Source organism: Brachypodium distachyon, chromosome 4 (assembly GCF_000005505.3).
Source record: "Brachypodium distachyon strain Bd21 chromosome 4, Brachypodium_distachyon_v3.0, whole genome shotgun sequence".
Lineage (NCBI taxonomy): Eukaryota > Viridiplantae > Streptophyta > Magnoliopsida > Poales > Poaceae > Brachypodium > Brachypodium distachyon.
This window is the reverse complement of record NC_016134.3, coordinates 26,013,563-26,083,846: the sequence shown is the minus strand read 5'-3', so window position 1 is coordinate 26,083,846 and position 70,284 is coordinate 26,013,563. Positions and strand designations below refer to the sequence as shown.

Below are 70,284 nucleotides of genomic sequence, written 5' to 3'. Positions count from 1 at the left end.
TATGTATGAGCTTGACACCGCGAATATAGATTCTTGGGCTCAAGACTCAAAACTCACATTGAAGCTCAATGTATGAAATTAATGTTAGCATAGTAAAGGTAGCATTTGCCCATGAATTGAGCAATACCCCCCTACATCCATGCGCACATCCAAACTAGATAAATGTTAACCGTGCGTACGGGTGCAAGTTTATCAAACCACACACACTAGAATCTAGGATATTTAGCTCATGCCTTAACTCCCGAAATCTTGCTTCATCAAGTGGCTTTGTGAAAATATCCGCTAGTTGCATACCGGTGGCAACATAAGAGAGATCAATATCACCACGGGCCACGTGCTCTCGAATGAAATGATGACGAATCTCAATATGCTTTGTCTTGCTATGTTGTACGGGGTTGTGGGCTATCTTGATTGCACTCTCGTTGTCACATAAAAGAGTCACACTTTCACAAGGGATTCCATAGTCCAACAGTGTTTGCCTCATCCATAAAATTGTGCACAACAATTTGCGGCGGTTATATACTCGGCTTCCGTCGTGAAGAGAGACACACAATTTTGCTTCTTAGAAGACCAACTCACCAAAGATCTACCAAGAAATTGGCACGTCCCGGAAGTTGACTTCCTATCCACTTTGTCTCCCGCCCAATCCAAATCCGAATAACCCATGAGCTTGAAACTTGATCCTTTAGGATACGATAAACCAAAGGTTGGGGTATGAACCAAATATCTAAAGATTCTTTTGACCGCCACTAAGTGGCTTTCTTTTGGTGCGGATTGATATCTTGCACAAATACCCACACTTAACATAATATCCGGTCTAGATGCACAAAGGTAAAGCAAAGAACCAACATTGAACGATATACCTTTTGATCCACATCTTTACCATTGGGATCGAGATCAAGAGAGCTTGATGTAGGCATTGGGGTCTTAGCACTCTTGGCATCATGCATCTTGAATCTCTTTAGCATGTTTTGAGTGTATTTGGCTTGATTAATAAAGATTCCTCCTCTCAATTGCTTGATTTCAAATCCAAGGAAGAACTCTAATTTACCCATCATAAACATCTCAAACTTTTCAGTCATTAGCTTAGCAAATTGATCATTGAACACACCATTAGTAGAACCAAATATGATGTCATCAACATGTAATTGGCATATAAACAAATCACCACCAACCATCTGAGTAAAAAGAGTGGGGTCAATAACCCCAATTTCAAAACCACGATCCACTAGTAGCTCCTTTAGGTGCTCATACCAAGCTCGATGTGCTTGTTTGAGGCCATAAAAGGGCTTTATCAAGTTTGTACACGTGGTTAGGAAATTGAAGGTCCTCAAACCCCGGTGGTTGTTTGACATATACCAACTTATTTAGTGGACCATTTAGAAATGCACTTTTCACATCCATTTGTTGCAAAGTAATGTTATGATGCGATGCATATGCAAGCAAGATACGAATAGATTCAAGGCGAGCAACGGGAGCGAAAGTTTCACCGTAGTCAATACTCTTGACTTGGGAGAAACCTTGAGCCACCAATCTTGCCTTGTTCCTTGTCACTTGTCCAAGTGCATCTTGCTTGTTCTTGAAAATCCATTTAGTGCCAATGACATTCTTGCAATCTTTTGGTCTTTCCACCAATGACCATACTCTATTGCGCTCGATGTTATTCAACTCTTAATGCATGGCATTAAGCCAATCCAGATCCTCGAGTGCTTCTTGCACCTTTTGGGGCTCAACACAAGAGAGAAAAGCATGATGTTCACAAAAGTTAGCTAATTGTCTACGAGTAGTTACCCCTTTCCTCACACTTCCTAGGACATTGTCCAAGGTATGTTCTTGACGTTGAAGTCGTGAGGCAATCTTCATTGTCCGATGTTCCATAGCTTCTTGAGATAAATATTGAGGCTCAATGGAAGCTTGAACATCTTGAAGATTTTGATCTTGGACATCATTTGGTGAAGAATCACCAACATCAACATTTGCTTGAACTTGTCCTTGATCAACTTGTTCATCGACAAGAGGGACTTGTTCTTGTTCTTGGCTAGCTAGTGGATCTTGTGGAGATGAGGGCTCCACTTAAGTAGAGCTTTGTCATTCTCCTTCTTCCATACGGGGATCCTCAACGGACATAATTTGACCTATGCCCATTCTTCGTATGGCTTGAGGAGGAATTTCATCATCTACATCCACAACATCAACTTGCCCCACATGGGAGCCATTATTCTCATCAAACTCCACATTACAAGATTTTTCAACACATCCGGTGAATTTGTTGTAGACTCTAGAAGTGTGGGAGTTTGATGCGTAGCCAACAAATATGCACTCAAAAGTTCTAGGCTCAAATTTAGATAAATGAACATCTTTTTTAAGCACGAAACACTTACAACCGAATACCCGAAAGTACTTGAGGTTGGGCTTGCATCCCGTGAGAATTTCATAAGGTGTCTTGTTCAATATCTTGCGAAGATAGAGATGATTTGTAGCATGGAATGCGGTGTTGATAGCTTCGGCCCAAAAGTTGTATGGAGACTTGAACTCCACCAACATTGTCCTTGCCGCATCCATGAGAGTTCTATTCTTCCTCTCCGCTACACCATTTTGTTGAGGGGTATACGCAGCGGAATATTGTCTTTTGATACCCTCATCACTCAAAAACTCAATCAAGGTGTAATTCTTGAACTCGGAGCCATTATCACTCCTAATGGCCATAATCTTTGCATTGTATTGGCGTTGGGCTTCATTGGCAAAGTCGATGACGGTTTGTTGGGTCTCACTCTTGTGCTTGAAGAAATATACCCAAGTGTACCTAAAATAGTCATCAACAATAACCAAACAATATTTCTTACCACCAAGACTATCATATGTAGGAGGACTGAAGAGATCCATATGAAGGAGCTCCAAGGGCCTCGTTGAAGTGATAATTGTCTTGTGGTGATGTGCCTTCTCATGTAACTTTTCTTCAATACAAGCACTACATATACGGTCTTTATTAAAAAAAACATTGGTTAGTCCTATCACATGCTCACCTTTGAGGAGACTTTGCAGAGATCTCATATTGACATGGGCTAGACGGCGATGCCATGGACAACCCACATCAACTTTAGCCATTAGACATGTTTCTTCTCTAGTGGGTTTCTTACCGAAATCTACCACATAGAGACCATTTTCCACATATCCAACAAAGGCTACTTTAAGAGTCTTGCTCCACAAAAGGGTCACACTAGTTGTGCCAAAGAAAGAATAAAATTCCATATGTGCAAGTTGAAGTACCGAAAGTAAATTGTATGAAAGGGACTCAACAAGCATGACATTCTCAATGGATGTATCCGGAGAGATGACAACCTTGCCTAGTTCCAATATCGTTGATTGTGAAGAATCTCCAAATGTAACTTGCTTGGACCTTGATGTACTCATTTTGGCGTCCACAAGCAATTCTTTGCTCCCGGTCATATGATTAGTGCATCCACTATCCACTATCCATGAAGATCCATCGGAAGCAACCTCCTACAAGTTTAAGCTTTGGTTTTAGGTACCATCTTTGAATGGGTCCTTTAGCGTTAGCAACAAGGGTCTTAGGAACCCAAATAGACCAATGAACATATTCATAAGGAGAAACAACAAATTTGGCATAAACATGCCCATCATTAGTACGACAAAGAACATATGAGGGATTGAAATCCCCGGCACTATTATCATAGGTGGCCTTGCCACCTTTCTTGTTCTTTGGCTTCTCCTTGGCCGCCTCCCCTTCTTTCACAAAATAAACAGTAGTGTGGGGAGGTGCCTTGGCCTTTTTTTGTTGCTACTCTTCTCATTAGGGTTGTACCCAATTCCCTCCAATCCAAAAGGTTTTCTATGATCATTCAAAAGATCCTGAAGGTTCTTCTCGCCTTGAAAGCAAGTGGCTAGGCCCTTTTCAAGTTGAGCCTTCAACCTAGCATTCTCCTCAATCATAGATGTATGCTTACAACAAGGGTTAGTTGAAGCATCTTTATCATTAGAAATTAACTTGTGATCCTTGTGATCCTTAACAAGAGAATATAGAAGATGATCACAAGACTCTTTGAGAGACTTGTACTCACTTGTCAATAACTTGTGATCCTTTCCAAGTTTGTCAAAAATCCTCAAGGATGTTCCTATGACCATTCTCAACTTCACTTATCCTACCCAAGTACTCATTAGCAAGGGAAATAGCATTATCATAGGAATCTTTAACTTTAGCAAGTTCCTTAGAAAGTGACTCCTCAATTGCTTCCCTATTTGCTTGTTCTTCCTCAAGAGCTTCATTAAGCTCCGCAATCTCATGAGCGGCAACGCACTCAAGTCTTACCTTTTCATCCATGAGCTCATCATGTTCTTCAATATTAGCTTGAGCTTCACCTAGTTTTTCCAAGAGGTCCTCAAACCTCATTTTGGTCTCACCTTCCAAGCTTGCCATGAAGATCTCGAACTTATTCATGTTGTGCTTAACAACACTACTCTCCTCCACACAATCAAATAAAGATAAACTCTTAGGAATGACATGCTTGGTGGGAGGAGGGATTACCGAAGAGGTCTTGGCCATGAGGCACTTGAGTGATTTGTTCTTGTTCTCATTGTGAGAGTCGAAGAGAGATGGAAGTGAAGGAGCACTGGCAATGTTCGCCCTCTCCGTGGTCTCTTCCTCATCATCATCTTCGTCACCCGAAGTATATTCTTCTTGAACAAGAAGCATTCTTGGTTGCCTCTTCTTCGTTGGCTTCTTGTTGAAGGAGGGCTTGGTCTTCCCTTTAAGGATGAGACGACCACCATTCTCCTCCCTCCTCTCATAGATACAATCTGCAACGAAATGATCATTATTACCACAATTATAACATTTACGAGATTTTTGAACTTTGGGCTTGGAGCTTGAAGCTCCCTTGTTGTAGTAGTTGTTGGGGTTGAAGGAGTTGGACTTGACAAACTTCTTGTTCTTCCAAAAAGCTTGAGCCGCAAGAGCCATGTTGCAATTTTCTTCCGTGACCTCAACTTCTTCTTGTTGGGGTGCTTCACTTGGAGTTGCGGTGGAAGTCACGTTGGCCTTCAATGCGAGATTTGAGCTTTGTGAGAGAAACTTGGCGCGAATGAGGTTGTCCTCGGAGGTCTTCTTGAGAATATCCATAGCCACAAACTCTCCCATTACTTGACTTGGAGTCAAGCTATAGTAGTACGTTCTTTGCCTAATCACTGCGGCATTGTAAGACCCCGGGACCGGAGTTATGCAATTTAGCCCCAAATTGCTAACCTTTGCATAATTCAAGCCTCAGGTTTTTAACCTACGATAAACACTTCAATACATACATGAATTAATGTGCTCATCGCAGGGTTTTGCAACATGAATATCATTACCAAAACTCTACAGAAGAGAGTAGTTACAAAGCTCATACAAGGAGCAGAATAACAAATATTACAAAGAGAGGACACATGTCCCAACATTACATCATTACATCAGCGGAAGTCGAATTATGCCCGAGTACGGACAAGATTACAGCATGGCCTGAAGAGGCTGGAAGCTGGAAGGAAACCCGCCACGAGTCTCAGAACCCTGATCTGGATCTCCTGGCTAAACATCGAATCCAACGTCGTGCTCCACGAAGAGGCTAGCGGCTCACCTGCTCTGCTGGAACCTCTGAAGAAAACAACGTTGGAAAGCAACTGAGTACAAAGTACTCGCAAGACTTATGGGGAGATCTATGCTAGTATGCAACATGTCTCAAAGGATGGATAAATATGGTGCGGTTATGCAGCAGCAACAATATCTGGAGGGACACTCTAATAACAACGTCTAATGAGAGGAAGAGAAGCGTCTACTAAGGTGTAAGGTGATTAACCTATTTACTAAACACCAAACAACACAATCCTCATATCACCCCCTTAACACCCTGTGAGGAAGCAATCCAAAGGAAACTCACACTTAAGCAGTTTTAAGCATATCCATGATTAAAGGGTAATTATTACTCAAGTTTAAGAGATTAAGTTAATTAAATTGATTGAGTTCTCTATGATCAAGTAATGACCAACCAAGTTGTCCATAACCGCGGACACGGCTTTCCGAAAGATTTATCCCTGCAGGGTGTGCCAATTTACCCGTACACGTTCGTCCAACCCTTATTGCCACTCGAGTAGGAACACACAAAGACGTGTGTCGGCAGGATTGGGCGACACGACATTTCCAAGCCTCACAACTAATCCAGGAGGCCAACCCAACTGAGTCTAATCCGAAACGAGAGCCCGGCCGAAGCGTCGTACGGACTCAAGAGTTGCGAGGACAGCTGGTAGTGGTTCAGTGTCCGCAGAATGACCACTCCAGACTAGTGCCGCAATCCTATATGAATGCAATGTCACCAACAAGTCTTCACGAATCTCTGTGTGCATGCAATGCAAATGCCAAATGGAACGCCCGAACTATGTGGCCCCTGGAAGAGCTATGAAACGAGTACTAAGCCGAGGAGGAGCTCATATATTCTCCCACGAGCGGTTAGCGTGAAGTTTTTTGGATCGGCAAAAACGAGAACTCAGTCCTTAGGTTGGCGCCAATGGAACAAAACATCAATGCGTTAGAGCACGGCCTCCCATCGTTGCCTTGTTATAGTTTAATATCATATCACAGTTAAATAGTTGCAATTAACATAAAGTAGCATGTGGATGTAGCAATTGTGGAACCCCAAAGTAAGGACACTAGACTCGCAACTAAGAATGACATCTAATGACCAAGATGTAGGGCAACAACAAACATGTGACATGGTAATAGGACAAGTGACAAGACAAAGGCATTTGAGTAGAGCTGACTAAAAAGCTATGCAATCCTAGAGGTATTGTGATAAGACTGAGATCGTAACTTATTGCAAGATTGAGGGAGAGGCAATAATTATAATCAACATGGTCAAGGAAGGGCTGCTTGCCTGGAGTACTCAATTGTCCGGAATTGAGCAAGAATCCTGGAAGAAGAACACAAGCGTAGTCATCGTCGTAGGAATCAAAGACTAGCGAGGAAGAAGCAAATACACGACATAAAAATAAAGTATAAGCATACACGATACACATGGTAATTAATATGCGCAATCAAGGGATGATGCGTGACATAGGGATGATGCATGACATATTAAGTATTCCGATAGTAAATCCGATTTACAATTTACCAAGTTAAATGGAGTCTGAAACATCTACGCATAGCATCTAAACAACTCCATATGCAAGGAATAGAGTTTAATTGATTAACTACACACAACAATGTGATAGTTGTATTAGCATGCATGACAATGACATGAATAGGTGCGATGCCTGCTTTAAAACAAGAACGACACACCAAACAAACAACTCGGTCGGGGTTGCACACGCCGGTGGCAACGACGTACCTGCAGCTAGGGCTATCGATACAAACACGGGCATCTCATACAATACACGCATTACATATATTCACCACCTACGGGTCTACGCCAAAGAACGGTGGCTTCACGGAACGGTCGCACGTTATACCTAGGAAGGCGAAGCGGTCGACGTGTGCGGAGGAGGCGGCATCGGGACACTAGGCGGGCGCGGCCGACGGGAGCAGAGGGCGGAGCGGCCAGCGGCCAGGCGAGGAGGACCCAGAAGGTGCGCGCGCGCGGCCGGGGAGAGGAGGGCGCGCGGCGAGGCGGAGCAGCGCTGCGAGGGAGCTCGGCGGCATGGGGCGGAGGACAAGCGCCGGCGAGGAGTAAGGGAGCAGTAGACGCGGGCGGGCGAGGTGGAGGCGGCGCGGGTGCAGAGGGCAGGCGGCCACGGGAGAGGGAGAGCGGCGCGGCGCAGAGGAGCTCGGGGAAGGGGGCCGCGGGGAGCTTGAGGGGGAGAGAGCAAGGGGAGACTCAGCCATGGAGGGGAGCTCGCGGGATGAGGAGGAAGAAGGGGATCAGGTGGAGGAAGGAGACTGTGGCGGCGGCAGGAGGAAAAAGAAGAAGAAAGGAAAAGAGAAAAGGAAGGGGATTAATAGGCTAGGGTTAGGGTTTGCTAAGTGGGCTTTTGGACCAACAAAAGCCTGAAACCAAATACGGATTTTGCAATTTTAGATTTTCGCAAATAAGGTAAGAGGCAAGAGGCTAGGTTTAATTAAACCCGGATTTATTTTGTCAAACCAAATTAGGTTTTCCACAAAAATAATTTTAGCCTTTCGCGAACACACAAAAAGGCCAGCACATGGAACGACAGCTTTTATGCAAACGAAAGTAGTTTCATGCGACATGATGCTAATGACACTGCAAAATGTTGATGATGACATGAGCATGATAACATGATGACAAGAATTAAATTACAAAACAGTCTAAAAGGGCTTAAAAGGAAAAAGGTTGCTCTCGGGTTGTTACAGGCATGAACCTCTCGGTGTGGGGAGATGGCTTCTATGAATAGACGCTTGATCCATTCATCATTGATGTCACGACTTCCATGGTCCTTCATCTTGGCTCCAAGAGTGATGACTCTCCTATATAGCTCATCTGAAACCTCTTCATCCTTCATAAGAAATTCTTGCATTCATTGATGACCACTTCAAACTTTGACTTCTTGACACTCTCATTATTGTCAAAGTAATCACCAATGAGCTTCCAAGCATCTCTAGCGGAATCAACTCCACGGACATAGGTTCTATACTCTAAGGGTAGAGCCTTTAGGAGTATTCCAATTGCATGCTCATTGAGTTGATTGTCCACATACTCTCTTGGCGACATGTTCTTTGGATCATAAACAAAGTAACCTTCATCAACAATTCTCCATAACTCCGTTGATGTGCTCTTAAAGTGAGTCTTAATGGAATGAAACTAATCAACGTAGTTAGTGGATCTTAGCATGGGGGGATCACCTTGGTTGTACATAGGTGGCAAATTATGGTGGCGATGATTATATTGAGGTGGTGGAGCCACCTCACTATACAACCCATAGCCACCCCTACCTTGAGATTTAGAAGCACTGTCTTCTATAGCCTTAGTCTTGTTACGGGCTTCGGCATCCGAATCTTCCTTAGTCAAATCCACCGCACTTGGTGACTTGGCATGGAAGGATTCGGTAGAAGAAGAAGATGCTTTGTTAGGTAGGTGCTCACTAATCTTTTTGTCCACACTATCTAGAATAACTTTTTGCATGCTATCCAAAAGCAATTTGATGGATTTAAAAGTTAGTGGAGCATTATCATCTATCACCTCGATTTCTTGGGGTTTCACGGTGGGTTCCCCATCATCGCCGGCCATATTCTTAAGAGTGGTAAATCCCTAATTAAGAGATGAGGCTCTGATACCAATTGAAAGATCGGTATGGTCGACTAGAGGGGGGTGGGTGAATAGGCGACTAACAAATTTTAACTTTTCTTTTTTCTTTTCTTGAAAGATACAAACACTTAATCTTAGGGTCCACTAAATTCTCTAGAAGGAATGCAAGCCTAGTATGAAGTGCAATAGCCGAAGCAAAGTATAGAAAATGAAGTAAAACAAGTAAGTAAAGGGGGCAAGCATGATACCACACGGGAAGACGAAGATTTCACCGGAGTTCCACCTATTGGGATCGGTGTACGTCTCCGTTTGGAGGAGTGCTCTACCATAAAGGGAGAGACGCCACGAAGGCTCACTCTATTCTCCAACTCACCACACCACAAAGGTGGGATGAGCTCTCACAACACCACAAAGGCGAGGTGAGTTCCACTAATGGTTTCCTTGAGGCGAACGCCGAACCTTTACAAACAAGGAGAAGGGCACGAATCCACAACTAAATTGGAGGCTCCTTCCCAAATCCTCAAACACCTCCTCACAAGATTGAAGTGCTTGAAGAGACACCTTCCGGCTAGGGATACCAAAATCCCAAGAGTAACAAAATCCACCAAGGAAAACGAGGGGAATCAACTTTTGATTTGGTGAAACCCTAGATCGAGCTCTTCTCAACCCTTCCTCAAAGTATTGGCTTGGGGGATGCACTAGGGAGAGAGATCTCGAGATTTGAAGCTCTTGGTGTTCTTGAGTGAGAGAATGGGGATGAACTGGGTGTGCTCGGGCAAAAAACCCGTTGGGGACGAAGCCCTTTTTATACCCCATCGAAATCCAGCCGTTAGGACACATTTCAGTAACCCCGGTACCAGACCGGTAGTGGACCGGAAGTTCTAGGGGGTAGAACTTCCGCCCTGCTACCGGCCTCCTACCGCTTTACGCAGTAGGATTCCGGTAGCGTTTCAGTACCAGACCGGCACCAGGGCGGAACTTCCGCCCACCGGAACCTCCGGCTAATTAGGCGGTAGTACCGGCTATCACTGGAAAAGTCTGACAGCCAAAGCAGGATAACGACAACTCTCAACTCAAAAGTGGGTTTAGGCTTTATGTGGGTGCAATCTAGTAGATTTGTGTACGTGAAGTTGATTCACCCAAAGCTTTCCCAAATGGACTCCCTCTTTATAATACGGATTTTCCTACGACTCAATAAAATAAAAAGCCGTAAATCCTTATACGCTTCTTTCCTTTTTGAGAGCGATGAAACGTGTCACAACACTATTTATCAAATCTGAAAACACTTGGCGCACGATTAGTCCACAAGTTATGTTGTCATTAACACCAAAACTCATTAGGGATCGAAATGCCCTTTCAATGAGTACGATAAAAGGGGATAGGATTAAAAGAAAAGATATAGTACTGTACCAATAATGCTGAGGTAAATTAAAAATTAGAAATTATATGAAATGCTGATGTGGATAGACTACATGTGCAACTTGCTAAATTAACTACACTTAGTGGGCTTCAACTTTATAGAGTTTATATATAAGAAAAAGCAAAAAGACCGAAGAAAAATGCAAGGCTCACCATGATGTTATTATCTAATTGATAAAAATACTAGCATGTAAAAAGTATAATTCCCACTGCACATGCACGTCTAACATATACTTGAAATTTTATAAGGTACTCCCTCCGTTCAAAAAGGAGGGCGTGTTAGTTTTTTTAAGTAGATTAAGCACGGTTCATGTGTGTTCTCTTCGATTAATCATACATTCATTCGTTGTTCGCTTTGGTTTCTACGTTCAATTAATATGGTCCATGGGCAAAAGCCCGGCTGAATCTTTCGCATACAAACAATATAGTCCCCGCAGTGGCCAAAAGCCCAGTCGAATCATTATGTATATTGAATCACTGGGCTAAATGGGCAGCATTTAGGTTGTGTAAATAATGGCTTGTTTGACTATTTTTGCATTCTTGGAATTCGTAGAAATCTAGCATATCTAACAGTTGTAAAGAATAAAGATACAATTCATGGCATATAATCCACATCTATCATGTTGTAAAATTTTAAATCCCAATTCGGCCACGCCTTCATAAAACAAAAGAACAAATCAAACCGTGGATTGTACCAATTTCAAAGAGTAAAATACATCACTGGTTCATGAACTCGGCAAAAATGAACACTTTAGTCCACGAACTCGGAAAGCGCACACTAAAACCCCTAAATTGGGACTACTGTGTCACTTTAGTCCAAAAACGGTTCGTCGAGACTTAAATACGCCATGTGGCCACCACGTCAGCTTCCGCTAGGACTGCAGGCTTCTACTCGATTTTCTTAAGATTTTTTTTCCGCAAAATCACCATGCCCGAGCTGCTCGTGAGGGGCAAGGCGGCCGCGCCCAGACGGGGATCGTAGGGCCCTGAGAACCACGTCGTTGCAGCCGCCGCCTCGCCTAAGGTTGCTATCAAGCCCAAAATGCTCAATTTTGATGAGAGAATGCCGGTGAAGGGGTCACCGAAGCCGACGTGGCGGCCACGTGGTGGGATTAAGCCTCGTCAAACCGTTTTTGGACTAAAGTGACACAGTAGTCCCAATTTAGGGGTTTAAGTGTGCGTTTTTTGAATTTGTAGACTAAAGTGTTCATTTTTGCCGAATTCATGGACTAATGGTGTATTTTACTCTATTTGAAATATAAAGTGAAGAGTATCACGTCAACACTATTCATAGTCTAATTTGTCTTCTTCTTTTATTCTTCTTAAGCTGTCAATCCAATTTGCACAGAAGTTTTCAGGCATAGAAGACATGTCGTATAAATGTTGTCAAAAAAATCTGAATCTTTTATACTTTTGGATGGTCTATCCTCATAACATACATATATAACTGAAGGAAATCGATATATAATAAATTTTTGTATGTCACAAAGATTCTATAACACGCACTAGTGTGTGTATGCGTGTGTGCAAATATGAACAATTCAAAAGTAGTCTACACATTTTTTTCAGTGCTGACGCACATAACCAGCTGCGGACCAAGCAAGAATGGACATCCTAGAAACAAAGCATGTATGGTTCATCAGACGAGCATGTACAGCCACTACGCTGTCCAGTTCAGATTGTGTGAAGCTCGTGGAGTGGTTATCCAAGACCAAGAAAACACAAGCTGGAAGTGCTGAAAACGGCATCAGTGTCACTGGGAGTGAGACTTGACGCCAGATTTGAGTGCTCCAAACCAACCATCTCGAAAGGGACTCTCCACAACCCTTGCTGGTATTTGTTTTCAGGCAAAAATGTGTACAGATCATTGTATAGATACAATAATTTTTAAAATTACGTGATCTGTAACTCACAGTGGTTCCTAGGTAGCATGGTTTTTGGTTAAATTTGCGCAAGCGTAACCTATCCGGTCCTCGACAGTCAATAAAATTCTTATCTTGCAGAGTTGTTTTAGGAAATGATCGTACTGTGCCAATTCTGAAAATTCTGATGATGAGTTAGTTCTGAAGATTTTGTGACTGCATTGTGGCCTTGATGACCTCAATTGTGACCTCCAACCGGACAGGTTGTCCTTTTGTTGATATTGGCTGGAATCAAGCAGGATAATGTCTAGTAGCATATGCTACAAATTCTCTCTCGGGACAGTTTTTTTATTTGAAATATCTCTTCGAACAGTTATATAGTTGTCTGACTTTTCCTTTCTTGCCTAGGAGCTGATAGAAACTTGCAATACTTGACAATTCAATAGGCAGTGCCAGAGCTATGAACCATATATCACATGTTCACAGCTAGTAATAAGCTTCTAGTTTCTAAAGTCATTAAAATTAACACGTATACGCATGAGACTCTCCAGCAGGGAGAACCAAGCATAACTTGGGTGGTCAGCTAGCCAGACGTGCTAGCAGCCCACCAGAGTTCGATTCTTAAAAGTCACACTTTGATGTCTTATTTTATAAAAATTATATATCTATATACTGTCGGATTGCAATCGCGCAATTCTTACCGCTTAACTTATAAAACACTCTCGAGCAGGAGCAGTCGAAGCAACGATGATTTGCTTGGCCGGCTGCCTCACTTCCCTACAGATAAGGTCACCCAAAAAGCAGGGGAACCACTGGGACCAGGAACAGTTGCTAGTGTCCTGAGCTCTTTCAAGCTCATGATTTTAATACATAAAGCGAGATGCAGACCTTGAAACTAATGTGTTCTTGTCCTTGTGCTTGTGCACCATGCCTCTAATTTATATCATTTAAGAAAATCACAAGAAATTGACGACATTCTCTTGCAAGCCATAAAAAAATTCAGGTCAATGCCTCTTATATACTTATAGCCTCTTAATTGAAAAACCCTAAAACAAAACAAAACAAAACAAAACTACAGTCAGACAATGAGAATTCAGTGTAGAAAAATAAGCAAATGCTGTCAAGCACATGTCGTAGCCAGTATTAAGTTTATTTCCGTTTCCAAAAAATATTAAGTTTATCTCGTAGTAAGAAATAAGTAAGTGACTGGATGCTTTCGATTTGAGCCCTTCAAAATCTTTAATCCACCAATTTCATAATAATTCAACGTTCAAAAAAAATTCATAATAATTCATCTATTGGCTGTGGTACCATCCTTTAGCCTCTTATAACCTCTTAATTGTACTCATTACCTCTTATTACTCTCTACAGTAATAATAACCTAATTTAGAGTATGAGGGCTATGGAAATAGAACAGTTTAAGGCATTGATTTCCTAGAAACAAAGAATTAAATCCTAAACCACCGAACAGTTGTAACATATTTACCATGATGCCACCACTTTTTTCTGCAGGCAAGCCAAATTCAAAAATAAAATAAAATTGCAATCCAAGAGAGAGAAGAGAATAAAAACAGCAAGACACCATCCACCACAAATGGTGGTGTGGTCGCAGCTGGATGGATCCCTACCGAGCTGTCCTCCTGCTGGTGCTGGTGGGCATGAGTTGTTTTCTCAGTTTGCCCCCACTAAAAGCCCCAACCCAATATGGGCTGCCCTTAAACAACTCCATCCATGCTGTTCCCCCCACATGCGCCAACTTGCTAATGCTAGCTCATGGCCACCATTATTTCCTCCATTAATTTTTGAGTCATTCTCACTTAATACTATTTTGCTAATGCCATGCAAAATGATCTATTTTTCTCCAAAGTTTGTCCATCAATTCAATTGTTCCCTGAAATTGCCAAGTTATAGTAGCAATGCATTAGCTACTTGGATTCTTTTTTCCTTCTCTTTTGCATAAACTCAATCCCATTGAATTTCTCTGGACATCTTTCATTCCAATAGGCATGACGTATCTCTTTTACGGTTGTGAGTTTGAGTCACTTGCATATGTGAAATTTTCTCTCCCAGAAATGGTAAACGTTACTGTATTTTTTACATGGGCAAACCCATGGGTACCCGAAGCATTGTTCTTCCCTAGCGTTTAATACTAGAAAAATAATTCTCGCTACCGTTAGATCACCAAATCAACGGCTGGTAATTAACCAGAATTTATCTATACAACAATTTTTGTCGCTGTTGGAGTACTAACTGACGCGCACTATTTAATTGTTTTTCCTCCCCTCAGAACACGATTTCTCCATTCGGGGTCTCGTCCTCGTCTTCGTCTTCCTCCTTCTCCCCCCTCTTCCGCTCTCTCCACTTCACAGAGCTCTAATCCCCCGGAAGATTAGCTCCGAATAATCGGAGTAGTCGTGGATTCGTACGAGGGGTTGACTGCAGCAAGCTGGGTGGGGGGTAATTGGAAGAACTGCGACCGAATTGGTAAGTATTTCTTGGGGTTTTCTGGTCGTTCCTTTCTCTAACTCCTGGTCCCGCTTGCTCATCGTGTTCTTGATCCGCGTCAATTCGTCCTGTGCTGTTTCGATTTGGTTCGTTCCTCGCTGTTGCGTTACTTCTTCCAATTTACGGCTTCCAGTTCGTTCGTCTGATGCGTAGCTCGGATCTTGACCGCTTACTGGTAGTAGTACAATACTTCAATTGGCATACTTGCGGTCGGATGCAAAATCGAATCTTCGAAGCGAATTCGCCGTGGAAGAACACACGCCTAGTATATTCGGCAATAGCGGTTCCTGAGATCTGTGGGTAGAGATGTGAATCGGGCCATCTCGATTCGGTGCTTGCTCGTGTTAGTTTAGTGTTGAATTTGTTCAAATCTTGAGTTTCGTTACAGATGAGCTCTTTGTTTGCTGTGTGCAGTTTGGTCGACGGAATGATGATGGCCAACGCTAAGCTCCAGAAGCAGGCGCTGCTGCCACCGCGCAGCCCGTTCCCGACAGCCGCGTCGCCGTACGGCGACCACGGCCCGATCGCTCGGCCACAAGGTCAGGGTGCTGCCACGCACCACCGGTTTGGGCATGGCCACGGCCACGGGCACCACCAGCGCACGTCGTCTGAGAGCATCATTGAGGAGCAGCCATCGTGGCTCGACGACCTGCTTGAAGAGCCTGAGACACCGGTGCGCCGTGCTGGGCACCGCAGGTCGTCAAGTGACTCGTTTGCGCTGTTTGATGGAAGTGCTGCCTCCGGCGCATATGCCAACAGTTTTGAGGAGATGGGGGGAGGAGGGCAGGCTGCTCCATGGGGCGGCTTGCCGGAGTACTATGCCAAGCCAAGCTTGTATGGAAGGCCGCAAGGCCGTCCATGGGAGCAAGGCATGCCTAATTTAGCTGGTTACAGGCCTGGCCCACCGATGCCGCTGAGGGAGAAGGTTGGTGCGCATCACGGGCCACCGAATATGTTCAGGGATCATGATCATGTCTTGGACAGGAGAGCTCCTGATGAGGGAGGGTATGATCAAAAGGTTGGGGCAGAAAGGAAGGAGGGTGTGCTACCAAAGCACGCACAACCACAGTCGGATGCGGACACCAAGCGCGCTAAACAGTGAGTTTATTTCTGTTGCAGTCATGCTATCACTTCCAACACGTGTGTGTTCTAGAATTTCACACTTCATAATCATTAATGGGTAATTTCGATAACCTGAGGAGAGCAATCCATTCACTGTAATTTTGGCCACATACAAAAGGGTCAGCCCTTTGCTGTAGGTTAGCTTATGTTTTAACATCAGAATAGGCTCTGCTGGTTTTGCTATTCTGAAGTTCATCGCGAGAAAGCATGCATTATAGTCACTGTATATTTCTTTCTTATAGCTGCATGACACATTTTATGGTCACACCAGATAGCATAGTGCAATTATGTGCTTATTCCATGCTCTAGTGGTGGTGCATCTGTAATATTTCTGGCTGTGTATGTGCATAGAGAATGGTTATTGTATTAGATGTCTCCTGTTGGAACATAAGTGCAAAACAGCTTCTGAATGTTTTCCTTGAGGCTTGCAACTTCATGAGTCTTTAATTAGACGTGCTCGTCTATAAAACTAGCAAAAATTCTTTGTAGACAAGGGGTCCATAAATCGCATAGATATATTGGTTGGAATTTAGGAAGTATGGTTCATCGGATTTTTATTTAAATTAGCGCAGGACATCATTCCTTTCAGCATTTCCAGTCTGCAAGTTGTAATAGTCATGGTTCAACATTTTCTATTTTAATGTGTCTTATCTTTTTTAAACCATATGGCTTGCAGGCAATATGCTCAGAGGTCTCGCGTACGGAAGCTCCAGTATATTGCGGAGCTTGAGGGTAAAGTTCAATCATTACAGGTAAGCTCACGGCAAGGTTTTTTTTTCTTTCTGTTCAACAATTCATTGTTATATTTGACAGACAGAAAATGATCCCACCTCATTAATGCAATGCAGTCAGAAGGGATAGAAGTGTCTGCTGAAATGGAGTTTCTTACTCAACAGAATATGATGCTAGACTTGGAAAATAAAGCCTTGAAACAAAGACTGGAAAGTATAGCTAAGGAGCAAGTTATTAAACGCGGTAAGTATGCTCGTATTTTGTGCGCTCAATCAAACAGTCATTTTTTTGCAATTACATCAAGTTTCACTGAGATACATTCAAGTACAACTCTTCAGTTAGCTTTAGAGACACCATATTGATATTTATAGTGAAAAAAGTATTGGGGCATTATTCCTTTGAAGAGAACCAACCTATAACATGTATTTCTGAAGTAGTAGGTTCGTGCATAAATAATCTTAGAATTTTCAAATGTAACGTCTTCTGAATGGAACAAATGTAAACTACTGTTAAATATAGAGAGCACTTAAATTCCGAAGAGATCTACGATTATCCTCACAAAAGTTCAGTATCTAACTTTAACTTTTAAGCAACTCAATCGACACACCAACATTTGTTGTATATGTCAAAGGCCTAAGGAAACTGGAATATTTAAAAGATAGAAACCAAACCACCTGCTACTTTTCCAAGGATTGGGGATAGAAACCAAACTACCTGCTCCTTTTCCAAGCCAAGGTTGCTGCTTGGTCTTAGTCAGCTGCATGTGGAATTGTGGACCTTAGCAAAGATTTGCAGAGAATATAGATAGTCCATATTGCCTTGACAATTGTACACATCATACAAATGGATAAGACTGGTGGAAACAATAACATTGAAGATTCTCCAAGCACAAGTTCTATGATCTAATTTCACGACAGTTAAGTTAAACTTCTGTATATTAACGTATATGTCTTATACAGTACCATGTGTCAACATGCCCCTTGTCGTATTTCAGAAGGTTTGTGTATGTTATTAACATGCCGTAGCTGCTTTACTTAAAGTAGTGAATGCTACGTAAGAAACTTATTGATAATCTAAGGAGCTTACTTCCCAAACGAAGTTGAGTGATTGCTGTCTTAGCGATGAAGCTGAATTATGAGATGCTTTGGACATCTTCTGTGAAAGATTCAGTTCGATGGGGGTAATGAATTGCTTTACTGAAAGCTGAGTACTAGCTTTGAGATTGTTGTTCTGATATGAAATAATAGTAAAATGTTCTGACCATTATCCCTCCAATATTGCAGTTCAACAGGAGATGTTTGAGCGGGAAATTGGTCGTCTCAGGTCGCTCTATCAGCAGCAGCAGCAGCAGCAGCAGCAGCCACAGCCTTCTGCTCTTGCTCGTAGTAACAGTAGAGATCTTGATTCACAGTTTGCAAACCTGTCTTTGAAACACAAAGACCCAAACGCTGGTCGTGACGCCGTCTCTGGGCCTCTTCGTACCTAGTTCTTTCAGCCTTTTGTTCTTGTGAGTTCCGCATCAGTTGCCACCACTCCTATACCAATCTTTTGTGGCTGTCAATTGGCATCAAGAGTCATTAAAAAAAATTGCATCAAGAAAGGAGTAGCGTACTTGGAATTGCGCCCCCATCCCTTGGTGAATAACTCTGGAAAGGCTAATAACCGTGGATCTGATCTTCATTCTTTCGGAATATGCACCTGGCGGTCATCCTCAGCTCACTGCCATTGTTGATACTGGACCAGTCGGAGGTGTTTAGGGTTTTCTTTGTAGCTGGATGCTTTTCGTGCATCCTTGTACCATGTTGGATACTAGGGTTCTAATTTGTTCCCGTTGTCTTGTTTTCTATGTTTTCCTATTCGTGCATCTTAGCCATGTCTGCATTTAGTCCTGCCTTGTCAATGGAATGTGGAGCACTAGTCAGCATCTGATACAGAAATGTGCCACATCCTTTGAGAACCATATGTTGTACTGTTGATTATTCAATAAGCTAATCGAAATGAAGTATTAGCATTCTTCAGGCTTCAGGCCATAAATGTTAACATTGTGCTGGCTGGGAAGGCTCCGATGTCTCTCCGGTGGACATCGAGTGGCTCCGCCTCTCCCGGCGGATTACGGAAGATGTGGAGTGCCGGATCCTTGGCAACGAGATCGTGCCGGCACCAGAATCTGGTGAGCATGTCGTCTTCCTTGCTCACTTTGAACGAGGGTTTGCTCTGCCGGCTAGTGATTTCACTAGGAAATTTTTAGACTTTTTCGGCCTTCTACCGCACCACCTTCCGGCAAACGCCATCCTCACTCTCTCGGCGTTTGTCACTTGCTGTGAGGCCTATCTCGGCCTCTGGCCTTCCGTCGACTTCTGGGCCAAATATTTCATGTTCCGGCCACAAGTTCTTCCCAACAAAGAGAATCCCGGCGCCGCCAAACCCATGACCCAGTGCGGCGCTGCAACCGTGATACCCCGCCGAGGCTCATCCTTTCCTCATATCCAAGGTCTTGAGTCCTGCAAAAAGTGGCTCAAGACCTTCTTCTATGTCAAGAACTCCTCTGACACCGACAAGATCAACTTGCCGGGATTCGTAGTCAGCCCTCCGAAGGAGAAGAAGAACTGGAAGTATGATCCGAAGGACACCCTTCCCGAGATCAATGAGATCCACGCCTGCATCCTCGAACTCAAGGCTGAAGGGATGACGGCTGATGACTTGCTGGCCACCTTTGTGTACCGGCGGTTGTGCCCACTCTAACGCCGGACGCACAAGATGTGCTTCTACGGCGGTCAGTTCGACCCGAACCGGGTGTCAACTGTCCGGCTTGACCAGGCTAAGTCCGGCGCCGGGTTAAGGCAATCGCGAAGACAAGTATGCCCAAGCGCTGGGAATGGGGTATGCCGGCGTACCGCCAGAAGCACCGTCCGCCCCTGGTGAGTTTTTATTTACATGTGTCTTCTGTCCTCGTCCGACATATGGTTATGGCAGCCTTCATTTGACACAGACTTATCTCGGCGCAACTTGATTCTTTTGTGCAGAGGTTCACCCTTCAGCGCAACGAAGACGGGAAATCCCCGGATAAACGCTTTGGGAGCCAATGCATGACCATCGATCATGAAGATCCGGACTCGGAGGATCACATGCCGATCGCTCATGCCGGCCCCCGTCGCACCAAAGGTAATAACTCCCGACATCCTCTCATAGTTATTATAATACTTATCATTAAAATGCTCACATCTGCATTAATCTGGGAATAGCTGACTCGGACGATCCTGCCGACATTGTGGTGCCGGGTCCAGCGGCGCCGGCCCTTGAGAAACGTATTGCGATCCCGCCGACATTGTGGTGCCGGGTCCAGCGGCGCCGGCCCTTGAGAAACGTATTGCCGAGAAGGATCTTCCAAGAACGGTGAAGCGGAAGAAGGTCGCCTCTCGTGGACCAAAGCCGAAGCCCATGTCCGTCGGGTAAGGCTTACAACATCTTAATCCTTGATGTCAGTTTTCTTCTTAACTATCATGAAAATAACCAACTCTCATTCCTGCAGGGCGGCTCTGACGGCCACTCAATCACAGACATGTATTGCGTCTGAGATCCCGGCAGCTCCATCCCCTCGTGCTGAGCCTGCAACTCAGGCCACTGGAGAGGCCGAGACTACCGCGGATCCGACATCTCCCGTCCAGGATGTCGGCCCGAGCATCGACGCTTCAAGCGTCGCACAAGCCGGGATGTCCGCAGCCGGGACTGCTCCTTCATCGGCAGCAACCGAGACACAAACGGAGCCGCCCATCACGGAGACTCCTCTGCAGCCGACCACAACACCGCCATCACCGCCATCGCAGCCATAATCTACTCAACTAGGGGCTGCGCAAGCTAGGAGAACCAGGAGCTCCGCTATCCCGGCTGGGCAAGCGCCTCCAAGTTCCTCTAGCTCACAATCAGCCTAGGGAGTTCCCCTCAGGACGACCAGCGGGCACAGCTGGGGGTCGCTGGACCAGTTCGTAATGGACTGGAGCAACGCCGACAGCTATGAGGTGAACTCCAGCACCCTCCAGACAGTGCGGCAGAGCCCTCTGGTGGGGCTCGCACCCATAGCGACTCCGAAATCTGTGTCGGCCCGGGTGTTTCAGGCAAGGATCGCCTTGTTTGAATCCAGCCACGCCGCCGAGGTATGAAAAATTCTCTTGAAGTTTTTTACTCTATTTCTAGTATCTATACTCCTAGTCCCCGAGGTTTAGGGCGAGTAAGAATTGGTCGGCCTGAAGTTTGTCTTAGAAAACTTCAAACACTCTGCCACATTTTTAAAAACTTCAAACACCATTCCCCGAGATTCAGGCCGGGTTTAGAATAGTCGGCCTGAAGTTTAAAAACTTCAAACACTTATTCCCCGAGATTCAGGTTGGGTTTAGAATAGTCGGCCTGAAGGTTAGAAACTTCAAACACTTATTCCCCGAGATTCAGGCCGGGTTTAGAATAGTCGGCCTGAAGCTTATAACTGTTGACTTCCCACTGCAATAGAATTAACTGTTGATTATTGTCTTGCAGACCTGCATGAACAAGCGCACCGCTACCTTTAAGGTCCTGTTGGCGAAGCACAAGAAGCTGGCGGCAGAGCACAAGGCCTTGGTAGCCGAGCGCCAGAGCCAGAGTAAGTTCATTTTTACCGACATATAGACTTTGTCCGAGTATTAATGCACTGCAAAAACTGATACGTGCTCTTGTGTACAGCCGGGGATAATGCTCAAGTATCTGAGCTCTTGAAGCGTGTCGTCGAAGTACAAGGTATAAGCTTGTCCTTATCTCAGGTTTCATCCATCTTAAACTCAAACTTCTGTAACACACGTCTACTAAACAGATGAGAAAACTCAGCTAGAAGAGCAGCACCGGGACGAAGTGGACGGCTGAAAGTGTAGCTCGAAGCTCAGGCGGAGGCGCATAAGACCGAGGTAGGTCAACTTACCTCGGCTCTCTCCGCCCAAGCTGACGAGAAGATCCACCTGGAAGGCGAAGTGCAGAAATGCAAGGATCTTGTCGCCGAGGTCGAGACTCGCGCCACTGCTGCCGAGAAGGAGAAGGCCGAGAACGCCCGCCTGCTCAGCGTGTGCCGGCGTGACCTCATCAAAATTGACGCAATGCTGACTAGTAAGTTGCCCTTGTCCAAGTCTCTTCCTCTGATCATTTGTCCGAAAGCAGCAATAGGGTGCCGAGACTCATTACGATCTTTTTGCCTTTGTCAGAGTTTTTCCCACAATCTGTTGAGACTGCCCAAGTTGCCGTGATCAAGGCCCGTAAAAGGAGGGATCGAGCCAGGGTAGTACCCTTCGAATATGACTTGGAGGATTACTTGGTCAGCATTGCGAGCCGGGTTAAGCCTCTGAAGTCGTTCGGGGTAAACATGCTCAACGCCGGCATCCGGGCCTTCCGAGCGCTGTGGCCGGGAGAAGAAACTCCGACCGGCATCCCAGAATTGGCCAAGCGCCTTCTGGAGGTGGAGGACCGGCTGAACGAGTGGCAGGAATCAGCCGCTCATGTCGGCGCCGACGAGGCTTTGTCATTCGTACTCTCTTGGTACGACGGCATCAACCTCGACGTGCTGCAGTCGATGCGAGTCGCCCCCCCCTTCCTCTCAGACCCGGAACTCGTCGCGAAGCGGCAGGAGCGGGCCTACTCCTTTATCCAATATGCCAATGTGCAGAAATTTGTGGAGGGCCCGGTGTCACAAGCAGATGCAGAGATGGCCGAGGAAGACAAACAAGAAGAAGTCGACGAAGAGATTGTCGTCGAGTCGGCTTCTACTGCAACGGACGCTCCGAGTTCCGGCGCTGCCAATCCTTCTGTCTGTTCTTAGGCAAGCCGGAAAAAATACTCTAAATTTATCAAATCCCCGGGATGCCGGGTGCAGATGTAACTGAGTTAAAACACTTTTTTCTGTGAAGCACCATACTTTTAATTTATTTAAGTCTTTTAATTACCGAGTTCCCGACCGAGTCCCCGAGTTTATCTTTTCTGTTGGTGAAATTTTATGACTCCGGCTCTTTGTCTGCCTTGTCGGCGTTTGACGTATGAATTTAGAAGTCATAGAACAACCCTTTCAAAAAGTTAAACTCAACAAATTCGTTTGGCAATACTCGAGACAAGAATGAAATGCCGGGTTAAGTAAAACATCGCGCATCTCAGCTCGCTTCTTTGTTTGTTTCCGCAATCATTTTTCATGTGTCCAGTTATCTCGTACCCAATCTCTAGCTTTCCATGAAGCCGGGTTGCGGACAACAGCGAAGTCATAGAGGGGATTTTCAATACTGGCACACTACTAAACCGACATAAGATTACACAACTAAGCCATGCCAACATACAACTAGATAATTGCAATATAACACTTAAATAGCATGGGAGTCCCCAAGTCCCTTTTAAGAACCCGGCGGATAATTTCATTGTCTCAAAACATTCAACATAAGGGAAAAAACGATACAAATACTCATCTTTCAAGTATAGAACGGACGAAGCAAAGCTACATTCCATGGCCTCTTGGTCTCCTCGCCTGACCTGTCCATCCTGTTTGCTTTGGGATCATGCGCATCTATAAGATAATAGGAATCATTGTGTAGCGCTTTGCTCACAATGAAGGGTCCTTCCCATGGGGGTGACAGTTTATGCATGCCGGATGTGCGCTGCACAAGTCGGAGCACGAGGTCTCCTTCCCGGAATACTCGCGGGTTTACCCTCCGGTTGTGATAACGCCTTAGGTGTTGTTGATAGATAGCCGACCGAGATAGAGCCAATTCCCGTGCTTCTTCGAGCAGGTTGACATCATTTTCTCGGGCCTCTTTTACTTCGGCCTCCGTATACATGGTCACTCGCGGAGAGTCATGTTCAATGTCGGCTGGTAAGACAGCTTCCGCCCCGTATATGAGGAAAAATGGTGTGTAGCCTGTAGAGCGATTTGGAGTTGTCCTGAGACTCCATAGCACAGCTGGGAGTTCATCTAACCAGCATCCTAGAGTGCGTTCCAGTGGCTCAATCAACCGAGGTTTTATGCCGGCTATAACCATGCCGTTTGCTCTCTCAACTTGTCCGTTGAACTGAGGATGTGCCACGGAGGCGATGTCCAGCCGGATTTTCTTTTCCGCTTCCGCGAAGTTCGTTCCGTTATCCGTGATGACACCATGCGGGTAACCATACCTCAAGATGATGTCTTTCAAGAATGAAACCGCGGTCTTGCCGTCATACTTTCGTATCGGCTTCACTTAAATCCACTTGGTAAACTTGTCAACCATAACCAAGATATGCGTCATGCCTCCTCGCGCTCGCTTGAAAGGTCCCACCATGTCCAAACACCAAACAGCAAATGGCCAAGTGATTGGAATAGTCTTGAGCTCGGATGCCGGCATGTGTTGCTGGCATATCTCTGACAATCGTTGCATTTCCGGACCATGTCTTCTGCTTCCTGTAGCGCACTCGGCCAGTAGAAACCGTGCCGGAATGCCTTGCCCACCAATGTTCTTGAAGACGCATGGTGACCGCACTCTCCCAGATGAATATCTCGAAGTATCTCTTGCCCTTCTACCGGGTCGACGCATCGTTGCAAGACGTTAGTAACACTTCTCTTGTATAGCTCGCCATTGATAATAGTGTACGCCTTTGCCCTTCTCTGAATTTGCTTTGCCGACACTTTCTCTTCCGGGAGATTCCCATTTTTGAGATAAGACATTATCGGTTGTGCCCAAGCCGGCATGAGACGAGTAGCAAAAACTGGCTCGTCTGGTTCGTCTATCTCCATTGGCTCAACCGCCATTGATTTCGCTGAGTTAGGACGCTCAGTCCCCGGGTTACTGAAACCGCCGCCACTGTCAATGTCCATTGGGGTGGCATCAGCTTCTGAGCTTGCCGGGATAAGGACTGACTCCGATTCTGGTGATGGCTTGATGGATAGTTTGCATAAATGCTCCAATGCCACACCAGCCAGGATAGCTTGTCGCGTTGAGCCGAGCTTCGACAGCGTGTCTGCTGCCTCATTCTCTACCCGTGGTAAATGATGGAATTCGCACCCTTCAAAGTGACCACTGATCTTCTGAACATGGAAGTGGTATAGCGCCATATTGGAATTCAATGCATCCCAATTGCCGGAAGCTTGCTGGACTACCAAGTCGGAATTGCCAAAGCACTGAATCCGGCGAACTCCAATCTCTTTTGCCATCTTCAGTCCGTGCACAAGCACCTCATACTCGGCACGATTGTTGGCTGCTGCGAAATGAATTTGCAACACATACTTAAGTTGATCGCGCTTTGGCGAGGTCAGAACTATACCGGCACCAAGCCCACTTTTCATCTTGGAGCCATCAAAATGCATCTTCCAGTAGCTAGTTTCAGGTGGCGGTGGCTCATATTCCATCTCGGCCCAGTCTACCAGGAAATCCGCCAGAGCCTGAGATTTGACGGCATCTCGTCTGTCGTACTGCAGCGTGTAGGGTGCTAACTCAATAGCCCATTTTGCTATCCGGCCGCTTGCATCTTTATTGCTCATGATTTCCGAGATGGGCGCCTCACATATAACCCGGATTTGATGTGCATCCAAATAATGCTTTAGCTTCTTTGCCGCCATATAAACGTCGTATGCCATCTTCTGGTAATGGGGATAATTCTGTTTAGACGACGATAACACCTCGCTCACGTAATATACCGGCCTTTGCACCGATTTGCTGTTTTCATCTCTTTCCACCACTATGACGGCACTAACGACTCGGTTTGTTGCTACTATGTATAACAACATCGATTCCTTCTCCATTGGCGAGGCTAATATCGGCGCCGTAGCAATCATGTTCTTCAGCTCTTGAAAGGCTACTTCTGCTTGTTGCGTCCACACAAATTTGTCAGTTTTCTTCATCAGCCGGTATAAGGGCATTGCCTTTTCACCCAGCCGACTAACGAAACGACTTAGCGATGCTAGGCATCCAGTGAATTTCTGCACATCTTTGAGACATTTCGGTAGCTTCATTCTCTCTATGGAGGTGATTTTCACATGGTTCGTTTCTATACCTCGGCTTGATACCAGGAACCCAAGCAGCTTCCCTGCCGGCACACCGAATGTGCACTTGACCGGGTTTAGCTTCATTCGGAATCTCCTCAGATTTGCGAATGTTTCCCGGATATCATCCAGCAGCGTGGTGCTTTCTTTGGTTTTTATGACGACCTCATCGACATGTACCTGCACATTTTTGCCGAGTTGATCGTGCAAACATTTTTGCATGCATCTTTGATAAGTAGCCCCTGCATTTCTCAAACCAAACGGCATAGTGCGATAGCAATAAGCCCCAAACGGGGTGATAAATGGTGTATTTATTTGATCATTAGGGTTCAACGGTATCTGTTAAAAACCAGAGTACGCGTCTACAAAAGACAGCAACTCACACCTGGCAGTGGAGTCGATCACTTGATCGATCCGAGGTAACGAAAAAGGATCTTTGGGACATGCCTTGTTCAGGCTGGTGTAGTCGATACACATGCGCCACACCTTAGCAGCAGTTGGGTCGTCTTTCTTCTTCTCGACCATGACCGGGTTTGCCAGCCAGTCGGGATGCAATACTTCCATGATAAAGCCGGCAGCTAGAAGCCGGGATATCTCTTCCAATATGATTTTCCTTCTGTCGTCGGCGAAGCGTCGAAGGGGCTGCTTCACCGGTCATGCGTCTGGTCTGACATGTAAGGAGTGCTCAGCTAGCTCCCTCGGCACACCCGGCATGTCCTGATTTGACCATGTGAAGATGTCCCGATGCTCACGAAGGAAGTTGGTGAGCTCGCCTTCCTATTTTCCACCCAGGCTGGCACCGATGATGAAGGTGCGGTCCGGGAACTCACTGTCAACATGTATCTTCTTCGTCTCCTTGGCTGCCTGAAAAGCCACACTTTCATGAGGATTCGTCATAGTCGGCAGGCCAATCTGTGCCGCCTGGGCCAACACAACGTAATTTCTTCTTCTCGCCAGCGATGACCATTTACTCGGCCAAAGCAGACCCTGCCGCCGCGCACTCCACTGAATGCTTGTAGTTGCCAGTAATGGTTATGGTACCATTTGGCCCCGGCATCTTCATCTTCAGATAGCCTATGTGGGTAGTCGCCATGAATTTGGCCAATGCCGGTCTGCCAAGTAGCGCATGGTACGGACTTCTAAGGTCCACCACTTCGAACACCAGGTTCTCGGTCCGACAATTCTCCCTGGTGCCGAATAAGACATCGACTCGGATCTTGCCTACCGGGGCACAAGACACTCCCGGCACGATACCATGAAAGGTAGTCCGGCTAGGCTCAAGCAAGTTACCAGTAATGCCAAGTTTGAGCATCGTGTCTCGGTACATGATGTTTATGCTGCTTCCATTATCAATGAGAACCTGAGTAAACTTGATGTTAATGTCGGGCCCGATGAGTGTCGGGTCAACCACCAGAGAATATCCACTAGGATTTGGCATAACCTTGGGATGATCTGCTCGGTTCCAGTTGAGCTCCTGTTCCGACCAGTACATAAACTTCGGAACCGCCGACATCACAGCATTGACTCCCATCTCTCGCCTACGCTGACTCTGTTTGTCAGTCGGCTCCGTGATGAAAATCATGTAGCTCTGGTGATGCTCCTTGTACTCATTTCTTCCGGCATATTGCGGGATACCTTGGTCTTCCACCTGATTGACAGCATTGTTTGTCGGAGAGGGTCCCTGGATCTGGGTGTTAGCGCCTGTGAGCGGCGGAGGAGGGGGCAGCCGACTTTCCTCACCCTTCTCAGCCCGCTGCATCTAGCTGCATTGCCGGGTTGTGTGATTTGTCGGTTTGCTGGGATTGGTCGTCTGAAAACGAAAAGGCTGATCCAGTATCACCTCGAACGTATACTTCTGCTTATCTTGTCAGGGCTTCTTTTGCTCTCCCTTTTTGACCCACCGCTGATTTCCAATCTTCTGATGCTGGCTAGAGCCGGCATCAGGTTGATCCTGAATTATGGCGACATGGGCTGGCCCATATCGATAATCCGTCCTGTCATCCCTTTTCTTGTTGCGGTGGTCTTGAGGATCGTTCCTCCGGAATGCCCCGGCAGGGTTGTATATCGGCTGCTCCCTTTGCGGCTCTGCCGGCATCAGCGATGGCTGAGTCGGATCACCGAGCGCATACATGTCGACGATCTTGATCATCTCAGACAGAGTTGCTGGCATTTCTCTTTGCAGCTTTTGCAATAACATGGTGCCATGCCGGCATCCTTGAGCAAACAGGAATTGCGGAGGTTGCTCCATCTTGTCAGGTAATCCCGGTCAGTCTCGTTGTCTCTTTGTTTGCACATGGACAACTGCTAAGGGCGGTTTGGCCTCTTGTAAGTGATAGTGAAATTGCTGACAAAAACTTCCTCAAAGTCTATCCAGCAATTGATGCTGCCTTTCGGCAAATTGTTCAGCCATATCCTTGCCGGCCCTACCAGCATCTGGGGTACATAACGTACTGCCCATCGGCGATTGCTGCTTGCCACATGCACCGCCGTGACATAGTCTTCCAGCCAAACTTCCGGCTTAGTTCTGCCCTCATATGTTCTCGGACCCCTGGGCAGCTGGAAACCCTGGGCTGGTGTCTCCCTCATGATCTGGTGCGCGAAACGACGCGGTCTCGGAGGGCCTTGTTCTTCCAAAAGCTCCGATAGATATATTCTGTCGAGCCGATGTTAGGCATCCAGCGGCGACACTTGTCGGTTCCCAACTCGGGCTCCGAGCGGGCCGAGATTATCGCGTTCTCGCCTGAGATAACCTTCATCACCCATGGCCGAGTACCCGTCATCGTAACGGTCTTGCCGGTGATCTTCACCTCGATATAGGGGGTTGCGCCCGACACCCTGCTGACCTGCAGCAGTATTGGGTGCCGGACCCCGAGGTTGGTGTCCATGACCAGCAAAATAACGCTCTTGCTAATCTCGGCGATTGTTGCCGAGACGCATACCACTCTGGTTGTCTTCAACTCTCCGGACCATTTGCTTCTCGGCCAAAGCGGGGTCATAATGCTCTAGGCGCTTATCTCGGCCTGAGTTGACACTCTTGTCCCGTTTGCCACCAGGTGAGGACGCTTGTTTGTCAATCCGGCCATCAGCGCCTGCTGCCGAGTGAATGACTTGAGATGCAACGGGCTTGCCGTGCAATCTCGTGTATGTCTCATTCTGCTCGTTAGCTGTGCGGAGCAACTCCTTCACGTGCAACTGCTGCAGCCGGAGTGCCTCTTCCGTGAGATTCGGCAACTCCTCGGCCGCAGCCTCGGCAACCCTGAGATTCTTGACAGGGGTGTTGTATTTCGGCTTCAGTGCCGAAGCGAAACTTGCCGACACTGCGGGCACCCCTCTGCCATCTCTAGCTATCTCGGCGTTCAAGTTCCTGCCACGGTTACGCACTTCCCCAACTCAGCTAGGGTTAGTCAATGTGGTAGAATTGAGACCATGGGCTTTGTTATACTCACGGAGCGAAAAATCAAGTTCTTGCCGAGCACGAGCCACGTCGACAGCTTCCTTCAGCAGTTTCTGTTGCTCCAACTCCAACTCTGCCTGCAGCTGCGCCGGGTTAGCGTTCGACGTCACCGGCGCAGTCAGTCGTTCGATGGAGGTCTGGAGCTGAGTTTGCTTTGGCGGCAGAGCTGTCGTGCCGGCTTGAGAAGTGACATTATCCGGCTTCTCCAAGGGGAACTTCGCCATTCTGCCGGATTTGCTTGGGACCGCGCCGCTCTCTGCGGTGCCCTTGCCAGCATCGACGCCGTGAGCCGTGACCAAAACCTCCACATGGTCAGCAGGGAGTCAACATGCCGGCCGCGAACCGTGCAGACGGCGAGGGGATCTTCGGGCACCACCACCTGCTCAGGGTACCTGTGAGGACTGTTAGTGGCGACATAAACCTCATGCATGCCGAAGTTGATGAAGCGGCCCGCACAGGGAAGCGATGCGTTGATGAAGTAGCCCGCGTTGTTGTTGATGAAGCCCAGAGAGCCGAATCTCTAGACCAAACCAGAGACCACGCGCTCTCTGGTGACGAGAAGACTTCCCGTCCAGATGAAAACTCCAGCCAGTGCCGCTGCTGGCCCCATGGTGGGCGCCAACTGTCGTAGCGGTGTCACGGCAGATGCCATAGGATGGCTTATGTTGGGGCCGATGGACGAAAGAGGATCCGGAGGAGAGAGGACGTGATGAGAAACACGCACAGACACACGAGCGCACACAGATTTACCCAGGTTCGGAGCCCTCTTCTCAAGGTAACACTCCTACTCCTGCTTTGTTGTATAAGCGAGATACTGAGATCTACAATGGCGCTCCTTGAGCTGTATTCTTCAGGAAGAAGAAGAAGAAGAAGGGGAAAACCCTAGATGCCTAAGTGTTGGATCCCTCTCCTGGGAGGGGTAGTGCTCTATTTAACCGCCCATGTCACACTGACATGTGGGTCAAGGGCTAACGTTATCTTCTATGGGCCCCGCCGGGCACGCGCCTTGGTTCCCTCCGGGTGGCACCGCAGGGGACAAGACAACTTTATTTTTCCTGGCGTCCTACAACAAGTACAGCAGCCGCCTGCCGGCTTCCGTCACTGATTCTCTTTCGGTGCTTCTTTGCGCAGTCGCCTGGCACCGCAACGTAAGCAGCGACTGCTTTTCCATGATAAAGATAGCGCTGCTTTACTTTGCGCCACGCGATGAGGATAAGACCGTTGAGACATCTCGGCGCTAGCCGAGATCAGAGTATCCGTCCTTATCCTGCAATCTCATAAGACAAGATAGTCATGCCGGCATACACTTGGTATGCCGGCTTAGCATTAGTTTGGCTTAAGGATGCCGGCGTACGTACCTGTGCTGGCTTTGCCTTCGTCATCTCGGCTAATGTGTGTCGTCAAGACCCTATCCGGGGTTAGCCCCTCGACAAGCATTCTTGATGCAGAATCATGCACAGTTACCATCACTTGAGGAAGCTATTGCAGCCATTGGTCAAGAGGAAACAAGGTTGAAGAGCACTGGAAAAGGAGAATCTGCCCCTAGACCCACATACTTTGTGTCTGAGAAACCCGAAACTAGAGGCTGTTACAATTGTGGGCTGCAAGGGCATCTTAGTTGGCAATGTCCTGCTCCACCACGTCAAGTCAAGGGAGGTTATAGAGGAGGCAGACCAGGCAGACGTGGTTACCGAGGTGTTAGAGGCCGAACAGGGGGAAGATACAATCAGAATTACAACCAGAATCAGAATTTTTCACAAGGGGGAAATAGAGCAAACATGACTGTTGAAGACCAGGGAGGACAATCAAATGCATCTCAAGGCGAAGCAAAGAAAAATAAGAAGCAGGGGGAGAGTTCCTTCGGTCAGTTTGCCCATTTTGTCTACACCAATGAAGGTAATTCTAAAAATGTCTCTCTCACCACTCACCAGCTTGAATCTGAGTGGGTTTTGGATTCAGGTGCCTCTAAGCATGTTATTGGTAACATTAGAGAATTTGAAACATATAACCAGTATTCTCTTAATTGTCAACAAACCATGCATACTGCGGATGGAACTGCTCAACCAGTAAAAGGTGTTGGAACTGTGAAATGTTCTCCAGGCATACAACTAGCTACTGTTTTACATGTACCTGCTTTCCCAGTTAACTTAATATCCCTGAGCAAGCTTATTGATCAGATTGATTGTTCTGTCACTCTTATCAAGAAAGGATGTTTGATTCAGGAGGGGGAAACTGGTAGGAAGATTGGGGAAGGAATCAGACGTAGGAGGCTATGGTACCTGGACCGAGCGAAGAATGGAGGGCAAGAATCATCATTGATACTTGCAGCGGTCCAGGGTGATAAGGAGACAATGGCGATGATTCACCATTGTCGAATGAGACATGTTTCTTTTGATAAAATGAACAAAGTTTATCCTGCTGTAATGAGTAAGGTAGATTTGAGTAAACTAAAGTGTGATGCGTGCGAGATGCAAAACACACTAGAACCTCTTATGTGAGCAGAGGACTCAGGACTCAGGAGTAAGGTAGAACTCCCTTTATGTTGGTGCATTCTAATGTTTGGACATGTTCTGTTATGTCCGTTAACAGAATGAAGTATTTTGTGACTTTCATCGATTGCTATACTCGTATGACTTGGACATATCTCTTGCGTCACAAGGATCAAGTGTTTGAATGCTTCCAAAACTTCTATGCGTATGTGAGTACTCAATTCAAGGTGCAGGTACGGATGCTTAGAACTGATAATGGGACTGAATATGTGAACAAGAGGTTTGGAACATTCCTGTCAGAAAAGGGCATTATGCATCAGACCTCCAGCCCTGATACTCCTCCTCAAAATGGTGTGGCTAAAAGGAAAAATCGTCACATTTTAGTGGTAACTCGCTCTCTCATGTATACGATGAATGTTCCAAAATAATTGTGGGGAGAAGCTGCTCTAACTGCTACTCTCCTTATTAATCGCACGCCATCTCGAATTCTGAATATGAAATCCCCATGTGAGCTCTTGTTTGGTGAAAACAAGTTTCCTGTTGCTCCCAAGGTGTTTGGCTGCACTTGCTTCGTCCGGGATCACCACCCTTCAGTGAATAAGCTTGATCCAAGAGCACTAAAGTGCATTTTTATAGGCTACACATCTGGGCAGCAAGGTATAAGTGTTGGAATCCAGCCGAGAGAAGGACTTTTGCCAGCATGGATGTTACCTTTCGTGAAGCCAAGCCTTTTTATGGGGAACCAACATATTTGAGTGTGCTATTTGAAGGTCTTGATCGTCAATTGTGTTTGCCTGATGCTCAAGAGGGGGAGAATGTGAGTCAATCAGGTGCTCAAGCTCAAGCTCAACCTCATGTTCAAGCTCCAGCTCAACCTCAACCTATGTTAATTGGTTCCATCCCTATTTCTATTCCTTGTCCACTAGCTTTAGAATCTGAACATCGCATGATTGCTCAGCAACAAAGGGATCAAGAGGGTGACAGGCCATTACGGGTTTACTCGCGGAGGAGGAAAATAGATGTAAATGAGGCACAGGGGGAGCAAGCTGAATAGGGGGAGAATGATATTCAGGTGCAAGGGGAGCCACATGTGCATGAGGAACATTCATCTGGAGATAGCACGTCAAATGCTTCGGATGTGCAATCTGATGCTAGTGAAGAATCTATAGACTGGCCAATTGCTTTGAGGAAAGGGAGACGAGCGGCTGCATCAAAACCTGTGAACAGATATGGCTTTATAGCATCACTTCAAAGTGATGCTAACTATTTGTCATATGATGGACTATCATCCTCATACAAGGCATTTATAGCATCACTTCAAAGTGTTTCTGTACCAACTAATTGGAAGATAGCAAAACAAGACCCAAAATGGTGTGAGGCCATGAGAGAAGAATTGGAAGCACTGAAGAAGAATCAAACTTGGGAGATGATTAAACTTCCACAGGGAAGAAAGCTGTTGGGTGCAAGTGGGTTTTTACAGTCAAACAAAGTCAAGAAAGAAAGATAGAGAGATACAAGGCACGATTGGTTGCAAGGGGATATAGTCAGACATATGGAATTGACTATGATGAGACGTTTGCTCCCGTGGCAAAGATGAGCACTGTTAGAATCTTGATATCTTGTGCAGCAAACTTTGGATGGCCTCTCCCCCAGTTGGATGTGAAGAATGCTTTTTTGCATGGAGATCTTCAGGAGGAGGTATACATGTAGATCTTCAGGAATGGCTGCAGCTGGAAATGAAGGAAAAGTATGCAGACTGAAGAAATCTCTTTATGGACTGAAACAATCTCCTAGAGCTCGGTTTGATAGATTCAAACGTGCCGTTTGTGACATAGGGTATAGACAGTGTAATGGAGACCACACTGTGTTCTATAGGCATTCAAACAAGAAGATCACCATCTTGGCGGTTTATGTGGATGATATTATAATTACAGGTGATGATGAGGCAGAAATAGTCGAGTTGAAAAAATGTTTGAGAAATGCCTTTGAAGTAAAAGATCTTGGACAATTAAAGTACTTTCTTGGCATTGAGATAGCTCGATCGAGGAAGGGAATTGTGCTGTCTCAACTCAAGTATATTCTGGATCTCCTAGATGAAACAGGAATGACACAATGTCATGCAGCTGCAACCCCCATAGACCAGAATAATAAGATAACTACGGAGATTGGTGAATTAGTTGACAAAGAAAGATATCAGAAGTTGGTGGGAAAACTTTTGTATCTTTGCCATACTAGACCTGATATTGCATATGCAGTAAGCATTGTCAGCAGGTATATGCAGGAGCGTAGAACGGGTCATTTGGATGCTGTGTATAGAATTTTGAGATATCTAAAAGGAAGCCTAGGAAAGGAATTGTGGTTTAGGAGCAATGGTCATCTTGAGATTGATGGATACAATGACGCAGATTGGGGAAGCTGTCTTGATGATAGGAGGTCAACTTCTGGGTATTGTGTATTTGTGGGAGGAAATCTTGTGTCATGGAGAAGCAAGAAACAATATGTTGTATCAAAATCTACAGCAGAGGCAGAGTACCGAGCTATGTCACAAGGTCTGAGTGACATGTTATAGGTAAGGCATCTTTTAGGAGAGTTAAAGGTACTAAGGGAAGGCTGTCTAAATGTCTGGTGTGATAATAAGTCAGCCATATGCATAGCAAATAATCCAATTCAGCACGACCGAACCAAACATGTGGAGATTGACAGATTTTTCATCAAAGAAAAATTGGATGCAGGAATTATTCAGATTGGATATGTAAGTACTGGACGACAGATTGCGGACTGCTTAACGAAGGGGTTGAGAGCTAAGGAATGCAAGTTGGCATGTGACAAGATGGGAATGATAGGCATCTATCATCCATCTTGAGAAAGAGTGTTGAATAATTGTTGCTGGACAGTTAGTGGGCTGTGTAGTTGATCCATGTGGCCCATATACCTTTCTTTGTACTACTACTACTATATATATATATCCCACTGAGGGAACTCTAGATGTGTGAGAGAATAGAGGAAACCCTAGATGTATGAGAGAATAGAAGGTTAGCCCTCATCTTTTGTACTTCAGAATTACAAGAAGCAGAAGGACAAGTTTCTTTGTATTTAGTTCAACTTCCTCCAAAGTTGAACTAACAGTTCTCCTATTAAAAATACAACATGTCAAGCAGGGTCTTAATGTTGTCCTTATTCTGGAATTTTATACGTAAATAGAACTAATTAAACTGTGTGGATGAAAACACGTGCACAGGAAAAACACAAACGAAACACAGAAAATGCAACAATACTCATATGACACAAAACTTTCTCAATCATATGCCAGTGATCAGGGGAAAATATGTTATAATGGATGTTGAAGTTGTTGTAGAGTTGACCACACGAAAGCAATCCATATCAAATTGATACCGCAAGGATTACAATTATATAATGCTTAAACAATACTATGAATTCGTAAAATGCAAAGTGCTTTAGGACTTAGGAGTAGTGACATCACATGGACTGATTACAGTTACAAAGACACTTTCCACAAACTTTAAGCGCGAGAAATCACAACTAATCTGCTTGCCGATGATAAATTGGTTGCACATATCATGTTGATCTTCTCGAACAGGGGCGGCCCAAAACTTCATCACTTGTTTGCATCAACATCCATTTGTTCTGCAGGTATGTTTGATTTAAAATCAGCGACTGCTTTGTCAAAAGTCGCTCTAACATGCTGGCCCATCACCATCAAATCCTGTAAAGCATCTTTCATTACATCCTTTGCTGGATCTCCTGAAAACGTGGACGAGACACATCAGAAGAGTATGTGCACTTCAGTGCATTAGAAGAAAAACGAAACTGGGAAGTGGCTAGTGGGCAATGAGATGGCATCAATAGTTTTGGTATTGGAGTTGGATTTTGTGTAAATAGATATAAATTAAATTGTTTTCGTCAATTACCATGGAAGTAACATATTATCTGATGTCTAGATGTACTGTTTGTGGAGGAAAGAAAATAAAAGTTCCCTAAGCACATCAGAAAATCATATATGAAGATGTTCTCTGAATACTAGGTATTAGAAACCAACTACCTCCTCAAGGTGCAACTTTAGGAGTAGCACAGCAACCATGATTCGTGCAAATTCATTCAACATGCATTTAAAACAAAGCATGTAAAAAATAAAAGTTAAGCATGCAGGGATTAATGAATGAAATATCAGGCTCATATTACACAATACATTACCTGTAGTCTGAACCCTAATGTTGACTTTGTTGTCAGCAGGATGGGGGATGCTATATCCACAAAATGCTACCCTTGGGCTGGGAGGACAAAATGAAATCACAAGTGAGAAAAGAGAAATATTGCATTCATATGTTCGCATTAGCTTCTAGTTTCTGGACATCATGGTATTTGTGGGGGCTTTAGCTTGTAGTAAAAGAATAAGAGAACACCTTTCACCTTTTCCTGAACTCTGATGCAACAAAACAGTTAGGCTTTGTTTGGATGTAGACATTGGGAGCTTGGCATTGCATTGGATCCAACGTCAATATCACAGGATATTGATATTGAGATTGAATGTCAATATTTTTGTTTGGATGTTTAGGTATTCGAAATCCAAACTTGATATTGAGGTCGAATGCCAAATCGTGTTTGGACGGCAAAAGCGATGAGTTTACATTGAGGTTAAATAACACAGGGCCTGTATGAAAAAATAACACATTCCCTGCGATGACAAAGAGAAAACCTTTTCCTCAAAAAATAAAGAGGAAACTTTATCTAGAAGGCACGGTCTCAGTCAGTCCCATTCATCTCTGCATCTCACCAACAGATCGTCTCTCTAATGTTTTGGCCATGAAAAGTCAAGCGAACGATCCAACACAATGGACAAATTACAAGCCCATCTCTTGTTCAGTTTTCTAATCGATTCGTATTGGTAGAGAGAGATCCTATCATCCTATGTCCGCTGCTTGGAAGTGATGTGGTTCCGCCGGCGTGATGGGGCCAGATTCGATGAGGTCAATCACTCGAGCAGCAAGACACGGGCGGACACGACGGGCTCAACGGCAGGAGGAGAAAGGTAGGATGGGGGACCGGAGACAGAAGAAGAATAGGAGAACGAGTCGCACCAGAGCTCATGGAAGTGGACCGCCGCTGCTGTTTAGGGTGCAGGCGCGCTGCCGCTGCGGAGAGATGGGCCGGGAGGGCCGGAGGGAGGGCGTCGCCGCTGCTCCAGACTAGTCTGCAGGGAGGACGAGAAGGGCGGCTACCTGGAGGCTGGAGGGCGCGCCGGCGGAGACAGGTGAGGCCGGTGCTGTTCAGTGGTGTGGATGCGCCGCCGCTGCAGAAAATAGAGAGAGATGAGAAGGGGTGGGAGCGTGACTGGGTGAGGAGGGGAATCGGGGAAAAACCGAAAAAGGAATTGCACGGAGCGAGCGTCGAACGTGGGTCTCGGTGGAGCGGCCCGAACTCCCGAATGTCGAGCGATGTCGAGGCTTGACCCTCTGAATTGGGCCATCGCCATTTTGTACTAAGGAACCCAGCCCTCGATATTGACCCGGAATACCTCGAACGAATATTTTAACCAGCCAAACAGGTTGAATCATGGTATTCGAGACTTACCCAATACCAGTCTAATATCAAGCCTCAATGCATACATCCAAACACAGTGTTAAGGAAAAGAGATGCCTTCTAATTACCCATATGAAGAGTTCACTTGTAAGTTATACATGCGTTCTATTTGTTAAGAATCAAATCAGAACCAGTGTTCAATGCTATCTGAATGTTTGTGCATATGCCAAACCCATCAGTAACATCAGGCTAGTTTTATGATGGGTGACTTGCGTGGGGGAAACGAAGACGCTAAGCTGGCCAATAACCTGACTTTTTCAACATGCACTATGATCTTTGATAGTCTAATCTTGGGGCATGTAAGTTACTGCACATACTCTGGAAGCCACTTCATACATTAAAGGGTGGTTGTTCATCATATGGCCTGAGATTTATTTTCCCTCCTAGTTTCTCGTGATCAGAAGCTCAAAACATGAAGTACACAAAGCAGATTATTTCTGTTCCTGCCCAGGAAATTAAATACTGTAGAACTAATATAATCATCAATATGTAATACTGACAGCAAGACAAGTTATTTTTCTTTCGAAGGCTCGTTACTATGATTTATATGGCTGGAGATTGGCAGTTACTGGAATCCTTGCACCAGGATATACATTTACAGTGACATCGATAAAAAATGGAGAACAGACCATGACCTTAGAAAGAATGCATACTAGGTCATTCTGCCCCTTCAAGCAAGTTCCTCCTACTAGTAATATTTACTCCGTACATAACAATTATTAGAACACAATTTCTCTCACTTTCACTGTAGTATCCGCGATTCATCACAAGCCGCACATAGAGATGGATTCTTTTAGGGAGTACAGTAGTATACATAGCAAAGGAAATGACGGGAATGGAACAAAGATGAAGAAAGCTCACTCACTCCTGGTTGAGGACGAATCTGACGGAGTTGGCGAGGGTGTGATCCTCCTCCACGATGGAGAAGCTCGACGCGCTCGAATCCGCCAACGACCCGTGCTCCATCGCCCGCTTCCCCGCAAATCGACAAGGACGAGAAGGGCTTTCTCTCTCTCGCGGGAGGCTCCAAGAGACCAAGACCGTGGTAAGAAGAGCCGGCGGCGGCGCTGTGAGAGTGGGTTGGAGGAAAAATTTCCGTGGTCAGCTGTGAGTCACACCGGGCCGGGCTTTTGCAAAAAGCCGGCCGGCCCGGCACGAAAATAAACGGGCCGTGCCAGCCCACGACCCGCGTTGGGTCGTGCCTGGGTCTCTGTCTTGGACCCACGTGCCTGCCCGGCCTGTTTATGGCCTGAATCGGAAGATGGGCCGGCGGTTCCTCGCCAGAGTCGAACGGCACGGGACGGCCGAATTGGCGCGGGGAAGGGAGAGGGAAAGAAAGCAGGGGCCAGAGAGACGGCAGAGTCTCAGCTTTTATAGCCCAAGGGAGGCGCTCAAGGGGTGGAATGACAAAGGTTGGCATCAATGGCTTCGGTCACAAATTGGAGAACAATGATCAGGAGAAGGTTCGTGGGATCGTGGAGATCGATTCCCAAGAAACTAGAAGAATGCATACTCAGGCGGCCATGGCTGCACCTGCGTTCGTGCGTTTGTCTTTTTTTTTCTCTATGTATATAATAAATTTGGATTTGAAATTTTTAGGAGTGCTACCGTGCATCTTATGAACTTATTTAATTTATTTCAAAAAATTTGAAAACTTTTTAGGAGTGCTACCGTGCATTGGGAGCACGGTATCACCCTAAGGGATGGAAACACTGGATATCTTCTCAATCAAATTAAAGGCTCCTTGCCGAATCCTTGAGCACTCACCACATCAAGGATGTGGACTCACGGAGACACCTTCCGTCCAGAGATTCCAAAATCACAAGAGTAAAAAATCCACAAAGAAAATAAGGGGAATCAAACTTTTTTGCTTTGGTGAAACCTTGATCGAACTCTTCTCTACCTTTCCTCGAAGTATTGTCTTCAGGGATGCACTAGGGAGAGAGATCTCGAGATTTGAAACTCTTGTGTTTTTGAAGTGAGAGAGGGAAATTTTATGGGCGAGCTCGGGCAAGAAACACATTGGGGACGAAGACCCTTTTATAGTTCTCTCGAAATCTAACCGTTGGAGGCCTTTCAGTAACGGCGGTAGCTAACTTGTACTATACCGGAAGTACTGCTGGCGGAAGTTCCGTTCAAGTACGAACCAACCTCCGCATCATTCTAGAGGGGTCCAGAAGCTACTTCGATACTGGACCGGTACCGGGCCGGAACTACCAGCCCCGGTACTACCGCGTAATGATGCTGCACCACCCCCTGACTCTGAATTTTGCCTTGACAGTTAGACTGAAAATGGGTTTCCCTCTTCTCACGAATGGATTTAGGCTTTACGTTGGTGCAATCTAATAGATTTGTGTTCGTGAAGTTGATTCATTCAAAGATTTTCCCTCTCTTTATAGTATGGATTTTCCTACAACTCGATAAAATAAAAATCCGTAAATCCTTCTACGCTTATTTCCTTTTCGAGTACGATGAATCGTGTCACAACATTTGATACCAAATCTGAAAACACTTAGCGTACAATTAGTCCACATGACATGTTATCATTAACACCAAAACACTTAGATATCGACATGCCCTTTCAAACCCCGTTTAGAGCCAGGCCTGGACCAGCTTGTTGGCCAGCTATACCCGTCACCAACTGCCCTAGTTTAAAAACACAGACCGGTGACTGAACTGGTCAGGCTGCCTCGGCACTAGGCCGACTCCAGTTCAGCCGGTTCGCTATGTGGTCTTTTAATTATTAACGTCACTTTCCTTCATTTATCTATCAATACATAATGCGGTCAATACATGAACATAGCTCCAAAAATATGCCAGAGCGACCATACTTGACAACTTCATGAAAAATATACCAAAATTATAGATAATAATAGAAGTTCTTCCATTACATTAGTTAGAGTATCGATTACTCAGCCCCAATACAAATATGCATGAGCTTTTTCATGGTGCACTTGTTTGTGATTAACGCATAATGTTGCGTATGAAAGTGTATCTAGCTTACTGGGTTTTAGATGATTCATGAAAGTTTATTTAGAGATGCAGAGATTTAGTCCCAGGAAATTAAGTATCCACAACTGTGAGGATCTAGAATTACACACATTAATTTAAGTATGATTAGGCATTTCATGTCATTATTTATGTACCGTAAAATTGGGTAAGAAATAGGAAAAATTATATTGTTTATACCCTAATTAGCAACTAAATAAATAAAATTAGTGGTGAAACTTCAACCAATGACCTTCAAAATTTCAGGACAAGCTAAAATAAATATACGACGAGCCTCTGCAAATTTTCAGGATTTTTAGAGCTTATTTGATTCCCAAAGAATTATTCATATATTAAATGAGATTTGAAAAGAATTAAAAACATGAAAATTAGTATATGAGAGTTGGATATGTTAGAAAACTCGGATATGATTTTTTTTGAGAAGTTTATTAGATTTTGGAAAAGCATAACGAATTTATTTTTAGCCTAAATACATTTAAAACAAATTCAAAGTGATTCGAAAATTTGGGAACGCTAGCAAAATTTGGGATTTTTCAAAGATTATTTGGACGCCCAAATAGATCAAAAAGGAAAACACAAATAAAAATTAAAAAGAGTAAGGGGCGACATGGCAGCTCCCTATTGGCCACCAAAGTTAGCAACCAAAAGTTGTTCCACGTCGTGTCTGAGCATGTCAGACCCAGTAGACCACATGCATTTGTCACAACCTTTCGCCGCACATCTGCTATTCGGCAACCAGCTGGCACCAAACCTTCGTATGAAAGCCTCCAATGACCCGTAACCCCCTCACGGGGTCACGCACATGTTTTCTTCTTCTCTCACTTGGCCCGGTGGACAGCATCCACATTTGTCGCCACCTTGCGACGCACATCTGCCGTTCCGTGACTAGCTAGCGCCTAGCAGGCTTCATACGAAAGCCTCCAACCACCCATAACCTCCTCACGGGTCACACCCACGTTTTCTCATTCCTCTCTCTCTCTCTCTCTCTCTCTCTGTGTGTGTCTTTGTCTCTCTTCCTCTCCCCGTCTCTCACCTTCGCTGGCCCCAACCAAACAAAGCATCTAGCTAGACCGCCGCCGCTACCCCATGCATCGGATTCGCCGTCTCGTCTGCACCTTCCCGACACAAGTGTGAGCACAAAACACATGGGTGTTGTGGACTCCTTTCTTCCCCGACTCTGTCGACGCTCCACTACCTCCTTCCAACCTCGCCGTTGTCGCCTCCAAGCCTTCCCCAAGCTCGTCATCACTGCCATCAACTCCACGATGAGCCCCTCCTTCCCATGCGCCTCTATGTTAATCCTATCCCCCGCTCCCTCGTAGACGGCGAGTTGCGGCCATGTATGATATTGGAATGTCGCTCGCGTTCGGCCGACTAGGCTGCTGATGGGTCACTAAGTCGACCTGCCAATAGTGAAAACCACGACACTAATTGGTCTAGACAAAGAAATCTATCACTGTATATTAAATTGTAGTTGGTGGTGATGGCGTGGACGCCATACGTCAAGTTGGTGGACGTCTCCTCCTCGCACATCCGTCCGATCTGCCTCCTCCTTGCACGTGGCACGGCCCGCCCCTCCCTGATCTCTTTATCGCCTGACCTGCATCCCCCTCGCCACGCCACGATCCGCCTCCTCCCAAATCCGCCTTCTCTCCCACAACAGTCGTCTAAAACACCAAGGCCTCTCCGCCCCCTCTCTCTCCCTGCGCGCCGCTCTTTCGCTCCTCTCCCCGTCTCCCCAAGCTGCTCCCGAGTGCCTCCCCTCGCCGTAGACCGCCCACGCCACCTGCTACGCCGCCCAAATCGAAGCCCCTTCTGGTTTCCGCCGGCACGTGTTTCTCCGCCCAGGTCTGTCCGTCATTACCCACTACCCAACATGCCTCCTCCTTGCTCGCGTGTCTCAAATTTCATATCCTTTAAGCGATTCCTGGTTAGATCTGTACATTACATTGCATCATTGGCGCATCCAAGGCAGATCTGACTCCCTGCTAGGGTTGCCAGTGCTCTCCCCCCCCCCCGCCCCGCGCTACCGTTGCATCTCCCATCCACCCCGATAGGACCGTGGGGTGCAGTAGTGGAGAGATGGCACCAGCAGTGCATGCCTCGAAAGCAAGCTACAAGCATACGCCGGGGTTCTGTTGATGGGGAGGGGCACAAGGCTGCGGGAGGTCAGGTAAATCATGGCCGTGGTAAATTAGGAATTTGGAGGTTTGATGTGTGGCCACTATACTTATTTGTAAGTCATTTTCAGAGGCTACTCATTTGCAAGAATAAATATAGGACAAACGATTATAACTCACAAACTGATCAGAACTAGCTCCATGAAAAAGTATGCAAACTTGTCCACTTGGATGCAAGATAATAATCATGAAAAATTGTGATTATAGAAGATACAAGATAATAGTTTTTCTTGCCCAAGCCTAGTCATAATAACGCATTTTTCTATTTCCGTTGCAAAGCACAGGCACTCTGCTAGTGTTAGTAGTGACTTAGTCGGTGCTAGGTTGTCAACAGAAGAGAATTCTGGCATCAGAGGTAGGGAATTAGTACTTGCCTTACAACGCGCCAACGCACAATCGCTCAATCGCAACGCGTATTTCCTTCATTAGTTCACCACTCCCCACACGCCTATATAATATGACCCAACGCCACGAGGTTTCTCACAAATCTATATCTAAACTCCTCGATGTTTTCCTTTTCCCACAGGTCGTGACGTGGAGCGGCACCAATTCAAGAAGCCTTTCATCCCCGCGTGGCCTCGATAGTGAGAAGGAACCAGATCTAATCGCCATGGATGGGAAGCTACCGGTGGCTAGAGAGGAAGGAGCGGGCGTGGGGAAGAAAAGGGAGAAGAAGAAGGTCGAGATCAATCCCCTGGAGGAGAAGTCTAATGGCGAGGACGACCAGCTCGTCCAGGACCAAGCTGCAACCAGACAGAGGGGACGCCGGAACCCTAGGAATGGCAACAACAGAACACGGACGACGGGTGTGGCCACCCCACCCGTGGACAGGGCTCAAATCGCAGAGATCCTGCATGCGGATACCGGGAGACAGATCACGGAAGGGCCCTATCTTGCTGCTAAACTGCGCTCCGCAAAAAAGCACATGTCCGACGCAGGCGACAACAGCAGGAAAAAGATCCCTAAGGTAATTAATGTCTCAGCACAGCCCTTGCATCATGTAGGCGGCACTTCTACCATGCCAGCGCCAGCAGTCCCCACCCCGGAACGTGATGATGCCTCGTTTGGTGCTATCACAGCCGGAACATCGGCACCAGCTCCGGCAATCATAGACCTCAACCACCCATTGGTGAATTATGCGGTCTCAGATTGTTGTGAGGCAACAGCAACAGTAGCACCACCTCTCGCAAGTGATGGTGCCATCAGTCAACAGGAGATGCAGCCACAAGTGATGGAGACTGCGCCTAGCAGTGGCGGGCGTATCCGCCTCTTCGGTGTCGACATTGTGGCAGGCCGTAAGGAGTAGCTGGTCCTTCTGCCATTGATAGAGGTAGCTAGCAACTTAGCATGTTAGCCCCTTATCAGTTCCTTGATGATTTTATACAATTCATACCAGAGTGTAGCCTGTAGGCTTTCCAGATTAATCAGTTGTATGAATCAGTTCGTTTTGGATATTTAGAGTTCATACCAGAGCTTGTAGCCTTGTAGGCTTTCCAGATGTATGTGTTGTATGAATCAGTTTTATTTAGATTCTGTAGTTCATACCAGAACTTGTAGCCTTGTAGGCTTTTCAGGTGAATCAGTTGTATGAATCAGTTTGGTTTAGATTTTCAAAGTTCATACCAGAGCTTGTAGCCTTTTTGGCTTTCCAGACCTTGAATCAGTTGTATGGATTTTCTAATGGAATGAACTTGTATAAGTTATTTGAATGATGCATGAGATTTTTGATAAAAAGAGAGCTTTAAGATTTAACTAAAACAGACCTGTAAGGGTTATCCCAAATGAAGTTGCTGGAGTTATTCTAATTGTAATCCATAGTACTCTCTGAAGTACATCAATAGTATGGCAAAAATAATGATGCTGTGATGACTGTTGAACCTCTCCTTGAATACATTGCACATGCAAAGTGGCCAGAGAATGTAACTAGACTTTGTGTGGATCATCAGCATCAGTTAGATCTCAGAAGTACTAGCTAGGTGCTCACTTCCTATGATGATGATGATGACGACGATGATGATATACGAGTGATTGAGCAAGTGGCACCAAGGATCATATATTCTGAATTGCCAGTCTTGCGGCAATCATACCGATATTGTGTTCTACATACTCGATTCCACTATTTATTCTTTCCAGAGTGTCCGTTAAATCCATTGCCTTTATCTTGTATTTTTGCAGGGTAAGAAGTTCTGCATCTGACATACCTGCAGTATATGACTTGATGTTAGATTAGGCTAAATGAATCTGATGCACCTTTTGTGCAGCATCTCTTTGGTTGGCCATTCCAGGTAAGGTTTAGATTTGAAACAGAATACAGTCAAGATGTGATCAGAGGTAAAAACAGAGCAATCCGCTATAACCTGAAACTGATTGGTACGCGGCAAAGGAGAGACGTTCCGGGAGACCTGGAATAAATTCATTATCATAGTCTTCGAAAATTTCTTTCTCAGACCACAGTAGAGAGCTCTTGATGTTAGTTTGCAGCGGTTCATCCTCAGGTACCTAAATGAAGAAGTTGTGATCTCAGAAGACTGGAAAAAAAAACCATTATCCAGGACTTGCGAACCGTTAAAGGAACAAAAGTTCCAGGACTTGCGAACCGCTAGTAAACCTTAAGCTTCATTTGAAGGCTATGCAAATTGCACATGCCCTCTCTTAGTTTGGAAATTCTCATGCCCAGTTCGGTGCCGCCGCTAAACTTGTCCATCATAGGAGAAATATCACCACGCAAGTAGGGTTCCATCTGGATCGAGGAAGAATGAAGCAAAAAATAAGAGGTAATTGTGAAAGGTAACAGCATAAATCAGTATATCGAATTCAGGATTTGAAGAGCATCTTTCTGGCCATTCTCTTATTTGTGGGACGTAGACGTGCCAAATTAACAATTCAGAACTAACACAACATTTGACCCGTCCATAAACTCGAACAGATGAACTTACAGAATCTGTACCTATGGGTATGACAGTTAAAATGGGAATGCGTCGTTTTCATAGGAAGTGAGAACAAAACCTTTGAGTGGATTATACATGTAATACATACAAGTTTCAAGTATTTAAAATTATTAATAACCATAATACAGTTCTATATGATAAGATGTATACATGAACGTTTAAGGAACAATTCAAACTCAAGAACCGGAATGTGCATACCTGCAGAAGGTTCTTGATGTTCACGCGGCATAAACCTCTTATTGAGACTAATGCTCCAAGATCCAGCTTTTGAACCTATACTAGAGATTAATCATTGAGTAGAAAAGGTGAACGATCTTAACAAGAACCCTCCCATTGAGTTCGTCAAAATATTTGACATGTAGGAAAGAACTTACACTTTCTATCTGGACCAAACAGCCATATCTTACAGCAAAGGAATCCTTAGAAGAGCTTGATAAAACTGGATCGAGAACAAAGTGCACAAGAGAATTTTTCCTCCTATACAAGGCCTGTTGAGTGAGGAGTTGCAAGTTTGCAACAACAGATCAGCCTATTTCCCCACAACTGCAACCAAAATGATATTGCAGGCCACTCTACTGAAGTTTTGTGCCTTGACTATTTAGTGACAGCAACATGTACATAGGTCTTGTGTTTCATGAAGGATGATGTACCAGAATCCCATTTCTATTGCTATCAACAGTCCTTCACTAAATATCAATGCACCTGAACTATCTCTAGAAAGAACTAATTAAATACCACCTCCCCATAAAAATATGCTTGCTAGGGAGCAATCCTTGGTCAAATCCCGCGTAGAAACCGAGGACTTGCATCAGGGTATATTACCGGCTCTGGAAACTTTTAGGAGGGGGCGGTAACTCTGATAGCCATGGTTGCTGATAGTTATTGGTATTTTCTGAACCTCAAAAGGAGTTTGCTGTAATTAGTTGAATTTACTTGAACTTTATACAAAGAGTAATTTTTCACCCGATTTGGAGCTTTCTCGGAGGGTAGCGGTTGTGCAAGAGGACACCACGATTATGGAACAAATGAGTATGTCAAGTTGTCGAACCTTATGGTAGTATGGTTGACATTGACAACCCCTAAAAAGATTGAAGAAAAAAGCAAGATTAAGAATGTTCTCATGGCTTTTCCGATGATCAAGGATTGCATTGAGTTTAGGTATTCCATACGAATATTGCTTTTAGAAGGGATATTATTGGGGCACGGGACTGCTTGGGATGAGTTGTGCGCTAAGATGGCTGCAGTCCATCTCAATGATCAGCCTGATGTAGTCTTTTGGGATTTGAAGTAAAGTGGGGCAAATGATCAAATTTCCCTGGGATTTGACTACTTCAGGTCGTTTCACAGTTAAATTTTTTAAATAAAGCTCTAATTGACTCTGGCTGCCTCTTCCGCCATAAAATTATCTGGAAGCTTAAAGTTCCAAGATTAAAATTTTCACCTGGTACCTTTGACATGGTGTCATTCTCACAAAAGGATAAATTGACTAAAAGGAATTGGCTTGGTTGCAGAAAATGTGTTTTCTGCAATCAAGAGGACTCCATCCACCACCTGTTCTTCGATTGTCCGATGGCGACTTCAGTTTGGAGAACCGTTTTGTGACTTTCAGTTTACCACCCCGTAGCTGTATTACTAATTTGTTTGGGCAAATAACTCGAATCGCTTATCCTTGTGGGGGTTAGTGCGGTTTGTTGGTCGATTTGGAGTTGCAGCAACAATTTAGGTTTTGACAAGAAAAAAGCTTCCAACTTTTTGCAGGTTATTCTTCAGGCAACACACTGGATTCATACCTGGTCCTTACTGCACCAGACCGATGCTCCGGATTCTTTGGAGTTTGGGTGCAACCGATTGAAGACGGTCGCTCAGGATTTCTTCAACCGGTTTGGATGACACATCAACAATAGGCTAGGAGAGTGATTTTATTCTAGCTTATTGTACTTTTGGGATGTAATAACTGAGACTTGCATGATTTTTATTTGTTCAATAATATTAAGGATGTGTGCATCGATCGACAGAGGACAGAGGCATGCCCTCCTTTTCGGGAAAAAAGGTATGCCATACGATAAAAAGGGGGACAAGTCCACATTGAGTCTAGGCATGCCATACTGTAAAAGGAGAACGGGTCAATAGCCATCAAGAATATTAGTTGCTAAGTGCTCAAAGAGGATCCTTACAAAAAAACGTGCCTCTGTACAAACTCCTTTTTACTCCCTCCATTCCACAATACAACGCATATAGATTTTTCTCATTTGTTCCACAATAAACCTCATTTTTCTCTTGGTACCCGCACCCGGCCAATAACTACTCATATCCATTTATTATTAACCCAATATGAGTGGTCAGACACTAGAAACGAGAGATGTCTTGGTCCAAGTGCACAAATCTATATGAGGTGTATTTTGGAATGGAGGGAGTAGTTCATCCAAAACATCCAAGTGAAGTGGTCTGTAACCGAGAGTGAGAGTGAGACTGAGAGTGAGAGAGCTGGTGACTGATTGTCTGAACAACCGTTTGATCAGAGGCATTTGTTGTTGTTCGTACATTCCGAGTGTTACCCTCCAGTACATTTGGGATAAAAAACAGGCCATTTCTCTTTGGCTAGCAGCTTCGAGTGAGCTAGCCTGGCACTTCCAATTGTCTAAAATCCTAATCCCACGGTCTTAGTTTGTCTAGAACTCCTGAGGGAAGTTTGCCTGGAACGTCCAAACCAAGGCTTTGTCATCTACCTAAAATGACCAGTTTCCAGACCCCATTGGTGGGAGGTACCGTTCGAATTCATTTAGCCCAACCATTGCAGTTTCTAGGACTTCTGGATGATGTTTGTCCTGAGCTTCGGAGCCACAGTACAAGAGGAGTAGCATGTAGAGGTATTGTTTTGGAATGCTAGAGACATTATATCTGGATCTACGTAGCTGTAGATACACTTTCTAAAGTGCCTATTAGTTTTGTAGCATGATTAAAGTAAGCTTGGTTGTGCATTTCATGAACATCGTGTTTAAATTCCTAAAAACTGAAATTAAGGGGAATACAAAACCTCTGTTAAAAGTTTCAAGTCAACCCCCTGAAACTCTAGACTCCTATAATATTATGGAGGCTTTGGTTTAGTGTTGTAACATCTCTGTGTAAATTTTCAGGATTTTTGGATAATAAACTTGATCAAACCAATTTTAAAGCAATCGATTGAGCCAATGCAATCACCTCTTCTAGCAATGCTAGATACCTTGCTTCATACAAGTGCAGAGTCTTGCATTCTGATGGTATCAACACCTGCAATATTTTCATCATCTCAGTCATGGACAATACAAAATGAATCTTCTAAGCCTAAAATCGACTAACTACAACCGAGTTAAAAACATTCACTAGAATTTCTATCAACTCTGTAAATTTGCAGAGCATATGCACCGAGGCAAACTCATGAGTTAGAAAACACTGCAGATCCAAATATGTAACCTCACAAATCAATTCCTGAAGTTGGCTAAAAGAAAACGGAACTGTTTAATTAGTCGTTTCAGAGGCAGAAATCATAACTCGTGGCATTGTTTCTTTTGCCCCCCCCCCCCTCTTTCTCCTTGTAAATATTATGGTTAATTAATATATTATACTGTCGGAATCTTTCCTACAGTTTTCAGTTAAAAAAAAAACTCGTGGCATTATTGCAACTTGCAAATACTGTTAACAGTAGTGACCCCCGTCAATAGGCTCTTTAAACAAAACAGTTATCACTATAACAAGACCATCTCGGCCTTGCTATCCAGCCTGACTCACAAAAACCAAGCAATGTCCTCCTTAAACCAACCGAAATCGCCATGCTATATCGCAGGATTTCATCGGACACTATCTCGCTAACCAGCCAGATTACCATCTCTAACAAATCACATGAATAGAAATCAGGGCCCCCTTTCAGGTTGTTCAGAAACCTTACCTCGGCGGGCGGGAACGGCAGGAGGGGGAAATCGAGCGGCGCAGACGGGGGCGGGGGGGAGGGCGAACAGCTGGCGGCCCGGAGGAGGCGCCGGCGCGTCGGACGCGCGAGGAGTGAAGGGTAGACCCTAGGGACTGGATCCTGGGAGTTCGGGGCTGACCGAGAGGGGAGGCGGAGGAGAGTGGAGGCGGCGGCCATGGTGGCCGCGGCGGCGGTGAATTGTGGTGGTCTTGTCACGTGTGGGTTGGGTGGTATTAGCGGTTGCCAATGGCGGGAGCAGGGAGATAATGCTACGGGCAATTTTCCGTATATTTTTCTCTTCAAAATTCAAAACTTTCTCGTTCGGGTTACTAATGTATTTTCAGTCACCCAAGCTCAAAGAAACTTTAATAATGCATTTCTATGTTAATTATAGAATATATTGTAAAACATCTAATATCTTTATACATATCTAAATCTACGTTTATTATATATGTATACTACTATTCTACCTATTAATTCAGAATTGGTGGTGACAACGTTTCCATACGTAAGATTTTAATTATCTTTTATATTAAATGGTTGTGCGGAGCTATGCGGTTTCCAAAAGTACAAAATAAATAAAATTGGCATCTTCTCGTGTTCAATGCAGGGGACTAACCCATCAACAACTAATCTTTTTCCAACCTCATCGGTCCAGTCGAAGTTAGAATGCAACAATCGACGGAAGCATCGCCCTCGGCATCTCCTCCTTCCCAATGGCAATCAACCGACCTAATCATCTGACGGTGAACTACCTAGGTCACTCGGTTTTACTGATCTCCTCAATCCACTTCTTCCTGCAGCACACGTCTGGCAGCTATGCATGCCACATGCCTATCACTGTTGTGCGGTCTAATGCCCGACGCAGGACTACTGGTTAAGCACCGTGGTTAGGTATTTCTTGTGCGTAGATTCTAATTATTTCAATGAAAATTAAGATGTTTTGAATAATTTACACATATATATGGAGTCAAATCGACTAATTGATTTAAATACAGTATGATTTTTTTTCATGCACATTGTCTGTTTTGATATGAAATTGGCACCCACTTATGTTTTGCTCACGCTCTGCTGCTTAGAATGCAAAATATCAAGATGATTATCTCTTGTCTCAAAACAAAGAAAAAAACGATCATTTCTCTTTGAACGGAAAAACCCTATTTAGGACAGTAAAACTGAACCTCCTCCAAGCTCTCTCATGGCACCAAGCACGTGCACCGTCCGATCTGATGCCAGAATGATCGCTCGCCGTCCGATCCTGTCCGTAGGGACGCTATTCCGGGAGATCGAGAGCTCATTCACGCCGCCCCCGCTGCTGCCGTCCTCCACGCCCCCCCCCCCCCCCCCCCCCCGTGATGACCTAACTAATTAAATCAACACCGAATCGATAATTTGAGAAAGTTTGGGTGAGAATTCAGAGAAATTTGGGTGAGAAACAGAGAAGGGGATGAGATACGCTCGACGGCGGCTAGGGTTTCATTAACTTAGCAAATATCTGGATAAAATGCTCGGCGAATGAGCTGGCCTTTATATGGCTCAATTCAACGGAAAGCAGCATAAAACGGAGACAGCGACAGGCTTCAGAAATGAACTTCAGACATTGCGCCACAGTAACGGAGGTTTGCCGGATGGAACAGAGCCGCTCGATCTTCATAAAGTGAACCGGTATCTTCCAATCGTAGCCGCCCGTTAACTGAAATGAATTAAGTGTCGCTTCTTCAGTAACTTCAGAAGTTCAGATCATGACAATACTCCCCTCTGAAAATCCTACTTGTCCTCAAGTGGGGAAACTGGGAAAGATCTTCTTGATAAACTCAGCATCCTCCCAACTTGCTTCTTCTTCTGGTAAGTTGATCCAGCGAATTAACCACTGTACCACTGGTTCATTGATATTCTTTATACTCTGTCCAAAGCTGTATTACTGTTTCATGCCCTTTAAATTTGTACAATTGAGTTGAATACCAGAAATTTCAGTATGCATTTATTTCTTTCCTGTGCAGGTTCCATGTCATAGGTGTTCTGGTGTTCATTAAATTACTTGGGACTCCTTTCTTAGTAGTGCATATCATTTGATTGTTGTGCTTACCTAGAACTGGAACATTTGGTGTTGACACACTACTTTTTCACTTAGGAGGTTTGTTTCTTAGACATTCTAACAGCATATCTATATAGGCCAACCTGCAGCAGCTGCGATCCTCTTCCTCTGCTCCTGCTGAAATCAACTGGCTCGCACATTTTCCAGCAATTGATAACTGCAAGGACCAACCTCCAGCAGCAGCTGTGTTCCTCTTCCTCTCCTTTTGCCGAGGTATACTTTCCAGGAATCAATATTTTTGGTGGGTGGCGGTGAGGAGTAGTATGGAATAAGGCTGCAATTGACAAACTTGTGATAAAAGGGCAAGCCTTACACATGTTGGTTGTGTTTCTTGGGAATATATTGATTCCTCTTTCTTACTTTTGGCAGGACCAACCGCCGGTTGAATGTGCATATGCTTGTGAATTGCCATGATTCCCCCAATTTATAAGGAGGCTCGATCTGCCGTTACTAACTCTAAGCAAATACTACAGGTGTTGTTGTCATCCTTCCGATATGTTGTGCATAAGCATAAATAGAAGGATGTTATTTTTCATCAACGTAACTTACTGATCATAAGAAAGATAGACCTTTATGATCATGCTTTAAATTAGTTTGTTGGAACACCACACTTGCAAGTTCTAAATTTTCAAGCATTAGAACGATTGCAGTAATAATAGTTTTTATATCACCTCGGTGACCCGATGGATCTGAAAGATATTATGAAGCCATTAGCCCATTACTTTCCCCTATGCTTAGTGAGTACTACTTGGCTGGTAAAAATAATTATCTTGATTTTGTACAAAGGGGGAAGAGTATTGCACGCCTCCATTTGCTTCTGAATAATGGTTGCCATGTATTATCATGCTTCACATGTCAAGCCAGTGGTTACTATTTGGCCTTTGTTTTTAAGATCAATATCCTCTTCTAAGAACAAATAAATACTCCCTCTGATCCATATTATTTGTCTCAAATTTGCCCAAATATGAATGTATCTATGTTTAAAAAGCGTCTAGATACATGTAATATTTCGACAAGTAATTTTGGTCGGAGACTAAAATTATAACACTACAGCACACCTATATAAAAAAATTGTCATATTAGCCGTGATTCTGCTAGAAGCAGAAACTATGTTTGCATCAGAAGCTAAATTGTTATATTAATGGTGACTATTGCGAATGCTATATGCATCCATTCATCCAAGGATAAAATAGCATGGACGTAACACATGCTTACAATATTACCTTTGCTGCTTATTGAGGCTTTACCCTGCAGAACAGTACCGTTGTGCTTTGTCTGTATCAAACTTAGCCAATCATGCTAAATCATATATGTTTAAACTTGCAGTCCCATATGAACCTAGGAACATATGGTGTTTGTTTAATTTCACATATTGATAGGATTTTGGTTTCGTAAATCTTGGTTCTGTATTTTTTTAACAAAGAATTATCCATTTTCTTTGTTCTTTACCTGACCTGCTTCATTCCATATCAGGAACAACCGCAACATCGCGTTCTTATGGTCAGGGAGTTCGCTCATAGGTCGATTGATGCCAAAGGAGGCTCTAGCAGCAGCTTATTTTAGCGCCTTTCTGTTGGAGCAGCTTTCAAGGGTGTGTAAGGTGTAGCGCATCTTGTGAGATATGGGTCTATTTTTATGTTACAGTTCTAGAAAATTTATTGCTGTGTCATGACATTTTTCTCTTTTTTCTAATGTTCCATCTTGAATACACTATCACAAGTTGTCCTGCGATGGAAAGATTAGTACGAAGTTCAAATTACCACATCTCTTTTTTATGAATATTGTGTCATGACATTTTTCTCTTTTTTCTAATGTTCCATCCTGAATACACTATCACAAGTTGTCCTGCGATGGAAAGATTAGTTCGAAGTTCAAATTACCACATCTCTTTTTTATGCATATAAGTGTGTTAATGTTATATCTAAATATTTAAGCAGATTTTTTTTTTAATAATGCAACCCAGCGGGTGCATCATCAGATTAAGAAGAAGAAGCGAGAAGGCCAGTTACAACATCGAAACGGTTACAATGTCACCAAGTGGCCAAAAAACTAACAAAAAGAACTAAGTAGCGTCAACAACCCACTCCTAAGCAGCCCGGCACTCTCCCACCTCGCCGCTTCCTCGTGAACAAAAAGAAGCACTACCCGAACCAAAGGAGTGGCTCCGTTGAAGACCACATCATTCCTGTGACGCCAAATGGCCCAAAGCACAAGAGTGACCGCCATCCGATAGCTCTTAATCACCGCACGAGGCCCCGTAATGCCGGCCCACCACTCTTGGAGGCTAGAGTTCACGCTAGGCCTCAGTCCTGGCAATCCCATGCGACGAGGATAACCTCCCAAATCTGTCTCACCACGACGCAACCCAGCAGGAGGTGCAACAGGGTCTCCGGCGCCTGAGCACAAAGCGGACACTGAGAAGGGTGAGGGAGCCCCTCCTCTGCAAACGATCAGTCGTCCAACAATGATCCTTCGCCGCCAACCAAGCAAAGAATTGACACTTGCCCGGTGCCCTGGTCCTCCAGACCTGGGCCGCCAAAGGGTCCGTTGTCAAGCCTGCAAACAGATGCTTGTAGGCCGAACGTGCCGAGTAGACGCCATCGACGGACCAATTCCACAGCAGGGCATCCTCACGTCCCTCCGCAAGCTGAAAGTGCTGAATCCTCGTCCACAGAGCAAGGAACTCAGCGAGAGCCACCTCACCCAGGTCAGGACCCACATCTGTGAGCCAAGCGCCCTGCAACCCCTCGCGAACCAACCTGGTGTTCACGACCCGGAGTCGAACAGCCGCCACAAGAGAAGGGTACTCATCCCGAATTCTACAGCCCTCAAGCCATCTGTCCTTTGAGAACAGGGTCCTGCCGCCATCACCAACCCGCGACGAAGTCGTCGCCTGGAAAAGATCCCTCACCTCGGGCGTGGTCCGGACAGCAAACTCCTTCCACGGCTTCGAGTCATCCACATGCTGAAGCCACAGCCACTTGGCGCGGAGCGCCGTGTTGAGGAGGCTAAGCGGAACTTTCTATACATATGACTTTACAATTGTTGTGCGGAATATGAGCAGTTTGTGCAAATATAACTACCATGTCTTCATGTCTTGTCTCTATGTAATTGTCAAAAACTTTCTGAAACATAACTTTTTTTATCATTGTATTGTCGAAACCGACGGCGCGAGCGTGATCCAGTAGATCGATATATCTGCCGTGTGCCGTCGCCGATCCGATCGAAGCAGCGATGCCATGGTGGAAATCCAATCGAACCGGGCCCCGGCCATCCCCAGCTGGGTGCTCCTGGACCAATTCTTCCTCTACGAGAACCCGGCCGCCGGCTCCTTCCCCGCCGCGGCCGACGCGACATCCGCGGGGGCAAGGGACACCAAAGGCGAGCCCATCGGCGTCTCCTTGGAACTCCATCCGCCGCCGGCGTCATCCCGCTTCCGCCTGCACTACTGCCCGGTGGAGCGGGAGCCCTCCGGCGCCGTCCTCTTCCGCGTCGAGGTCCCCTTCGTCGGGCTCCCCTTGAATCACCGCTACGCCATGGACTACTTCCTCTACAGAGCCTCCGGCCCCAGGCTCTCCCTGCTCCAGCGCTGCTACTCCACCTACGACGAGATCATGGCCATGGAGGCGGCCGTGGGGAAGGATGCTAACTGGAGGTCCACGAGGCGCATGGTGAACCAAAACGCCATCGGCCTCTTGCTGCTTCCTGGTCCTGGTGATGGCGACGAAGAAGGCTTCGTGGTGGCGGAGCTCAGAATCAACATCCGGCCGCCGAAACCCCGACGGCGCCGCTGGAAGCCGAGCTCTTCAGGATACAATCCTCCTCGTCCAAAAACGGCGGTGGCCAATGGGAGCTAATCCCCGTCACGAGCCGCGGCGGCAACATCAATTTCCAGGACTTTGCCCGGTGGACAACCCACAAAGTCGTCCCCTTCAGTCGTCGCTACCTGTGCTGGGTCGATTACAACATGGGCCTTCTCTTCTGCGACGTCGGCAGCAAAGTACCCGAGCTCAAGTACATCCCGTTCCCCGCGCCTCTGCCTCACACGGCGACTCCACATGACTTCCGGGCCGTGTGCGTCACCAACAATGGCGATGCTCCGGGGCAAGAGTCGCACGCCGTCGCCGTGCCCCACCTGTACCTGCGAGTGCAAGTACACCGCCCCTGGTTTCACCGTCACTGTCTGGACATTGGTCAGGAGGGCGAACGACGACGACGACGACGACGACGAGATGGAATTAATGGGCGAGTAGGAGCCGACGAGCTCTGGGCGATGGAGGGCTATGACCATGATGTGCTCTCCAAAGGGATGCCGCAGTTCCCGCTTGTGAGCATGGACGACCCCCGCATCCTCTACTTCGTTCCGTATGGCCACGACGGGAGTACGTGGATTGTCACGCTTGATTTGGAGAGCAAGAAGATTCTTGGCTATGGTGAATTGGTGATGACAAAGCGCACTGCCGTCGGACAACATTTTCAATGGCTTTGGCTTCTTCCCTAGCAACTTCTCTAGCTTCCTGACGAAGCACTCCTCAAGGGACAATAAGTGTGTTACTGTCCAGAGAATAAAGCACTTTAATTTCCTGATCGAATGTTAGAGAAGCAACAATTTAACTGCATATGCAAACTTTATCGGAAAAAAGTTTAAAATATTCTCAAAGAAAAATACTCCCTCTGGCCAGAATTACTTGTCGAAATATTACATGTATCTAGACGCTTTTTACACATAGATACATCCGTATTTGGGCAAATTGAGACAAGTAATACCGACCGGAGGGAGTACATATGTTAGAGAAGTCATGTTTCATATATGTTTAAAATTTCAAGTCCAAACTTAATTATCGTTTGGTAGCAGAAAAAAAATCAACATGAATAGTGATCTTTTATTGTTTGACACTTCATTTGTATATTATTCTTTTTAATTTCTTTCAAATACATTTGATTTTCAACTTAAAATTTTGCATGTTTGTAGAGCACCATACCTCCAACATATATAGAAGTGGTGGCCGCGTGAGAAAATTAATGACAACTGCGGTTCTTTGCAACCCTGTCCCGGAAGATAAAAGTATAGTATATTTTGGTCCCTCAATTGGAAGCAAAGTATACAAATGGTTCGTGAACTCAAAATCATATATATTTGATCCCACAATTGGTAGAATCTCGAAATCATAGACATTTGGTCCCTCAACCGTGCATCTTGGCATCCGATGTGGAAACTGTTAAGGAAAAACCGCTCTACGAGGGGTAAAACCGTTCAAATTAATCCGAGAGAGTGACTGAAAGTATCTGGTTTTGACAGTCCAGGGACCAAATGTATACTAACAAATTCCAATCGAGGAACCAAAAATACCTTTCTAATCTTTATTTTACATAAGTTACAAATCGTAATACTTCTTGATGAAATTCAAGAGGTTCACACATATGGATCATAGCAAGCATGGATTTCATCCACAAATTTCATTCGAGAGGTATGGACAGCCACACAGTGCCACCACTTGGCATGTCATTTTGCCTGCATCGATCGCGCGTGAACGCAGAACACCGCCTGTCTGTCTGTCTTCTAGCGCTGATGCACGCAGTGATGCTGCTAATTAAGCTCTTCATTGATCAAGCTAGTCAGCCGTACATGGCCGCGATCTCGGGGCTACAGAAGACGAGCACCTCATCAACCTCCGCCCTATTCTCATCCCCAAACAAGCTCCCCTTCCCGTCCTCCCTCCTCGCGTACGACAGCCCCAGCCTGGACCTCGCGCTCCGGAGATCCCCGACGCCAACCCCCGCCGCATCCGGCCCGGTGAACACCCCCATGACGGCCGTGAGCGGCGGGCCCATGAGCAGCCCGTCGGCCCCGAACTGCGGCCCGCCCCGCGCGTAGTCGAACAGCGCCGCCCCGCTCCCGCCCACCTTCCTCAGCACCACGGGCGGCCCGTGGGCCTCGACGGCCCCCTCGGGCCAGTAGAAGAGGAAGGCGTTGAGGGAGTCGTAGTAGTCGTCCGTGCTGCGGTAGCCCTCCGGGCTGAACCCGCCGAAGCGGAGGCCCGTGGTTGCGTTGCGGCCGATGACGACGCAGGGCCCCTTGAAGTCGCAGCGGCGGTGGAAGTCCGTGGCGAGGAAGCCGTCGGCGGTGGCCTTGTAGCAGCACCGCAGCTCGCGGCCGGCGAGGTAAGTGGTGGAGAGTAGGGATGGAGGGAACGGCGGGGCGACGTCGTCGTGGTACTTGAACTCCGGCGGCGGCGGATTGGCGGGAGCTGATCTGCCCCAGTTGAAGAGGCTGCGCGGGGTGATGAAGGTTGCAGGCCTCGTCGGAGGAGGAGTCACCCTGCAGCTCGCCGTGAACGACATGAACGTGCTGATCGCTTGGTTGCTCGATTGAGCGGACGGCCGTCCCCCGCAAGCCGAGATGAACGGTAGAGGAGGACGGGGGTGAAGTGAGGAAGTGAATTTTCGTGGTCAGTGGGTAGCACCTTATCCATTGTGTGGCGATTTGACAAGAAAACGATGTGTCGTGTGAGCTTTTGAATGGAGCGTTTTTTATACTGTACCGTGGCCTGTGGGCCGCACACATCTTCAGCTGCTGAAAATTTAGTGCGTCCATGTGTTTTTTTTTTCTGATCGCGGTAGGCCGGTAGCCCTGCCTAACCTAACATAATTAGTTTATCAGATCCGATAAAACAAATACCATTCCCTCCGTTTCATAATTCTTATCGAAATATTACATGTATCTAGATACTTTTAAAAAATAGATACATCTGGACAAATTTGAGACAAGAATTCTCAAACGGAGGGAGTAATTAGTTTATCAGATTTTATTCTCACATATAACATAGGACAAAGTTATACTAAGTTGTCCGAGACAGATACTCCCTATCATGGACCGGAGGATAAGAATTTACAAATGTGAAACACATGGACAGAAGCCCAAACAGGACACACGGTATAAACAAATCGATCGTCCAACTCCTTGAGACCCACTGTCTTCCGGGCAGTGTTTTTATCCATTTGCTCAAGTATGTTATCTGTGTGCCTACTATAATTGCGTACTGAGTTAGCTCAAGTATCGTGCCTGATCTCTGAGAATACCAATTTGTATTTATTTTTTTGATTTGCGACGATAACAATGTTTACTCTCACTTGGAGGTCACCGCTTACCTTTACTTTGGGTGTTGTATGTAGTTTTGGTGGAAGTGCAATTCAGTAAAATAGAGAGTTTGAAGCTGCAGCGGCCAAAAGCAGCGTCGATTTCAGTGTTTCTTGCTCCTATTTCATTTTTCAGGAGCGCTCCTCTAAAGTTGGTGTTTGTTTGAGTTTCAGCTCGTGCAACTTTGAAGCTGCTCTTAAGGAGACCAAACAAACACAACCCTAGTCGAGGCCAGAATAGAACACGGTCATGTAAATCACATCCTTAATTAGTGTCGATTCTATTTTACCCGAAACTTCTGAATAATCAGTAAATTACAAAAACTTAAGGAGTGAACTACGTGGCAGCCGTATGGTAGCTAGCATACCAAACGTACGCTTCCCGCCATACTTCCGATCGTGCTTCCGCGAGACCGAGCGCCCGAAGCGAGCCCGAACCGGTTCCTACGCGAGGCCGAGCGTGCGGCAGCGCGCGAGGAGAGCCTGTATCATTTTGCCTGCTCTAACCACCCACGCATGCTTTTCGCATGAAAGATTAGCGACGCACGAGAACGAGCCGCTGTTCCATTTTTCTCTCTGCTACTATTGAACCCATCAAGTATCACGGCTGCTGCTTGCATGCAAGTGAAGTGTGTGTGAGATAAAGGATCTGCGGTGTGAATTAAATGCTAATTTTAAAATTTTAGAAAGTTGTATAGCTCAAACTATATGCCCGATCCAAAATCTGTTTTCACCGTTGACTTCGTAGTGACAAGGGCTATAAAACAAGATCCAAGTTGGATATGATTCAGCAAAAAAAATCAAGCTCAAAAGTTACCCATCATAAGCATACGAGTTACCTCACTTGTCCACGATTAATTATCAGCTTGAAGACTCAAGTGGTTGTGTTTTGACGACCTTTTTCAACGCTCAGAAGTTACCAACCAACTATATGTGAGTTATCGGGATATCCATGATTGGTTTTTTTATACTAGATCTAGCTGGAAGTTTTAACTTGTTTCGTCCAAGCTAAAACTTTACCAGACTATTCATAAACAGTTAACCACCAGTTGCATATGTTTTGACAAAAAAATTCGAGCTCAGAAGTTACCCACCATAAGCATGTGAGTCATCACGTGTTTTCATGATGAGTTATCCACTTGAAAACTATACTCATTGGGTGTGTTTTGACGACCTTTTTCAAAGCTCGGAAGTTACCAACCAACTATAGATTAGTTACCGGGCTATTCACGATTGGTTTCGATAAAAGATCTAGCTCGGCACGTTTTTACTAGTTTTCTCCATGCTTAAAATTATCAGTTAGTATTATTTGGGTTACCAGACTATTCATAAGAGTAACCCACCAGCTGGATATGTCTCGACGAATTCTTTTCGAGCTCAGAAGTTACCCCACCATAAGCATGTGAGTTACCTCACCTGTTCACGATTAGTTATCAACTTGAAAACTATACTCGGGTGTATTTTGACGACCTTTTTCAGAGTTCGGAAGTTACCGACCAACTATAGGTAACTTCATTATTGACATGGAGATTACCACATCCATGAACAGTAACATGGACAACCTAGTTAACTGCAGCAGTGTCATGGTGAGTAACTACATCAATGCTGTGTTAGTAACTGTAACACAAAACCTAGTTAAATATGTTAGTGATATGGGGGTAATTGAAACCTAGATAGTTGGATAGCTATATCAGCGACACGATGATAACTATAACCTAAACGACTCGATAACCACATGAGGGTCATGATGGTAACTGTAACAAAGTGACTGGATAAACAATGCGTGATCATGATGATTACTGTAACTGAAAGATCGAGTACGTCACAGAGGGGGGGGGGGTGTGTGAATGTCACCAGTTTTAAGTTTTCCTCAAAAGTGAAGACTGAAGACTGAAGACAGTCACAGTACTTCAACAACAGAGATTTTACTTAGCAAATTTTAGAGTTGCTGCGGAATGAAGAAAGATGAACAAGTTAAGCAATAGCAGTGGAGACAAGAACAGTAAGAACAATTATACTTCAACAGAAAGTATGGGATTGAGGAACGATATCATGAGAACACGAAGACACGGGAATTTGTTTTCCGAAGTTCAGATTGTTGGCACAATCCTACGTCTCCGTTGAGGGGGCTGAGTCACACAAGACTCGCGGACACACAAGTCCACCCAATCCTCCTGAGCTAAGACCAAAGTCTCGCCCAGTTACTCGTGGTAGATCTTGAGGTGATCTCCGAACCTTCACAGACTGGTTGATGGCGAATCACAAGCTTCGATTGCTTTTCAACACTGACTCCTAGCCATCTAGATGATGCCAATCACCAAGAGTAACAATCTTAAGTGTTCGGCTTAGAGAGGGGATCCCATTCTTCACGCTCACTTCAGCTCTTAGGGTTTTCTCAGGTGTGCTTCAAAACATTTGCTTGGGGATCACCACCGAACCCGTTCGGGGTGGGTCATCTTATATAACCTTGGCCACGGCCGATCTAGCCGTTCTGACCCGTTGGATAAAGTGATCCCTGAGACTCCAACTCACACTTTATCTTTTTGTCTCACAACGGTTGGATTACGTGGTCAAAACGTAAAGCGACAAAGTTTTTCAAACACATTTGAAATCAGAGTGAAGACTTCACGCGGAAGTTTTTGTGAAGCCTGAAATGCTTCATTCTTCACTCCGACGAAAACACTCACACAGAAAATGATTTTCGCCTAAGCTGAACATGAAGAATAGGTCTCACCTGAACCAGCTCCACACTTCAAACCCCCCTTAATAGTACGGCGTTCCTATATTCAAATGAAAAAAAGCTACGGAAAGACCTATGAAGAAAGCTACGCTTCACATTCTTCTCCGTTCTTCACTGAGTTCTTCATATTTCAAGCCAGTACCTGTACTTCAATTTTTAGAGGTCGTCGATGCTAGTTAAACCAACTCTTCTGAGGAACTAAAACCTGAAACACTCTGTGTAACTCATTAGTTCTGCAACCATGTTGTCATCATTCATCAAAACCCATACAGGGGCAAGGTTTCCCTTTCAATCTCCCCCTTTTTGGTGTTTGATGACACTACTGGTTAAATCTTGAAAGATGGGAAAAATAGGTGTGAAGGTTTTGGCTTCTGAGTTATATGAAGACTCCTCCTGAAGATATGCACTATTTAAGATTGCTTTGAATGCAAGTGCAAAGAGCTTTAGGAGTGTGAGGAAATCTTCATATTCTTCAGAAACAAGGGTGTGCATCGTGTACAAGGTTAGAGCAGCAATAATAAGAATTCGTACATGCTCATAAATTGAAGTAAACTGAAGAGACCGCCCCCGTACAGGGTTCGATCTCTGTGCTTACAGTGCAAATCCCTGGATCAACTCGCTAGCACACACAATTTCAAGATGTAATATCAAGATACAAAGGTCAAAAGTATATTACATCGCATTGATCTAGAATTTAATAGTACCTTACATATTTCATAACCTCATTGGTTAGCTCAATAGAAAAAGAAATCTTGCAGCGGAAGGCAGAAGATACAGGAGTCCCATAACAACTCCACAGTCGAAACATGTTGGAATGTAAACTCGCAACCCTAACAATTCGTACCTCACTCTTCACCTGGTTCACCTGCAACATTTAAACGTTGCAGCCACTAGGGGGTCAATACATTGAATGTATTGGCAAGTTCACCAAAGGGTTATAACAGATCCTATCAAGTACATGCAGTATTGGCTAGGCGGAGTTCAGGCTTTTTCGTGTGGAAGCAGAACATAGTTTACCCTATTACAATTGAATGTTACAATAATGTGATCTAATGGACACCGGGTAGAAACACCGATGCTCCTATTAATCTAAGGACATCGAGTAGACACATCGATGCTCCTAACCCAAGTTCAAACCATTCATTTTATTTAGAAATTAGAATGAGTGAGACCTTCCTTACTGCCCCCAAATCTAGTTGCTCAAAATTGTCCGTAACCGGGGATACGGCTAAGTACTTAGTTTGACACTTTCGAGAGGTTGTACACTTTACCCACAAGAAACCGACGGGTTAATCCCTTGTTGTCCTCAGGGTAGAGTAGCAACGACGTCGATTACAAGAATTTTCAGACCATAATCACCCAGACCACCTGAGGGACCTACGTTCCCACCCACACGGCTACATCTGCACAATCCCTCGGATCCAGGATCATATGTCTTACTCCATCAAGCCAGAGCCCATATTAGCATGTGGTTGTACTGGAAGCTACTAAACAGAAAACTAGTCCAGTCTCTGATACCCCAGGTGGCATTCCACACTTGCGACGCAAGCGCTCCCAAATCCATGGGAAGACATCCATGGACGATCCCTCCCCAAATCCACGGGGAGTCGACTCAGAGGGACCCATAAAAATGGACCTGACGTCGCATAACATCTCGAAAACCTAGGATGATTCGTTAAAGTTGTTTTTGCCAGGTTTCCAAAATGTTCCACATTATCAGTTTCATGGTAATTGAGATTCCCTCCCACGTATACTAACATAGCATAGAAAATCAACTACTTACGATGGCAAATGGTGGAAGGATAATGGCACACGTATCCCACTCTACTAGGACAAAATATAGCTAGCATAGATACAAATAATATCCCTATAAATGCAAACTACACAACACTAGTGCATAAGTATTTAAAATAAGAACTTGTAATGGGCGTTTATGATCAAAGAGAACTTGCCTGATTAGTGTCTTTGTATTCTTCTTTTTGATACTCACAGTTATCGCACTTCGTATAATCTATCGTGAAAAACGAAAAGCAATAATAAATAACCATTCGACAACTGCAAATCATAAATCTAAATAAAAAACAAAAACAATATGCAAAGTTTAAATTAAACAGTACCTAACTACTGTTAGGCTATCCTAGGCATAGATTTAAGAGGTAGGAACAAGACTTGGGTTCTATCGGAGTTGAAACAGTGAAGTCATTGGCTGTTAACAGATACAATTTTCTAGGGGTCATGGGCTATGGTAGATGAACTTAAAAGGATGCACAAAGTAGTCCAGAATCAAGAGTTGGGTTTATTCTTGTCAACACAGAAAGAAAGAACCGGTTTAGAACTAGGGATCAGCGTGTATGGGCTTTGGAACATTGCTAATCAATAAGACAGTGCTAAAAGATACAAAGTTTGATTTAAAATTGACTAGTGTTTCTGTGTGGGAAAAAGTGCACCAAGTGGTCCAAACTGTAGATAAAGGTGTGCTCTAAATAAAAAAAAAAGAATTGGACGAAAAGGAGTTATGTTTTACAGGTTACATGGCCTGGAATGAAGCTACTCAAAACAGTACTGTTTTTCTGTCGCGACAGAAACGGCTAAGGTTGGGGGGGCTGCTAAGAAAACAGTTTTGCAACAACGATTCACTAGTGAAGATGGCATAAAATGGGTTCAAAAACTGATCTAATATGTAGATATAGATGTGTTATAACTACAGCAAAAAAAATCGGATCAAAATAGTCTATGGTTCAAAAGATACGGGCTCCCAAACGTGACTAATCAATACGAACAGTTCTGCAAATTCCTGCCGGAATCCTGCCGCGGCAGACAGTCGGCAGAGGTAGTTTTCTTACCAAAACGGGGACAGCTCGCCGGGGGATGAAATGGAAACAGCGAGGAACTCGTCAGCGAGGTCGATGTGGTCGTGGAAGACGTCGAGGGAGACAAGAGGAAGCCGAGGGTGGTCGCGGCGTTCGTCGGGGTGCTCCGAGGCGGTGGCGTGACGTGGAGACGGCGACGGCGATTGTCGCTGGAGTCGTCGTTCCGGCGGGCTTCAGCGTTGGTGAGGTGTCTAGGGACGTGCATAACATTGAGGCGGACATCATGACGCGGCTGTCGGGGTCGAGGGCGCCTCCGGACGGCGACGGCAGAGCTCCGGGTGTGGCGTCGGCATGGGGTCGGGGACGACACGGCCAATGGCGACGGTTATTCGCACAACCTTGTCACAGAGGTAGAAACGGGTCATAGGAGCCTACCGGTGAAAGGAATGTGGAAAAGAAGCTTTGTAGAGATCTCACCGGCAACAATGGCGACGATGACCGGCGAAGGAGGACGTCGATGGTCCCGGCTGTATAAAGGTTTTGAGGCCAAACTTTCTACATCAGAATGGGAGAGGAGAGGCAAAGGCTCAAAGTAACGCGCGTGAAATCCTTTTATACCGGCCAAGGAGGGAGATCGGGAGCGGGATGCCCACGGGCGACATTCGGGGCGCGTGCTGGGTTACGGGGATTGAACAGGGGAAACCGACGATTCATACACTGAATCGGTTTGCGGGATTATGGAGATTGATTTCCTGGTCTTAATTCCGGGATCAACGGCTGCTTTGATGAGTTTTAATGGGGCGGAGATTGTGGCCGTGATGGCTCTGTGTGCGTGCGTGCGTTTCTGGAGAACGAGCAGAGGAGGAAGACGTTCTCGTGCGGGCTAGGCTGAGCGCTGGGGAGAGATGGGCCAGAAGAAGTTCGGCCCAGGAGGAAAAAGGAAGGAAGGAAATAAGAGTTGGGCTGGGAGGAGAGGATGGCCCAAGAGGGAAAAAAAAGGAAAAAGACAAAGGGAGGGAATGGGCCGCAGGGCTAGCTGGGCCGCGGCTTCAGGAGCGCGGTAAGCTGGGCCGGTTTGGCCCAATTCGGTCGGGCTGGTCCGTTGACTTCCTTTCTTTTTCTTTTTTTTTTCTTTTATCTATTTTCTGTTTTTAAAACATATCTTTTGATTTATGACTCCAAATCAAACCAAATAAATACCATAAAATTTGTAAATTCAAATACCCAACGTATACGCCTCTGGGACTTGAATGATTTCAAAATAAAATATTTAAAAATACCTCTGTTTATATATTTGCTTTTAGGGCTTTATAAGTAATAATCAAAATTGATTTTAAAATACATTATGAAAACTTGTTTCATAAATTTGTTTAAACTCCAATAAAATACTAGTTTGGCATATTTGCACTAAACCCCTCCTTAGCTAAATACCCCATTGGGTGGAACTCCAAATAAAATCTTATAATATTTATATGGTTCAAATAGATTTGTAACACCAAATCACAAACCTGATAAACCATCGTAAATGTTTCCAACTATATATATATTTGGGAAGTAACATTATCCCAATCTAATTGATGAAATAAATGTTGGGAAAGCATTTGCACGAGAGGATGTCATGTTACCCTCTTCTCTGTTATTTAATCATTCCTTTTAAGAAATGAATCAGATGAACCAAAATAATAATCAAGCAAATACACATGAACCATTAAAGATGTTTTCCAACCTTATAATTGGGAAAGTCATATTATTCGCTCTCTTTAACATTTAAATAAATTTTGGAAAGCATTTCTCATTGATTCAATTATCGCAACAATGCTCTCAAATGGTCTCCCCTTCAACATCGTCTTCCGAGGAATAGAAAACAAAGATTTCTTCAGCAGTAGGAGGAGTCACATCCTTAAATCTCTTGGCCTTTTCTTTCTACTCACCCTTGGGCTTCGTCACCACTTTCTTTCCACGACTGAGCAGTACTTCACCAAGTCGTGGGGAGTTGATATCATACTTCAATCTGACATCGGGAGAGGGTGTCACTCTCAGAGGAGCGGGTTCCTCAATTTCTTCATCTGAGTCTTCGATGTTAACATGCGGAGACGCAGGCGGTGAGGGTTCAAGCGTTGAATCGAACATGTACCGAGCCTCTCTCTCCGAGTCATTGCTAGATCGGGTTGAATCAGACATGGTGACACCTGTGAAATAGAGGGTACGAAGAACAGGTGAGAAGTACCCAAATTCTCGAAAACAAAATATTTTGGCAAGAGTTTTTAGCTGAAGCAAATTGACTACGTTTATGAAGAATGACTACTCAGTTCTTGTGACATCCCAAAATTTCAAATTCTTACATATGCATTGCATTCATGAGCATCATGCCACAATTGCATTTTTGAATTCAAATTTTGGATCTCAAAAGGCTTTAAAAGTTTTTATTTAAATTTAAACCCTAGGGTTTTCACCTATTTGAGCTTTGGATCTTCAAACCAATAGGGTTTATCTATAAAAGGGGTTTATTGCATAAATAAGCTATCTCATAATTTTTGGATAATTATTTGGAGTTGAAAAAGTATTTTATTTAAATAGTTATATAGCCCTAAAGGCATTTATAGGGCAAATGTATTTTAATATATTTTATTTTGAGGCGAAATTGCTCCCAAAAGTTGAATCATGATAAAACATGATTTTACAAATTTTCTGGAATTTATTTGGCCCAATTTGGAGTTCAAAATCAAAAGATATCAAAGAAATGAGAAAAGGAGAAAAAGAAAATGCTAAAAGAAAAAAAAAGGAAGAAAACCGGACCGACCCGGCCAAATGGGCCGAACCGGCCCAGCCTCGCCCGCACCGAACCAGACCGAGCCAGCCCAGTCCGCACGCGCGCGCCCGCGAGCCACTGACAGGTGGGGCCCACCTGTCGGAGCTTTCTTCTTCCTCGGAAGGAAACCCCCGCGATCCCCGCGCCGCGCCGTCGCCGCCGTGACTCCTGCGTTCGCCGATTTCGGCCTTCCTGAAGCTGCGCGACCGCGCCCCTATAAAGCTCGAGCCTTCCCGCCTCTTTCCCCTCTTTTTGCCCATGCCATCACGCGCCAACGCCGACGAATTTGCTCGCCGGAAAAGCTTCGCGCTGCCGCCGTTCTTGTGTCGCGCCGACCTCGTCGGTGAGTCATCGCAGCCGCGACTTGGCTTTTCTTTCTTCTCTCTCCGTTCCGCACTGTTTGACGCGCTCCTTTTGTCATTTGATGCACCATAGAGCCGCCACCGTCGTCGCCCGAAGCTCGCCGGAGTTCCGCCGCCTGCCGCCGCGCTCGATTGGTGCTAGGCGACGAATCCGGCCACGAGGGAGACCGCCGACCCCGTCATCTTCTTCGACGTGCCGCACCGCGTCATCCCTGACCGTCTCCGAGCCGCCCGCATCGCCGGAATTGCCCGCGCCGCCGCCTTCTTCTCCGTGTCCGACGAGCACCGCCGCCGCGGGTAAAACCCTAGCCCATCTCGGCCGTTGGATCTGGATCAATGGTGTAGATTAGATCTTGTGTTCTTCTTTTAAACAAACCGGTACGCGCCAATCAGGAGCTGACACGTGGCACGGTAAAATAGAAATAAAAATGTAAATTTTAATCCCCTGGTTTAATTAAATGGCACTTTTGCAGAAAAGACCCTGTAACTTCAAATGATCATATCTGTTAATCTGTTTGGCCAAATTTGATGATCCACACCTTTCTGGAATCCTTAGGAAATGTAGAATCTTATGGCACTGTCCAATTCCAAATTTGAATATTTGAATCACAGTCAAATTACAAAATAGGGTTTAATGCCATTTAAATCATAACTAATTTTTTAGAAATCCTTTTTAATTGAAACTAGTGCCCAAATTTTGTTTTAGTATCTTCTGTCCATTGGGATAGAGAAATAAATATTTTGAATTAAATTATTTGGCTGATGCCAATAAAACTATACTTGAGGGTTTTAATAAATTGTTTTTGCCTTTTGTTTAAAACCCTAATGCACTTGTTTTAATCACCAATGCTTAGGATCAGTTGATCACCCAAATAAAAATAAACCCAATCATGACACATGTTGCATTGCATCATAGCATACACTTTTTGTCGTGATGTGAATTGTGTGTTTATGGTTGTGTTTGTTTGTTTGATCATATAGTTTTCTCGGAGAGCGAACCTTGCGATTGTGACGAGTGTTTGAACTCCAACTGCTATCAAGGCAAGTTCACTTTGATCATATCTTATTACTTTTGTTTTTAAAATACTTATGCATTAGAGTTGTTTGTAGAAATGCATTGATAGGATTATTACTCGTATTTATGCTAGTTATGATTGACCTACTAGCTATAGGGTTACCTTTGCCATGAATCCTCCACCAATAGCCATCGTGATTAGATATTGCTTAGCCATGCTATGTTAGTATACGTGGGAGGGAATCTCAATCACTGTGAAATGATGATGTGGAGTTATTTTGGAAACTTGGCAAAAAACAACCCTAATGAACCATCCTGGATGGGCTGCTTTGAGGATTTGAGATGTTATGCGACGTCAGGTCCATTTCTATGGGTCCCTCTGAGTCGAGTCCCCGTGGATTCGGGGGCGGATCGTCCATGGACGTCTCCCCGTGGATTCGGGGAGCGCTTGCGTCGCAAATGTGGAATGTCACCTAGGGTATCAGAGACTGGACTAGTTTCCTGTTTAGTAGCTTCCAGTACAACCACATGCTAAATGGGCTCTGGAAGGATGGATGTAAGAAATATGAACCCGGATCCGAGGATGACATCGGTATGTAGCCGTGTAGGTGGGAGCGCGTCCCTCAGGCGGTTTGGGGGATTATGTTCTGAAAATTCCTGTAATCAATGCCGTTGCTACTCTACCGTGAGGACAGCAAGGGATTAACACGCCGATTTCTTGTGGGTAAAGTGTACCACCTCTCGAGAGTGTCAAACTAAGTACGTAGCCGTGTCCCCGGTTACGGACAATTATGAGCAACTAGATATTGGGGATGTAAGGAAGGTCTCACTCATTCCAGTTTCTTAAATAAAATGAATGGTTTGAACTTGGGTGTAGGAGCATTGATGTTTCTACTCGATGTCCTTAGATTAATAGGAGCATCGGTGTTTCTACCCGGTGTCCATTAGTTAACAATATTGTAACATTCAATTGTAGTAGGATAAACTATGTTTTGCTACCACGCCATAAAGCCTGAACCCCACTATACCTCAAATGCATATACTTGGTAGGATCTGTTATAACTTCCAGGTGAACTTGCCAATACATTCAATGTATTGACCACGTAGTGGCTGCAATCAATAATGCAGGTGAATCTGACGAAGAGTGAGGTTCGTCGATGTTCTTTGGGTCATGTGCTTACATTCCAACATGCTCTCTCCTCTGGGAGTAGTTGAGGCCTTTTTGCTCTACCTTTCCGCTGCAAGTTTTCGAAACCATACTCTTGTTATCTTGAAACTCTATTTGTTATGCTGACCCAGGGGGTCATGCAAATTGTAAGTACAATTAAGTTCTGGATGATACGATGTAATAAAGTACATTTTGACCTTTGTATCTTGATATTACATTTGGAAACTGTGTGTGCTAGTGAGTCGATCAAGGGACTAGCACAGTAAGCACAGAGATCGAACCCTCGTAAGGGGGAGGATCGCTTCAGTTCTTCAACGGAGACAGCTACACAGATTTAAACTGAAATTCTACAAGAGAGCTTCAACCTAGATCTGATTTTGCTAGAGCTTCGGAATTTTAGAGTAAATCATTCTACGCAAACATAGCAATCTACAGAACAGTTTGGGAATTCATCTAATTTTAGGAATTAAATGAAGACTTGAAGTGTACCTAAGATGAGCTCGGTGAAGAACAGAGAAATCACCAAAACCCTAACCGCAAAGCCCTAACTTGGCGAGAGCAGTCAATCTACTGCAGCAAACAGAGGATATCAAGATACGTTTATTACTCGGAATCGATCTAAGAGGGGAAAAACGACG

At 45.2% G+C, this 70,284-nt stretch overlaps 7 protein-coding genes across 8 annotated transcripts; 4 read left to right on the top strand and 3 right to left on the bottom strand.

Moving 5' to 3' along the window:
* Window positions 1-14,807: 14,807 nt before the first annotated feature.
* Window positions 14,808-18,903, top strand: LOC100834655 (uncharacterized protein At4g06598). Its single transcript, XM_003577649.3, has 5 exons — window positions 14,808-15,010; window positions 15,446-16,129; window positions 16,830-16,905; window positions 17,002-17,128; window positions 18,169-18,903. The coding sequence occupies exons 2-5, from the start codon at window positions 15,459-15,461 to the stop codon at window positions 18,369-18,371; spliced, it is 1,077 nt and encodes a 358-aa protein (XP_003577697.1). The 5' UTR covers window positions 14,808-15,010; window positions 15,446-15,458; the 3' UTR covers window positions 18,372-18,903.
* An 840-nt stretch (window positions 18,904-19,743) lies between these two features.
* On the top strand, window positions 19,744-20,715 carry LOC104585023 (mucin-7-like). Its single transcript, XM_014903298.2, has 4 exons — window positions 19,744-19,803; window positions 19,909-20,047; window positions 20,128-20,215; window positions 20,415-20,715. Exons 1-4 carry the CDS (start codon window positions 19,744-19,746, stop codon window positions 20,713-20,715), a joined length of 588 nt encoding a protein of 195 aa, XP_014758784.2.
* A 559-nt stretch (window positions 20,716-21,274) lies between these two features.
* Window positions 21,275-22,838, top strand: LOC106866888. The gene is made up of 5 exons (XM_024454777.1): window positions 21,275-21,292; window positions 21,413-21,515; window positions 21,596-21,649; window positions 21,723-22,009; window positions 22,105-22,838. The coding sequence occupies exons 4-5, from the start codon at window positions 22,000-22,002 to the stop codon at window positions 22,713-22,715; spliced, it is 621 nt and encodes a 206-aa protein (XP_024310545.1). The 5' UTR covers window positions 21,275-21,292; window positions 21,413-21,515; window positions 21,596-21,649; window positions 21,723-21,999; the 3' UTR covers window positions 22,716-22,838.
* A 12,298-nt stretch (window positions 22,839-35,136) lies between these two features.
* LOC100834353 (DNA-directed RNA polymerases I and III subunit RPAC2) lies at window positions 35,137-38,514 on the bottom strand. The gene is made up of 3 exons (XM_003577648.4): window positions 38,296-38,514; window positions 36,045-36,121; window positions 35,137-35,594 (listed from the first exon to the last, which is right to left on the bottom strand). Exons 1-3 carry the CDS (start codon window positions 38,394-38,396, stop codon window positions 35,449-35,451), a joined length of 324 nt encoding a protein of 107 aa, XP_003577696.1. The 5' UTR covers window positions 38,397-38,514; the 3' UTR covers window positions 35,137-35,448.
* A 5,852-nt stretch (window positions 38,515-44,366) lies between these two features.
* On the bottom strand, window positions 44,367-49,773 carry LOC100824626. 2 transcript variants are annotated; one of them, XM_010239526.3, is made up of 7 exons: window positions 49,490-49,773; window positions 48,766-48,834; window positions 45,942-46,055; window positions 45,766-45,840; window positions 45,228-45,359; window positions 44,977-45,118; window positions 44,367-44,820 (listed from the first exon to the last, which is right to left on the bottom strand). In XM_010239526.3, exons 1-7 carry the CDS (start codon window positions 49,685-49,687, stop codon window positions 44,669-44,671), a joined length of 882 nt encoding a protein of 293 aa, XP_010237828.1. In that variant the 5' UTR covers window positions 49,688-49,773; the 3' UTR covers window positions 44,367-44,668. The 2 variants fall into 2 exon arrangements, with proteins under 2 accessions (XP_010237828.1, XP_010237829.1); XM_010239527.3 differs by lacking the exon at window positions 45,942-46,055.
* A 4,767-nt stretch (window positions 49,774-54,540) lies between these two features.
* Window positions 54,541-55,605, top strand: LOC106866707. The gene has a single exon (XM_014902349.2). The coding sequence runs from the start codon at window positions 54,845-54,847 to the stop codon at window positions 55,460-55,462; it is 618 nt and encodes a 205-aa protein (XP_014757835.1). The 5' UTR covers window positions 54,541-54,844; the 3' UTR covers window positions 55,463-55,605.
* A 1,273-nt stretch (window positions 55,606-56,878) lies between these two features.
* Window positions 56,879-58,115, bottom strand: LOC100824011. Its single transcript, XM_014902066.2, has one exon. The coding sequence runs from the start codon at window positions 57,945-57,947 to the stop codon at window positions 57,222-57,224; it is 726 nt and encodes a 241-aa protein (XP_014757552.1). The 5' UTR covers window positions 57,948-58,115; the 3' UTR covers window positions 56,879-57,221.
* Window positions 58,116-70,284: the final 12,169 nt, after the last annotated feature.

Bases quoted from the DNA above. Each gene is read 5' to 3' on its own strand.
- LOC100834655 (XM_003577649.3), top strand. From the start codon at position 15,459: ATGATGATGGCCAACGCTAAGCTCCAGAAGCAGGCGCTGCTGCCACCG. The intron at 16,906-17,001 runs GTAAGCTCACGG...AATGCAATGCAG, and splicing joins GTAAAGTTCAATCATTACAG to TCAGAAGGGATAGAAGTGTC. The intron at 17,129-18,168 runs GTAAGTATGCTC...CCAATATTGCAG, and splicing joins GGAGCAAGTTATTAAACGCG to TTCAACAGGAGATGTTTGAG.
- LOC104585023 (XM_014903298.2), top strand. From the start codon at position 19,744: ATGCCCAAGCGCTGGGAATGGGGTATGCCGGCGTACCGCCAGAAGCAC. The intron at 19,804-19,908 runs GTGAGTTTTTAT...TCTTTTGTGCAG, and splicing joins AGAAGCACCGTCCGCCCCTG to AGGTTCACCCTTCAGCGCAA. The intron at 20,048-20,127 runs GTAATAACTCCC...ATCTGGGAATAG, and splicing joins CGGCCCCCGTCGCACCAAAG to CTGACTCGGACGATCCTGCC.
- LOC100834353 (XM_003577648.4), bottom strand. From the start codon at position 38,396: ATGGAGCACGGGTCGTTGGCGGATTCGAGCGCGTCGAGCTTCTCCATC. The intron at 36,122-38,295 runs GTGAGTGAGCTT...TTGTCCTCCCAG, and splicing joins AGATTCGTCCTCAACCAGGA to CCCAAGGGTAGCATTTTGTG. The intron at 35,595-36,044 runs GTAATGTATTGT...CCACGTTTTCAG, and splicing joins CATTAGGGTTCAGACTACAG to GAGATCCAGCAAAGGATGTA.
- LOC100824626 (XM_010239526.3), bottom strand. From the start codon at position 49,687: ATGGCCGCCGCCTCCACTCTCCTCCGCCTCCCCTCTCGGTCAGCCCCG. The intron at 48,835-49,489 runs GTAAGGTTTCTG...AAAATATTGCAG, and splicing joins TGCCGTTCCCGCCCGCCGAG to GTGTTGATACCATCAGAATG. The intron at 44,821-44,976 runs GTTATAGCGGAT...CATATACTGCAG, and splicing joins CGCGTACCAATCAGTTTCAG to GTATGTCAGATGCAGAACTT.
- LOC106866707 (XM_014902349.2), top strand. From the start codon at position 54,845: ATGGTGGAAATCCAATCGAACCGGGCCCCGGCCATCCCCAGCTGGGTG.
- LOC100824011 (XM_014902066.2), bottom strand. From the start codon at position 57,947: ATGTCGTTCACGGCGAGCTGCAGGGTGACTCCTCCTCCGACGAGGCCT.